The following is a 72089-nucleotide window of genomic DNA, read 5'->3' as shown; positions in this document are numbered from 1 at the left end:
CACCCATGTTAATTCCCCAAATGTTATAATCGTCGTAAACAGTTTAAATTCCACTCACACGTTCTTCATAATGAAGAGGTTCCACAGCTTCATGATCGGTTTTTCGCCTTCGTTGACGTCAGTGAACTCGTCCAGCATTCGCTTGGTGTAGGCTCTCAACCAATCAGGATCAAGCTCGTCCTCAGAATCGTGTTCGAACTCACAGGGGCGTATGGGAACGGCGTTCCTACTGTGGAAGTATAGACGATGGTGGCCTGCGAAAAATAACAACGTTGAGTGAGTGGAAATTGCTGAAGTGAGTTCATTACGCAACGCCAGTCAACTTTTTAAATACCAACTAACCTGCCGAATATTGTGCATCACTGAGCACTAACAAACAAAAATCAAGCTTAATCCACAAATACCAACACTAATCAACCAACATTAACCACACTAACCTGCCGAATACTGATCATGAATCAACACTCACCAACAAATATCTATCTAAATCCCGAAATACGAAAACACTAATCAACATACATGAACCAGCGCTCACCTGTCGAAAATAATCGACGTTTACACTATCATGAACAAACAACCACCACACAGGCTGTCACGCACTAAGAATTAAACACCATCAACTAATATTAACCAACGCTCGATTATTGGGCATCAAGTAATCAACTAAGATTACTTTAACATTAGCCAAATACAACGAAGATAAACCAAAGGTTAACCAGCACACCCTTGTCCGTAATCAACCAATATTACCTACACTTACCTACTGAATACTGAGAATGAGCATCAATCAACAATACCCCAACACTAATCAACCAATTAACATTATTTAGCACTCACCTGCCGAATATTGAGCTGTTGGCGACGCATCGTTCTCTTCTTTCTCGAGTAACTCTGCTAGGTCGAGGTCATTGTTTGTTCGTTCCCTCCTGGGCCGGTAGACGAGGGTGTCCGTGACCTGGATCCGGTGCACCGGGCCACGACGCCCGAAGGCCATGCCCGGCTGCGCGAACAGGAACTGCGCAAGTGACGTACAATAAGTGTTTCGATCGAAAAAGCTCCATGAGTAAACACAGGTGTAGAAAGCTACTGGGTGGTTTTATCCGACAAAATAGGGCGAAAATAAAATTCATGGTTTTAAAAAAACGGTTGAAATGTTAGAGCAGCAATTTAATCTAACCAAATTGATAGCAAGCCTATTAGAAAATAAATAGAATAGATTTTGATCATTCGATATCCCTGGTATGAACAATAAAAGCAATTGGGGTTTCCTAATTTTAATTATAATCTAATTTTCGGAAGGTTTATTTTCGACCAAAAATGTTCAGTTTTAAACTGGTTACTCCCAATTCTAACTAGTAGGATTATCTATTTGTTAGTTTCGACATACTAGATAAAATAGGATATTTGGTATAAGCTTCTATTCTTTCAATTAATTAAAAAATGTTTTTTTAAGTTACCAAAAAAAAATCGTTTATTCAAAAGCGTTCGCCACATGTTTGTCATACTTTTCGATATAGGCGAGTTTATCCGTAACCGGAATAATAAACCCCCAACCTGTGGATTTCCGCAGTAAGATCCGTCGTAGCACTCGTTCACCGACACTTCAATGCATGAACCGTCCTGATGCGGAACGTACGTGAAGTTGAAGCGCGGATGGCAAAGCTTCAGATGCTGCAAAACAAGAAAAAATGTCGTTTTGCTGAATAAACGGCGCTTTGCCGATCAAAACAATGTGTGTTTGGTCATTTAGCTTACTAAAGAGTTTTCTTTTGGTTCAAGTAGAATAACAAAAACAAAAATGACACTTCTAACTCTTTTAATTTTCGGGACGTTCAGGTTTTTACTTTAAATACAGCTTGTGCAAATTAAAATTATTTAAAAATATATTCTATTTTTTATCACCTAAGCAGCGATAGTAAAGATTATATTTTGTTAACTTTATCTTATTTAAAAAAAAAAAAAAAAAAAAAAAAAAAACACGTTTTATTATTTTTTGTTTAGAAAAAAATTTTTTTTTTGAACAGAAGTAAATGTATTGTATAACCAGATATATTGGTGAATTTATGTGGAATTGTGCACATGCCTGAGACAACAAATACTCGTTTTTGAGTGAGTTGAGACCTACGTTCAGTAAGTTATTTCTTTAGAATCTTAAACCAGCAGGCTTAAGTTGATGTTGTTAGCCGTATAAAACCTACCTTTACTGGTCCATAAAAGTGATACATGTAGATGTAAGCATTATAATGGGAGTTAAAACCAATAGCTATTTCAAAGCTGTTAAACAAAAAAAATAATACCATGTTAAAGCAATTAACTCTGTCTCTCACTTTAAAAAATCCGTATAAAGTTAAACAGTTAAGCCAAACAAAGAGGGGCGAGGGGGAGGGTAAAAAAATAGCTAATTCGACGCAGTTAAAGAAAAAATTAGGACCAAATGTCATTTAAAACAACAGACCCTGCTATCCACCTTTATAAGTCCGTATAAAGTAACACAGTTAAGTATTTAAGAGGGAAGTTCAGAAAGGGAACACACAATAAGACCTAAAAAGCAATAAGGCCTTACGCAGAAAAATCTATAAAACCATAATATTAAAACCAACGAAATAATAAAGTCATATACGCCGTAATATCCGCGACAGAATAAGAACTTAATCGCCTGAATGAGACATAAACCTGTGGGAATAATTTCTAAATGTATCGGAATAAGGCCTAATAGGCCAAAATAACGCCCAAAACTGTAGGGAGAAGTGTATGTGACGATCAGGGGCCATAGGTTTGGTGTCGACGTTTGGGGAAAGAAAAAAACAAACAAATGTCATTTGAAACAATTAACCCTGCTATTCACCTTAATAAGTCCGTACAAAGTGATACAGTTAAGTTGACACCAGGGACAGAATAAGTCTTCCCTCGCTTCAGTTTGCTGTTGGGTCTCGCTGTTGTAAATGAACTGGTAGAAAACAACGCGTTGTCGGCTGTTCCCGTTCCCTCCCTCACCGGCTGTTACGCCTTCCTTGCTTTTCACTCCCCGGTTCAGCTTGACCTTGCGGTACTCGACAAGGTCAACGGGATGGGGCGGGGCTGGGGAGTGGCTGGCATCTGTTGGAATTTAAGGAAAACATAATAATGTAGATTTTTTACAAATTTAACCTAAATATTTAAAATGTAACGCACAAATTATGCATCTTTCTCGTGAGGTAATATAATAGAATATTATTGTGGATTAATAAAGGTTCACTTAAATTGTTTAAAATATAAACACAAAATAATATAGAAACTTTTTAATTAAGCATATTAACAAAAAAGTTTATGCAGAGGTGAAACAACAAATTGAAGAAAACTTATCAACTCAAAAACGTCAAATAAAACAAATAGTTTTAAAAGTTATTTGTCGAAAGTTTAGAAATCTGTAAAAACTCCTTTAAAAATGCAAACATTTTTTAGTTGAAAAATAGATAGGCCGACAAACCTTTCATTACTTTTAAGAGTTCAATATTTTTTACGCCATTAGCCTTAAACTTTAAGGTAAAGATTTAAACTCATATATACACTTGATAATAATCTGTTACCAAGTGAAGCTACGAACCTTTGGCTTCTGTTATTCCGTTGGTCTTGATGCTGTTTCGTCGCCTCATGCGTTTTGTCTCTGGTTCGCCGAGAGAGTTTTCCTGCTCTCCGTTCTCACCAAGTGCTAGTGGGCCTGGACGGTCATTCACTGACCAACTGGACACAAAAACGTAAATAAGAACTGGGCAGCAACTTAACACGGTTAAATTATATTATAACTTAAAGGTATCGGAAAATAATGTAGGCCTACACTTTTCGTTACAAAAAATCAGGACTGGGCAACAAGTTAACAGGATAACTCAAATACTATGGTGTTATCCCTGCCGTAATTAAGCAATGATTTGCGAAATAAGGAATTTAAACAATGATTTGCGAATTAATGAGGTGTTTTGAGCCTAAGGTAAATCGATCGAAAATTCATAGGTTAACAACGGGATATTTATGAAGTCATTAAATATTGCGATACTTTTTGCCAATATATAGAGTATGGGACTATAACGCTCACCTAGTGCAAGTGGGCCAGGACGTTCATTCACTGACCAACTGGACACAAAAACGTAAATAAGAACTGGGCAGCAACTTAACACGGTTAATACTGATTAAAATTGACAAAGGTCCGGCAACCACTTAAAGAGGGTAACTCGTTCAATACTAGGGTGGTATTGGTGTCGATCAATTAAAGTGGAAGTTAAGCTAATATTTGTGAATTAATGCAGTCATTTTTGCCTTTAAAGGTAAAATGATAAAAAATGAATAGGTTAACAGCTAGATCAGTGGTTCTTAACCTTTGGTAACCTGTCGAACCTTTATGGTATTCTGCAAACGTTCGTCGAACCCCAATTTTCACTCAGTATTCGTTTTTTCCTCAAATCAGCTGAAACTGGGCATATTTAAATATAAACTTGCTTATATAGGTTAAATTGGCCAACCTTTCAATTTATAACGTTACATGACACCTTGGCACATAAAATAGATACGAGTTTAGCTTGAAATAATAGAATTTATGTTTCAGAGGACGTTCTCGCCAAACCCTTGAAACAGCTGCGTCGAACCCTGGTTAAGAACCACTGAGCTAGATAGTAATAACATCATTGGATATCGCAATCTTTTTGTTTAATATAGGGTATCGAAAAATAATGTGCAGTCTCCGTTCTCAGCTAGTGCTAGTGGGCATTGAGGGTCATTTACTGACCAAATGGACACAAGAACGTTAATCAGGATTGGGCAACAACTTAAAAGGGTAACTCGTCCAATACTAGGGTGGTATCGGTGCTGATCAATTGAAATTGGAGTTATAGCCATAAATACAGTGTTTTCTGCCTAGAAAGGTAAATTGATCAAAAAATAAAGGTTTACAACGGGATAGTTATGAAGGTATAAAATATCGCGAAACTTTTTGCCCAAAATATAGGGTATTGGAAAATAATGTACACTTTCCGTTTTTCAAGTGCTAGTCTACCTAGACCAGTGGTTCTCAAACTTTTTAAAAAAAAATTACGCAACGGTCCCCTTGTCAATTTTTTAAATTGCTCACGGCCCCTTAAAAAATATTCAATACTGTATTTAGTATTGTAAGCCAACTATTATGGAAGTGGTTAAGTTTCAAACTGCATCACACGCTGCCTCTGCTTTTTAGATATAAATTTCAACGGAAACAGTGAACCCTCTAAAGAATCACTTTATTTGAGTGAAGCAATCACGAACAGTTTAAAAACCGTGACCGTACTGCCCACTGGCAGCGCAGCAAGCTGTAAAAACCTAATTTTCATGAGCACAATGCAACACTATGACGTCACAATGCACAAATGGAAGCATAAGTCTGGATTTATTCTTCTGTCCGGCATAGTTATTATTATTGCGTTGGTTAAGCTTGGTTTGGAAAAGTAAGTTGCCTGAAAATTTTATCGCACAAAAAATTTTTTTGTTAGGTGCTTCGCGGTCCAAAAACATTGTCTCGCGGACCCCAGTATGAGAACCACTGACCTAGACGGTCATTCACTGACCAACTGGACGCAAAAACGTAAATCAGGACTGGACAACATCTTAACGGGGTAACAACGTCCAATACTAGGTTGGTAGCGGTGCCGACTGCCGATCAATTAAAAATGGAATTTAGGCCATGAATGTTTTCTGCCTTTAAGGTTAAATTGATTAAAAATAATGGGTTAACCAATGAATAGTAATGACGCATTGGGTACTGCGATACTCACTGTCTAAAATGTCGGGTATCGAAATGGACACCCCTTAATCAGTCTTTCGGGTTTAGGCTAATTTTGAAGTTCATGAGGTCTGATAAATACAACCATTTTTTTTGTTAAAGGGTCCAATCAGCACTTGCTAGCAGGGAATTATGCATAACTAGATCTATAGTGGATATATTTTATAACACGAATTTCATGAAAAATAGTTTCTATTTAAAAAAACAAATGCTTGCCAGAAATAAACAATTAAAAGTTAATAAAATGCCGAGTTTGTTGCTATTGAAATAAAGTCATTTACAGTAGCGCGTTTTAAAGTTGCAAATTCGGCTCCAGTCGGACTCGATTTATTTTTCGCTGGACTCAGGGTTGCGACTTCAGAGCCCTGATTTATCAGATTTGTGCCCAAGATAACATGGCTTTCTGAGGAAACCCTAATATACAAACTTACACAAGTTTAAACTTCAGAAGTGGAGCATTGTTCATTGAACTGAGCAGTTCGATTTCTCTACCACCATCAATGGACTCCCATGAAGCGTTCACCTTGTTCGTCGATTTCACATCTTTTCTATACAAGTAAAAAAAAAAAAAAAAAAGATGTTCAGGTTTAAAGAAAAATATGTTTAAGTTAAAAGAAAAAATGTTTAGATTAAAAGAAAAGATGGTTAGGTTAAGAAAAATACGATTACGTTAAGAAACATAATGCATTTTTGAGTTGGATAAAATTCGTAATTCAATTTCAATAGGAAACTAAACTAGAGCTAACCCAAAAAATGTCAGTTTTTGGTTATTGTTTTTCGTGTTTAAAAATAATGTGCTAGTAATCAAAACTGAACCAAATCTTTTAAAAGTTGAAAAACCCGAACCTGTAAAAAAGCGTTTTACGCCAGCATGACGTCACAGCTTATCAGGGATACGACGGGCGTGAAAAATAGACCCTACAGTCACAAAAAATGATATCCGCTGCAACAGTGAGAAATATGATAGAAAAACAATGCATATTAACTAAATAAAACATATATTTTTGTTAAAATAAAACAATATATTTTTTTTGAATTATTCAGAGGTTTTTAAAAAAATGCTGCTCGTTTTTCAATACTTGATGGAACTTGAAACATATGTACACACATATGTGTGTTTAACAACTGAGATCTAGTCCTTCTGAAGCTGCTTTTTGACCAACGATTACGGCTTACGTATCATTAGAACACCGAAAGCCACAGCAGACTTACCGAATCTGTCGATCAATGATGCAAGCAGAGTAGGGGCTAGAAAAACAACTAGCCTGCAGTGAGGTTCGAACTCACGACCTCCTGTCAAGCCGGGGCCGTCGCTCTACCAGCTGAGCTATGCAGGCTCAGAAGGAAACGAGTAATCGAGAAACAACCATACGCCAATGCTTGCTCAATCTGTTCGCTTGATGGAACTTAGTTTAAATACAATTCAGTATTATTCTATACATTTTGACCCAGTTTTAGGTTTAACGCAATTTATACAAAACCCTAACTTTATAAACCGACTTTGAAATTGCTTTTCGTTTTTTTTTGATAGAAGAGCATTTTTCAGTTACCTTGTCACAGTGTATTCACATTTTGCTGTTAAAAAGTTATCGGCAAATTTTAAGACAGCATTATACAACAAAATCCATACTTTTCACTTTACCTGGTCATTGCAAGTTCGTATTCTCCCTCGAGCAGCAAAAGTTGTTTGTCGGAGTTGAAAAACGCCAGTTCGGCCTCGAAAATCGCATTTTCAGAAGGTTGGCCGAGCCTGAAGCAAAATAAATTAAGTTTGATTAACAGACAGTAAGGCGAGACTTTGAAAGGTTAAATCGCGTGTTCTAATCATGTAACCAACTCTTTGTGTTATGTGTTGATTGTATCACAATGTACATTACAGGATTACTTGTCTATAAATTCAGTAATTGTCGTTTCCCCATGGATTCGAATTAAACTATTTGCTAACGTTGGGTTCTGTTTTTGAGTTGACAAGGCAAAGAAAATTAAAAACACAACAATTTGAATGTTCATTAAAATAGCAAGGTATGGATGTTGGATTTTACAATACAACTTTTATTTGAAATTGTATTGGAGGTAACTTGGCTTCCATTTATTGTGTTGAAGGGAAAAGACCCTAAATTTTGCTTAAACAAAACACTTCCAATCTTACGGATTTGACTTTTTAATCATTGGATGTCTTTATTGGTCTAAATTTAAACTGACAGTTACATTTCAATACTGTACCGTTTTTTTGTCGATTTTGTATTTTTGCAGCGTATTAATTTGTACATCATTGTAAAACAACCTACAAATCGTTAATTTAGAAAAATTTGTAAAAAGTCATGGCGGCATAATGCATATACACAACAATGAGAACAGAATTTTAAAAGTTACCCCTTCCCCCCGAAAAACGACTAAATGAGCAGCTATTTTTTTTTTTAATTTAAAAGTTTGAAGAACTTTACCGATCTGAGTTTGATTTTTTATTCTTTCTCGTGAACTCAGTTTGTTCTCCATCTTCATCACTATCGTCTTCCTTGTCTAAAAAATGGCAAAACAAACTTTTTTTAACATTTAATAGCAATCTGGGAATGCATTCCGTTTCTGCGATGATTATATTACTACTCAGTAGTTACAACATCATCACACAAATTCAATGCAATAGCCCAAGGCAATTTTATTACGCTTTACTTGCAAGCTGTTTGTGAGAAATTTACACATTACATGTTTTTCAGATCATACTTCATAGATTTAACAAAATAATCAATAGCATTTAATGTTGGTTGAAAAGACAAAAAAAAGGAAATTACGGCTTGAAAATAGAAATATTTAAATATGTAATCATCAGTACGCTAAACTTACGCAAAGGCATATTTTAATTACAATTTACCTAAATCATACGTAGATAAACTTTTTATATTTTTAAAGACTGACAGCTCTCTCCGTAGAACCAAAAAATATTAAGCAAAAAACATGCTTCCTTGTGTAGCAGAATACAACCTAATGTTGAACTGGTTAAAAATCTAATTCAAATTAGACTAATATAATATAATATATGCAACAAAACAACGCATTGTTGTCAAACCTTCATTGATAGTTCGCCTTCTCCTTGTACCAGTTGTGAGATTTCGAAGGGAAATCCCCGCGGGGTCGTCTTCTTTTCTTTTTCTCTTTCTATCCCCATCACTCTGAAAAAAAAATGATTTGTCGGTTGTTACATTACTAACCAATTATTTTTCAAAGAAAATTCGTTTCATTCTGTTTTTGTTTATGTTAGATAGTGTGCCAAATCTCCTGAAAAAAGGGATGAATTTATTGGGGTTTACTTAAGCGATCGGCCGATATTATTTTGTTGGCTGTTATCCTTTTTCATAAACCTGAAATAAGGTAATATCTTTATTTAATTTCACATACAAGTAGGTTTCACTCATTTTGTCTATAAATTTCATTATGCAAATGCTATTTTGCGTATAACTTTGCATGACGCTGAACACGGTAAACCAAACACTATGTTAAATCAGTCCGCAATGATAACAAAAAAATGACGAATGTCGCAGTTCAAAAACTGGAAGTTTGTCTTTTTTACAGAAAAGGCTATATCATATTATTATAGAAAAATTTATTGATAGGATAGGTCAGTAGAAGTGGAAATCTGCAATTTTATTGTTTTCTAGTTTACTCAATTAGTTACTATAATGGTGTCCTAGTAAATTCACTATTAATCTTTAGACATGAAAAAAACAAGCAAAACAGGAAAAGAAATAACACAACTTTTAACAATCTCTCTCTCTATATATATATAAAACTGTTAAACACTACAGGGGTAAAAAAGTGTAGATACTGAAATCTTAAAAACGCATCAGTAAAAATAATACAGAAATAAATCAGTAAATTAGTATTTCAATTCAAATTAAAATCCCTTTTTGTGTGGATAAAATATTGATAACTTCTATTAAGTGGAAGTTTTTGCCCCTTACATTTAATCCACATGATTTTCTACTATGCTTTAAAGGTCATTTAACTATACATGTGTAAATCATTTGCGTTTATAGGTAGTCTGAAGGTGTAATACTGTTTTTTTAAATATTTAATTATATAGTTTAAAACATTTTCGAATTAATATATATAAGAATATAAAGAATATATAGTTTACAACATTTTTGAATTATTTAAATTAATTTTTTTTTATTACAAACAATGAAGTTTAGGAATGATTTATTTGAAAGAAAGCCTACCCAGTTTGAGTCGCTATTATCGTCGCTTTCCGACATTTCACTTTCACTTTCTGATTCTTCGTCAACGGTTTCATAGACACGAAACACGAGTGTGTAGTTTTTGACGTTGTGTCCGTCGTTGGTCGAAAACATATCGGTGGTGTTGAGATAGAGGGGGTCTTCCTCGTAAGCGTCAACATTGCGCGGATTTAGCGGAGTGTCGGTGGTTCCGATAATTTCCTCTGTCTTGGCAGATTCGCCGTCTTTGCGACGGCTCCGGTACATCTTGCACACCGAAACTTGCGTCTCCAAGTTGGAAAACTGTTTGAAAGTGAATTAAAATTTAGATGTGACACTATTTTCTAACACTGTTTTTAAAGATTGCAACAACTGTGTTGAAGGGACTATAAAAACACAGTTTTACCAGTGCTATTTTTACTTTAGTAAAATCAACTTACAACAGCTATACAATCTCAACATTGAAAAAATACAACATTTAAACCAAGAAGTGCTATTTTTACTTTAGTAAAATCAACTTACAACAGCTATACAATCTCAACATTGAAAAAAACAGAGGGGCAGTACTTTGAAAACAATAATGACATACATTATTTAGGTACCGGTAGTATCATACACGAGAACCTCTTTTTCAAAGGGGTGCTCAAGCCCAAATCGCATGTATCAAATGACATGCACAGTATTTACAGGAAGATTTGTCTTTATTTAGTGGGGCTGAGCACCCCAAGTCTTTACTAGGGGTACTTGAAGCACCCTAAGCACCAAAAATTCCCACCCATTGGTTGTAGTAATAAGTAAACTAAATATTTCCAATGCAATAAAAAACCAAGAGTTTATAAAGTAAAAAAATTGAAAAGTCCTTACGAGCAGGTTTTATTCAAATAACACAGATCATTAAGTGACTAAACATCAGAAGACAAATGTTTTAACTTAAAAAAATACAAATACTGATTAACGTCTTAAAACAAAAATGTAAAATTCCTAAACAGCCTTGACCGTTATATTATTTGTTTAACAATTGTAATACAAGTTAAAATAAAATCTAACCTAACCAAAGTAAATTAGTTTTATTCACCTTTTTCTGCACATAGTTTTCAGTCTTTACACCTGGGTCAATATAAAAACCAGCGACGAGGATTTTCAGTTGATCGTACTGTGTTCGTCCGTTTGGTTTGCAAACAGGCTGTTTGGAGATTGACCTTTCAAGGAGGTCATTCACTTTAAATTTCTACAAAAAAGGAATTATGTTTAATGACAAATATTTCCTTAAAATCTCAAAAAAACTTTGCCATTGCTTATCTATACATCTGTGACATACATTAACTATCACTTTCTATAAGCTAAGTTTAACCCTAACAATCATTTCTGATTATTCAAATTTAGTTTGTGTTAAGTGAACAAATGTGAAACTTTAAATTTCACCCATATGAAACAAATCATTAATTGAGTTTATTGGTAACAAATAATTCTTAGATGTTGATTAGTGTACACTACATGTGCGGGTGAAGATTACATGAAAAAAACTCTAAGAATGGATTAAAAAGAAAAAACAAAAGTTACAAATTTAAACATAGTTATGTTGTAAGAAAATGAAACAAGGATATATAAAACTTGGAAATGTTTTTTATGTTTTACAACAGTTTGAATAAACAGAAAACTCAAGAAATATATTTTTTTCAATTTCCTAAAAAGTTTTATACAAAACTGAATTTCCATGAACAAATCAGTTTAAACTTGCTTTTTCCATCCGCGATTTTTACCAAAGATATATATAATAAATCAAAGAAACCTGTCTTCTTGCATGTGTTCTCGAACATCTCTTAAGCATGTAAAGAAGAGAGCGATGCAAAAATACCGGAGAGATGCAATGTCGGGCTCGCAGGAATCGGTAGATTTGAGTCGGCTTTTCAAAGGAACGAAGAAACTCTTCCCTGTCCTAAAATAAAAAAGTTTGTTTTCAAATAGAAAAAAAATATTTAAAGACTAGTTTTTCCACCTTCCATCATACATACTTATAGAAGTGCTGTTTTAAACATTTAGAAAAAGTGTGATTGGTGTAGGGCTTAGTTTAGGGGACTTTGGTCTAGAATCCTAGCACAGTTACTAATTCAACGCACAATATTTGGGTTAGGATACGAGTTAGCGTTTGGGTGTGGGTAGGTCAAGCATTTATATATTCACTATTTAATTATAATACTTGACTCACCCTAACCCAAACCCGCACCCTAACCCAAATAATGTGGGTTGGGTTGGATTCTAGACCAGCTTTCAATAGTGGAACATAATGATTCCTATTCAACATGTTTTCCGACATTTTAAACCAAATTTTGACCAAGATTTAATCGAGATTGATTAAGGTTACATCTAAAACAGTCAATAAAATTATATTTTGGGGTCACAAGTTATGGAATACAGTCTGGTGTATTTCATGGTACCTAATGTTTAGTATAATTGCCATTTTAAGTTTTTAAACACATCTTGCGTTTCGTACAGGTTAAACCTTGATCGCAAACTTAGGAATTAAGCACTGTACACTTAGTGCTGAATTCCCAAGTTTGTAACCAAGGTTTGACCTGTACAAAACTTGAGATCTGATGAAAAGTATCTTAAAATACGGACAGCTTAAAAACTATGGCAGATCTTGTTTGTAAATGTGCTCATAACCAAATTTTACCTGTCTTAAATCAGGAAGAAGATCTTCTTTTCGCTGCTTGTCCGCTTTTTTTGGTCTCGGCATTTTACTGAACTTTAAGTCAAAAATATAGTAAATGTATTCGTTAGTTATGAGTTTATAATCGAAAACTTCTTGTCTCCGAAATTCTGCGGTAAAATTTTGACGATGATACGCTTAGTACACATCCTATTATCAAAAACTGTTCACGCGTAAAAAGAGTTATTAGGGCTAAAAAAGACTAAAACTTTTTATAAATTGTCAAGTTTAAAATTTTAGTATAACACTATGGACTTTTTTTATTTTAAATGTATCACAAATACAAAAAAGTGTACAATTCGAGCAACAATTCTTTTAAAGTCGATCTTTACGAACAGTTAGTCTGACTACTGACACATTTAGCGTAATATTTTCACACAAAAGAAAAATTATAAACACGTGAAAAGTCCCGCAACTAACACTACATGTGATTGATTTGGCGGGAACAATTATTAATTATTTTCGGGGTAAATAAATCAGTTATATTTAGTTTGCATGTAAAACGCATTAAACAATTCCAACCTCATAAGAATTACGATTGTTTATCTTATCAATTTATTTATTTCGTTTGCGATTAAAATTTAAAATGTTGTTTTAAGCAAGGAGAAAATATCAGACGCCTTTGGAAAGGCTATTACCGAAATATTTGGGTCCATTTAGGATATAGTGCAAGTTAAGCAAGGATAAAAACATCTATCTTTAGACTGTGGTGATGTTCCAACTAACGGAGCTGGTCGAGAAACAACCATAGCACTGTTGACTGCTGTATTTTGTTCATTGACGCATCCGTATGTTAGAGGATCAAGGCGTGTTTCTCAAACTGCCACTTGTGATGCCTTAATGCAGTGGTTCCCAAACTTTTTTGGCTCGCGGCACACTAATTTTTTTACTATTTCGAGGCACACTTTTACCAGAAGAACAATAGGGTCATTTTACAATCGCCCTTAATGTAAATGTGTCACAAATATTAATTTGTAATAATAGTGCGTATTTCAGTCTAAAATGCTTGCGTGTATGCCTATTGGTAATATAAATACTCTCTTTTCGGAAATTACAAAAAGTTTCGCGGCACACTAAGGCACACGAGTGTGCCGTAACACACAGTTTGGTAATCACTGCCCTAGTGCGTAGTTTTTAATGTCGTAAAATGTTAACTTTCATATCTCATATCTATACGCCGCTTTGGAACCTTTTGTGCAGTGGTTTTACAGAATCTACTCTAGGTGGTGCTAGAGTGCTAAAACAAGCGTTTATGATCAAAATCTCTTTCTCAAAAAAAAAAATCTTGATTCAAAGCATAAAAAAAAACATTCCAACGTATAAGGTATAAAAAAATATTTGCAACAAGTCACAACCAAATGACATTACGATAACATGCTTGGTTAAAACAAATGACATCTCTAACAGAGCGAAAATGAACGGCGTTGTAGGTCAAGGTTCACAGCTGCTTAAACGATTTCAAGTGCATTTTAAACATGACGTTGTTGTTTGAGAGCGTGGAATAAATTCCATAAAAAAGATGCAATTTAATTATTTTGTTTGCATGGAGATATTTAGAGATCAATTAGCTACAAACCATAAGTTAGGTTGGCATCAAATGAAGTAACGAAAATATATTTGAAATGTTCACCTATAACTACGCTTTACACTTAATTATGTCGAACTCGAAACACCAAATCAATGACTTTGATGTATTTAGCAACGTAATTGACTTTGTTGCGTTTCAAAGAAACTAACTTTGCCTTAATTTAAAGATTTTATTCCTACTCGTTGCTGTTTTTAGACTAAATTTCGTCAGCGACCGTAAATAATCAGACTTGTACGTTTGTGGAATCTTCGGCAGTTCGAAGTAACTCTTAAAACGTGTTTAACGATGCGTGAACCACCAAACACACATTACGCAGCAGAGCGTGAACGCATCACTCGACAAACTTAACCTGATCCTCAGGAATGCCACGTTACATCACTCCTGGGCGATTTTGCCTAATTATGTGATAAATTGTTTTACATTTTACGATCGTTGTGGTAAAATCGAACATAAAGAATTTTTGGTAAATTTTAGTCATACACAAAAACTACCATTTGCGAAAATAAATAACAGTTTTGAATTTGTTTTGCAGCAATAAATAAACTTATATATAAGCTTCCGGTTCCAAATATTGCGTAATGCGTATGCTAGTTCTATTTCTTCGGTGTGTTTCGCTGAATTTTATGTATTTTTGTCGCCCTGACAGTCTACATTGGCTGTCAATAGAATCACATTTCTGGTATTTGTACCCTGCTATTACCAGAAATCGGATCACATTCCACGGGTGTGTTTTTCTGGCCGCCCTGCGCGACAGCCGATCACAGAACATTGATCAGCAACCCCGCAGTTTTATAAGACGAGTTAGAATGTTTCAAATTATAAACTAGAATGACTTTCTCAGATTTGTTATCGTCATCGTAGAGATGTAAAACCCTTATTAATAAAACATAACATTAACCATAGGGTATTGCCGATTTTAGTTTGAACGTTGTGTTAACAAATACGCAGTACAATGCTCAAAAACGCTGCAAGCGTATGGCAGTAAGTCCCTACTTATCACATGAGCAGGCGGTCTTTTGGCAAAATGTTCGCTCTCTTAGCCCCCAGGGCATAATGCCAAGTTTTTCTATAGTATCGGATTTATATACTCGGCTTTGCAAAAATCCTCTACTGCAAAAGCATTAGTCTAGCTTTCAGTGCTTCTACAGATTTAAACTGTTCAATATTTTTCCAGTGAGTTCATTCAAATAAATTCATTTCGATAAGGTAGCTGATAATGAAAATCGATACCTAATACATATATATTTGCTTCTGCCTCAAACAAACGTGCATAGATCTTCTGCAAATGGTGCCTTATTCCATAAAGATGCACTCTCTAGTGCACAACGCGACAATACATTAAGAATAAACGTCCGGTTTTTCAGTTTTAGAAGTATGATCTTGGGAATGAATTACAGATTGGCTGAACAATTACTGACCACCGGTGCTCAATATGCAGAAATCTGCTGGTTTAGGATGTTGATAATGATACACTCTAATTTGGAGCGTTTTGTAAAATGACTAATTTTGATGTAGGCTTTAGCACAGATAAATAGGAACCGCTACCGTTGTGTATAGTTGTCTTGTAGGTTCATAACGACACTGACAACTTTATTGTTAATCCTTGGGGTGATTTCTTAACTACGTTCGAATTTAAACACAACGCAGTTTCAGATCGATAAAATGCATATAAGGGACAAAAACACCAATGATAGAGCGATAACTTCATTTTTGCGCTTTGGGGTGAGCCATGAATAAATGTTTAGATTTACTTGTATTAAGTTTCAACGCTTAACCTTTGACGGATGGATATTAAAGCTATTTTATATGTTTCCAAAATATTCCACCATGATCCAATCGGTTTTCGACGACTTAAGTTAAATCCGGCTCCCCTAGGAAACGCCGTTTATACTGTTACACTGAAAAGGTTTCAAGGGGAATTTTATTTTTGAGTGCAAAATTTTCTTCTTCAGGTTTCTGCATGTTTGAAGATCCAAATCAAGGTCACATTACAAATCCTTTGTAGCATTCTAAAGAAGGGGCGTTGTACGTGTGCCCTTGAGTAAATATAAATAGTTTATTTCGCCTCATGTAGACAGAGCGCTTAAGCCCAGATAAAATCGGTGTCAGCTTTCATAGCGGCGCTTCGTTTAGAGGTTTCAGCGTCCTGAAAAGGTTATCTGATATAAATCATCTAACAGCCAAAAAGAGTTCTTCCACAAAGAACCACAAACCTACTAAGCTGGAGATCTTTTGCCTTTTTTAAGCGAAAGTTGAGCATTTTTCGTGAAAATTTGCGTCACAGTATTGAAATTTGAATATACCTTTCGGGGTGATTGTACGTTGCTTTATTCGCACAAAACTTTTGGGATTTTTTCTTCTAAAATAAGGTCGTTTGTTATCAGAGAAAATCGAGTGCCCAGAATATAATGGCCCAAATTTTGTAATAAAATTGAATACCTCAAGCCAAATCGGCTTACACTAAAATAATAAACTCATGTTGTGGGCCTGGGTAATTTTAGTTCATACAGTGAACTTTCTTTAGAAAGAATTGAATTTAGTTGAATTATATTTAAAGTTAAATTCACACAAACCTAGAACTATAAATAGCCTTTTTGTAAAGTAATTTTATTTTTCCAGAGGCTATAATGTCACCATAAAGACGGCATATATTTTCCTTTTAATATATTAGCTGAATGAGGTTACAGAACGGATATAAAAGATTTGCTAGGGCTTTCCGTTTAGAAAATCACAATATTTGCAAATAATGGTTTTAAATTAAGTATATGTTAAAAGACAAAGAAAACTAAAACCACACGCGTTTTTATTTTATTACGCTCTGTCGGTAGTCTATTTTTTGAAAAAAAGTTTTCCGAAATAATTAGACCAATTGAAAATCCTGGAAAAATTCTATTGCTCAAATCCCACCCTTGTGTTACGTCACAAATAACATAGAAAAATAAAGCCACGCGCGTTTTTATTTCATTACCTCATCCCTGGGACTCCATTTTCTCTTAAAAACTTTGGTTTTCCCCCGAAAACCGGCGAATTATCTCATCCCGAAAAAATTGTTATTGTTCAAATCCGGCCCTTGTGTTGCGTCACAGTGGCAAGTGTGCGTGAACAACAGGAAAGGGCTTTGTTTGGAAGATGAACGGTGACCCGAATCCAGTACCAGTCGGCTCCCAGTCATTCGATATGCAACGCGCGATGCGTGAACTAACGAGCTGTTATTATGTCACAATTGGAAGGCTGGGATGTTGCCGACTGCCACCAAATCACTTGGCAGCAATGCAGAAGGTGCTCGGTGTTTTTGTTATTGCGACGAATGCGACTAGCACCGCCTTCCTGTAAGTTCCTATTGATTACAGGTAATTGGCATTTCACAAGGGGTGACATCATGTTTACGCTTCAAGCTGGAAATCAAACCGGAACGATAACAAAGTGTTGGATTCTTTGAAAAAGAGGGGAATTTCCTTACACCATTGCTTCGCAACCTTTTGTGCGGTTTCTACAAAAACTGAGATCTAGCCCTTCGAAGCTGCTTTTTGACCAACGACTACAGCTTACGTATAATTAGTACACCGAAAGCCATCGCAGACTCACCGAATCTGTTGATCTATGATGCAATAGTACACCGAAAGCCATCGCAGACTCACCGAATCTGTTGATCTATTATGCAGTGGCTACTTGATTTAATTTTTCAAAAAATGAGAAGCGAATTAAACGGCGGCACAGTCAAACCAAAAGATTGACGTTTCGTAACCTTCACACCTACAACTTTCTAAAAAAAAACTCTTAAAGCATTCAGGCGAATTAACCAAAATACAGCAATTTGTGCAACCATTACGGCATTATCAATATTAGATATGAACATAACCACTGATGCTCATGCTTAATAAATATAGAATTTTATGGTTAATTTGGTTGATTTTTACAAGTTTAAAACATTTAGTTATCTACAGAATAGGACAGATTTGACGTTAGTATAGGACTAACGTGTTGCAGCTTTTTTATCAAAAAACTCCGTCAGGTAAAACATTTTCATATTGTTAAAAACGTTTGTGTTTAGGTCACTTTGCCTTCCACAGTCTCAAATATGGATGACTTTTTTCGAAACTTACAAAAATGTCTAAAGATCCCCGATTTAAGTGGTTTTCCCCTTAATAAGCTAAATACTAGAAACACCGTCCATGGCCCTTGGTGTGACAACCGAAACCAAACCATGGGTGACAGTTTGGAAAATAACCCAAATTTTTTGTTGACACCGAAGAGTTTTACATTGCATTGTTTTTACGATTTTAGAGTTTTTGTTTTCTAAAAGTTTCGCTTTATTATATTTTCTTACGCTGTTCGCGGTATAGAAATAAAGGGAAAAAATAAAAAAATGTTTTTATTTGAAAAGATTTTTTATCTTTTTGACATAAAATACGCCCAATTTACACTATACAGCCTAATTAACAAACCTGTGTTGCAATTAGTAAGGCCAGTAAATTTACTTCAATATACTAAGTAAAGGTTTTCACATGACAGATTTAACTCGACTTAGGCCTTTGCGAAAAAAAGGGGCTTGACTTTTGTATTTAAAACAATTAATTGACGTTGGTGTATTCTTAGTTACTTTTGAAATAACTTGACTTAATTACAATACTACGTCAACCGAGCAGCCTTTCCCAAGGTGCTCATATGTTAAAGAGGCTACCTGCTTCCACAAGATGGCGTTGTTGTTACCAAACTTCAATAGCTTATTGCTGCAAAAACGTGGTGGGGAAAGTCGTTTCACTAGAGTGCTAAAACTGTAATCCAGCTCTCAAAATCTATGTCGGCAAACCGCAGTTTGTCAATCTCTATGTACTGTGAACCCATGCAACAAAAAAACGTCGTGCTGTTTTTGAAATAAAAAACAAATTACACTGTCACGAATCTAAACTTTAACAGTAAACAGAATAATGTATTGTAAAGATGCGAGTGGAATTAGTAAATTATAAAGCATAGTCTATAAACTATATTCTCAGCTTATTAGTGAAAGTTTGTATAACGAGGCACTTATACGATACATCGTTTCAAACCTCGATTTCGCGTGCTAAATTTTACGAAGGTAATTGGAAAACGACGTGATTATTAACGCACAGGCAAAAAAGGCCAATTTCGGCGAATTACCTGACACCCATCAACGTGATTTACAAGCTTTGCTGATTCGGCGGAATAAGGTAAAACTTGTGCGGTAGTGCGTTTACCTGTTTAGAGATTGTAAATCAGGTGACGCTTTTGAAAGAAAAAACTCGTATAAAGTAACAACCAGCCGTATAACCATAATTCGTCATGTCGAATCCTGCTTTTAATATTTTTGACCTGATGCACATTTGTGCGTTATCTCGTCTACTTTAGGCATCAATGTATTTTAACAGTGCCGCATAATTTGCTTGTAAAGCAAAAACGGTCGAACAGCACGGGTATAGTGTTACATCATACCGGGGACCAATCTGACGCCTATAGTGTCGTCTTTACTCTGATCAAAATGGCAAATTTCAACTGAGGTACATTGAGATACTATTGCCAAAGGCAAGATAAAACAAAAGAAAGGTATTAATGTTAATGCAACACTTTAAATTGAAGTGTGGTTTTATTAAATAGTGCTTTTCAACGGTTTGGTGTAACTTTGCAACGTTACCTTACTTCGGTGAATAAACCTAACACAGCTAAATTAATATATTACCGTATTAATTCATGTTGCAAACTTAATAGCAGTTGCCGGCAACCTTTTACTAATCGCTGGCCAAAAAAAATCTGAAATATCTCGACGCACCGTAACAAATTTTACTTTACAATTTTGAAGTGAAAACTTTAAACAGTATAAAATATTGCCATTTGCTGTTCAGGGCGGACCTAAGGATTTGTTTCTAACTACATTAAATAAGAAGCGAAATAAAGCGTTTTTCGGTGTGAAATGTGAGTTCCAATGGCGTCATCCATGACCACAAAGAGAAGGTCTAATGAAAATACAATATAGGGAAACACGATACATGTCATCTATAGTTTATCCTGTAATTTCAACAGGGTCGTTAAACGCTCGATGTTACATTTATATAAGACCATATAGACTAATAGACAGATTCTTTGTGTTATATCAATCTTTGCAAATGGACATATTTGTTTAAATCTAAATATAGTAATCAGGTGGCATTAACAAATTCTGTAACAAATTGTCTGTAGTGCCACCTGATTACTATATTTAGATTTAAACAAATGTGTCCATTTACAAAGATTGATATAACACAATGAATTTGTGTGAAGCGCTATCAAATACATTCAGATACACTAAGTTTGCATATCTTTGTTTAATGTTCCAGGGAAGGCACGGTTTTTTTAGGCTAAAAAGACTCCCTTAAAACATAACCAAATTAGAATATAAATGAAATACAAGCCAAGCGCGAAAATCAATTGAATTTATCGCCTCGTACGTAGTTTGTGTAAACAGGGGCGGGCCGGATCCGGCGTTTTCCGAATCTGCTCAATAAAATGTGATTTCCCCGATGCGCAATTTTATATATCTAAATTTTAAAGAAAAAAAGCTAGTGCTTCTTAAACTATGAATAAAGAAATTACCGTATACTCACGCCATAAAGGAAAAAAATCCCTTTTACCTAATGTAGCTTTTATCCGCGTTTTGCAATAACTGAACATCAAGAGAAAAAAGAAAATAATACTTTTATCGACATGTTTGAGAGTGACAAGTTTTAAGATAAGGCCCGCAAAAAATGTTATAATATTAAAAGATACTCTTCTACGTTGCATACAAAAGAGACTTATGTACTTACTATTATGTGGCAAGTTGTATAACTTACAGTAAATATATTGCGTGCGATGAACCGCGTTTAAACAAAACTTTTCACTTGTTTTCCTGGAATCATTTTAAAGAGAGCCGGTGTCGGTTTAAAAGTAAACAAAGCCTACTGCCTTTGTTACGTAAGAATACAGTGGCTTGTTTTAAGCCTATAGAGACAATAGTCGTGTGCCCAATTATGATAAGCAGGTTATCTATTGGGCGACTATCGCTTTATTGCGTAACAAAGACAATGCCAGTTGTTGATTTATTTACTTTCAAACCGTTATTGCGTGCTGTGTTATCACAAAAGGTCGGAAAACGCCCCAATGACGACTTTGGGGGCGTTTTTTGCGCAAAATTTAACCCTCGTATCTTCGGCAATGCGAGGCCCGGCGATTCCGAGGCGGCGTATTTGCAGATCGCCACCGTTGTTACGTCACAGTGCCGGTTTGTGACGTAGGTGGTGGCACTTTCTGTTTGCCTGGCTCGTGCCAAGCAGTCTACTGGCGCTTATTTTTTGCTGTCGATGTTGGTAAGTTGCGTAAGTTTTGTTCAGTTGCGAAATAGTCGGACTTTGATCGTGTTTTGCAACACGGTGCAAAGGAAATTAATTTTAACTTCACATTTCGACTTTAATCATCACTTTATTTCCTTGGCAAAAGCAAAACGAAAACTTGGATATATTTTAAATATAATTGTCTTATAAAATTGAAACTGGTAGCATTTTTAAGTTGTTGAATGTTTCTGTTAGTAGTTTTAGCATCGTCATAGAAAACAAATTCCAAGTAAAATTTTCCTTAGAACGAAAAGTGTTCTTAAATACAGTATAGTCTGTCTTTCCAGGAATATTAAAATAAAAAACAAATTTAAACAGTATACTAAATATATTGTTATGCTCAAATACAATGTCGAGGTCCGTAGGTGTTAAAATTCCCCTTGGTGAGAAACATGTAGCATCACTGATCCACCAGTCATGGCTAAATAAGGGAAAGTTTAAAGAGATGGCGGGCAAAATCTTGCGATTTGATGGAAGCAAGCCAAAAATGATTCTAGCGGAAGATAGGCACACAACATGAAACATCAAAGCAGCCCAAGGCAATGCAGCACTTTAGTATTATTACTGTTTACCAGTGTTGCAATAACTTGTGTAACTAGGTCACTATTTTTTAATTACATAACCCAAGGGGTGTTTTTTAGGCAAATGACTTGGGTGTTTCAATTAAATACAGTGTTTTAATTCAATACTTTGTTGAAAGAATTGGTGAATATATAGTTAATTTAATTTTATGCGTAATACTGTTTGGCAGTGTTCTTTTTACAGGTTGCTACGCGAAATAAACTTAAAGGTGGATTGAACATTTTGTTTTAGTTTAAAAAAAGCACGTTTCTGATTTTAGTGACTTATCTGGTCTTGCTATGGCAATGACTTAATATAAGGCCACATAGACTTGCTATGACAATGACATGATACAAGGCCAAATAGACTTGCTATGGCAATTACTTGATATAAGGCCAAATAGACTTGCTATTGCAATGACTTGATATAGGCCAATAGAAAATTCGCTTTCAACATTGCTAAATAAAAACAGTTGTTTTTTGGGTTTGATAGCAAAATCAAAGCTTTTTTTCATTTTTTAAACTCGTTTATATAATGTTGTACAATCCATTGATGTATAGATACGATAAAAAACGTCCCGACCACTACTGATCAACAAAATGTTTTTGTTTCGCTTTTCCCGTGTGATTGTAACTGCAAAGATGTGTTTGATTTCAATGACGCAAAAACGTTAAAATACGCAACAAGTGAGTATATCACAATGGTACAACCCATGGTGTGTGTTTTTGCTACAGAATAACTTTTTTCAATCCACGTGGGACGCTGCTCAAAAACACTCTTGTTATTCCCTGAAATCGTGTTAAAGGAGAATTTCCTGATTGTTCACGCAAAATTTGTCTTATCATTAACCGCGTCGCATTTAACTGTTGTTATTTTGGCGCAGCGTTATTAGATCGATGTCGTAGATAAGTGATAAGGTAATCAAAAGCTGACGGGAAAGAACAAACGTCACCGTATTCGGTTTGTCTGGTCGATAGACCAGACATGACTAAGGCTACTGTCTCGTGTGAACAACACCTGTAAATATTGCAAAGTACATGTCGATATTGCAGCATAGAGTGAGGTCACCAAAAAATAGCCGCCAGTTTAATTCATCCAACAGTTTTTCATTGAAAATTCTATCGGGTGTAAATTCTAGCTATATTTTGATGAAACTTCAAACTTAACGGCGATTTCATAAAGTCATTTCATATTTTGAAAAGTATTTTTAACGTTTTATTTGTTCAATACTAACCCAATCAAATAAGTCAATACACTATTTGAGTCCTACCCGCGATCTTCAATAGTTATAGTCAGGGCTGCGGAGTCAGTTAAAAATAACCCGAGTCCGACTCCGGCCAAAACTATTACATTTTGCCGCCTTAACAGTTTTAAAATTTGATACTGCGCATGCGCACGTCGGACTCGGGACTCGGGACTCGGGTAGTTTTACGCGGTCTTACTCGAGTCCCGAGTCCCGAGTCCGACTCCGGCAAAACAAACCGACTCCGTCGAGTCCCGAGTCCGAGTCCGACTCCGCAGCCCTGGTTACAATATTGGTGTGCTTTGTTTTTTATATTTTTTAATTATATATGCTTTTTGTAATACTGGCAGGTGTATACTACAACCCCTTGGCGCAAATGCGTTGATTTCAATTTGCTTTGAAATCTTTTTTACTAATTTGAGTTTGTTTTTTTTAGTAAATTTGACTTTTGTCTCAAACCTGTAAACAAAATGAGTGTAAAGGATATATTTTTAAATTCTGTGCTTGTTAACTCACCTTTCGCAACGCAAAAGTGGATTGTTGTTGTTTTTTTAAGTAAGATTTTTAATTTAGCGTTTTACTGTTTACATTATTAACGTTTACCACACAGTTTATGTAAAAGTAAACACAAAAGAGACTGTAAAACTTACATTATGAATAAACGTGACCATAAAAGATTAAAATATGCCTAAAAGAACAAAATCATTACTAACGATAATACTCACATGAAGAGCTAACAAAACGTAAAGAAGCCAGCTTTTCAAATACTGTATAGCCGTAACTAAAATGAGGTCAGATAGTCACTGGCTCAGATAGTCACGGCAATCACAGCCAAACTCAGGAATATCCATATTAGGCTCTTTGCAAGCGTTTTAGGGCCGTTTCGATTATTAGTTACCACCAGTCGGCTACGGAAATGACCAAACTGCTGATTTTTATCAAAGGAAAGTCAAATGGGAGTGACCTATGGGCAGGAAGCTGTTGTGACTATTGCCATTGTTTCTCATTAAAGATGACAATCGCGAAAATGACGTCATCTAACCGGTGGCGTTTCATGGGCGGGGCTAACAACAAAAAGCTTATGACCTGATTTTGAATATATACAGAAACCAACATGAGAGGGTTAGACAAAATGCTTTCCATCGTTAATCAAAAAGTAACAAGAAGTAATATGTTGGCTATCCCAAGTAACTATCTACCACAAAAGTTCTTGAATGACTTAACAGAAAATCACCCTTAAAATGTATATCCCATTTTTTTGAAATAAAAAGAATCAAAAATTCTCTCTCTGGTGTTTGCGTACAAGAGTGATGGATAAATACCGGTTATTGAATATACATAAAAACCTTTTTGAAAATATCGTTTGGCAAAATTCATTCCTTTGAAAATCAAAAAGCACCTGAAAATAATTATAAAACAATACTACTTCACCGGAATAGTGACTAAATATTTTTCAATATTTTACCAAAACGTTAGCACATAAACAACGGACAACGAAAATAGGTCAAGCTGAATATAACCTGCTTCATAAATAGTACAATGCAAGCTTATCTCAAATTAAATTGACCAGAAAGCCAAAAAAGTACGTAAAGGCCCTTTGGCGATATTGATTATACAATGCAGTTGTCTACCACCAAACTAGTCTGCAAAATTGCGGCATTCGCCTAAATAAATACCTAAATAAACAGACATCATAAAAACCTGCTTAGTCATGATGGTTGCAAGAACCAAATGACATTGAGTGTGGAGGAAAAATTTCACTGTTAAATCGTTTTACTTCTATTTAGAGCAGTGGTACTCAAACTGGGGTCCGCGGTCCTTTTGGGGTCTGCAAGACAATTTTCTGGGACCGCGAAGCACCTAACCAAAAATCAACACGACGCTTCTGAAGAAGATTTTTTTTGTTTAATAAACTTTTCAGGCAGCTTAGTTGATTAGTTGTCCATTTGACGTCATTGCACGCTTCATGTTAAATTGTCCATTGTGACGTCATAATGTTGTTGCGTTGTGCTAATGATAATTACGTTTTCCAGCTTGCTGCGCTGCCCTACGGTCACGATTTTAAAACTGTTCGAGATTGCTTCACCCAATTTAAGTGATTTGTTAGAGGTTAACATAGCCGAGCTGATAGCAAAGAAGCGAGTGCATCCGTCCCATTGTTACCATTAAAAACAACGTGTTATTTTGTGTTAATTTGTGTATATTTTTAAGGGACCGTGAGCAATTAAAAAAATTGCTGGGGGACCGTTGCGTAATTTTTTAAAAAAAGTTTGAGAACCACTCATTTAGGGGCTCACTAGAGATGTCCCATAAGGTCGTATACAAATCTAACATTTGTGCTTTTGTGGCTTTTGTTGCAGTGAACCAGTGGTGTTTATGACGTCACCATTACACTTCAATTAGTGAAGTAGGCGTAGCTTCAGTCAAGCAATGTCTAAAAAATACACAGACGATTAAACGTAAATTTGGCTTGCTGTGCATACTTATATCCGGACATTTTACCCAAATTTTAAAACAAATTGACTCTGGTTTGTGTGTCATACACTATAGTTGGAGGGCGCGCAATTTTTCGAAAACTTTAAAAGGGTTTGCGAGAACAAAAAGGTTGAGAACCACTGGTACAGATCGATGATTCGGACGAATACTGAGTACCGAGTATAAACCCTGCATTAAATCGAAAATTGTCATTTGTTCTTATTCAGCAGAGCTTCGGAGTCGGTGCCGAACTAGTGATTTAACGTAGTATGTTGACTGGAGACTGACTCGATTTTTTTATCATTTTTTTATTGAGCCAACTCAACAGCCCTGCTATTCAGTGCCCATGTTTTTATCCTAAACACTTTGACAGATTGAAACAAGTCAGCTTAACAAAGTTTAAAGCGTGAATATAGTCGATAAAAAGAATAGGAGAATTTATGTTTTAACTTTATTAATTACATAAACTAAACATAAACTAAAAAATGTCAGTTTTATCTAATATTTTTGAATTTTTAATGTTTTTACAAGTATCTGTTAAACCAGTTTTGCGATTCGAAAAGACAACATGCAATTTAAACAAAATCAATCTGCGCAGCTCAAGGTAACTTCGGCAACGTGACTTGCATTTACTCCGGGATGAATTGCACCAAGTAGAAAAGCATAAATTCCCTGAAAAAACCTTCAGCTGTTGAGGCGCGGAAGTTCCCACTTCATGTTGCAAAATATTTAAGCCCGTCTTAAAATAGCCACAGTAAAGGTCACCTGGACTGTTATATAACCAAAGGTGCGTGTCGACAGATAGTTACAAAAGCATCGGCGTTGGATTTTCACAACCTAAAACAGCTTTTTGTTGAAAATCATTAACACAACAAAAAAGTAAAATAAAGTAACCAGGAGGACACCTGTACAGAGATGCTCAATTTTCTAACCAATTAGTGAACATTTTTTAGTTAATTTGTTTTCTGTCCTAACAATAGTACAACTGGAAACATATAAAAGTTAAAAAAAGGAAAGAAAACAAACCTCCACAGAAACGTATTTTTGGATAAACAAAAGCATGTTTTTTATTTCAACTTAAAAGAGTTTCAAAACAATTAAATTGAAAGAAACGATGAAACAAAGATTCAAAAGAGAAAAAGCTAGACGGAATTACGGTTGTTTCATATTTTGTCGGGTATAGGTTTTTAGGGAGTATGTTTTAAATGGGGAATATGTCAGTGGGCTGTTACAAGTATTCATCACAGTAAACATAATCCCCTTGTTGTTTTTTTAGACTTTATACTGTGTGTTCTACCCTTTTCCTGTTTTGCAAGCTAAACATATATGGACGGACAATATCTTTACCGTGTGGCTTCACAGACGGGTATAAGGATTGTTTTCGCCATACAGAAGGGGTTCTCAAGCTGTGGGCCATGCCCCCCTTTTATCATTCTTAACTACCGGCTACTGTATAAACCTTTTATTAAAATGACGTTTCTTAATTTTTGGTTGAAAATAATAGGGGCCACGGTGTAAAGAGACTGGACTTCGCCCCAAATATGGTCGCGGCGTTGACTTTGCGTGGGACGCTGAGGTGATTACGTAAGGGCGTGACGAAAAGAAAATTGTCGGTGATTTTGAACCTGATAAGGCAACCTTTAATCCCAACCCGCCTTGAGAGCCTCCTTGTTGCAAGTAGGCCTAACCCTGCAGACAGATTAAATTTTGTTTCATTTTATTCATCCATTTATTCCGTATCCGATTTCTGTTAATCACAAATCGATTTAGAAAATTTTTCTAGGTTCTGAAAATTTCATTTTTTCGTTTTTTTTAGATGGTTTCGATCCATCGACCTCTATATATTACATACAGATAATGGCATAAATTACTTTTATACGTCGTTTAAACTCCGACATTGCTAGCTTTTCTATAAAAGGTCCACAATTATTACTGTAGTATTTATATTCTGTAAAAGTTTGTTTCGTAAATAATTTACTTTTAGCACAAACGTAGTAAAACGACGTTCGTTGCTTTCACTTGTAAATCTAGGTTTTAACATGTCCCTTATATATATGTATCACTTTGTTTGTTATCTATTTTTGTATAATTCATCAAATAACACTCTTGACAGACAAGTAAAACAATTTTGCACACCCGTGGAAAGTATAACAATGAGAGCAATAAATAAATGTTACCCAGTTTTACGTCTTTTACATTTTATTAATCTTTTTCTGTTAAGCAATGTGTTAGGCGGGTAAGGGTGTCTCCTTGAATTTGTTTGACCATTTTTTGCAATGGAAGTACCAAACATCACTTTTTTCCAACACTGCAAAAGCGCTTCTACTTTGCCATACGTTTTCTTATGGGCCTAAATTAAAGTACTCAAATATTTCCGAACATGTTTGCATTATTTTGTAAACCTTTTAATTGTTTATTTACCAACCAATTTTTCCGTGTTTTAACAAAAAATCAATCTTAAAAGTTCTGCCACTATTTTCCGATGCCGATCAGTTTAATCCCATCCTATTACCGGATAATAATAATCTTTTATCAACTTGGACAGAGATTTATTGTTAGGAATGTGTCATTACCAGACCTAAATGTTCTTGTTTCCAAAGACAAAGTCTTTAGGAAGCATAAGGTCAAACGCTTTATTGTATGTTATACGCTTGATAATGTGTTAAATCGGTAGACGGAAAACGAAATATATCGGCTAGCGATCAGATATAATTATCAGATAATTACCATAGACTCATGTTTTTAAAACTACTTCTAACTGGGGATGTCCGACAATATTTTTATAGGAACCAATACCCAACGATAATTGATAATGTCGGTACTTGTCCGATATCTCATTAAAGTTAGTGTCAGATTTGGGTGGAATAGGTCGAAATTCTATTTTTAGAATTTTATTTAAGCAACTCTCAATTTGCTTTTTAAACTGACAGTGTGAGACGACAACAGCGTTATTGGTGATAATTCTGATTCATCTTAAAACAGTAAAAAGCGTCGACATTTATCCCATTCAACCGCTGAATACTTTAAGTGGCATGTGACAAGTGGCAATTGACAAGTGACAATTACCGATGCCACAGGCGCTACTATCGGATCAATTACGAGCCCACCCAAATTAAAGTATCATATTGCTGAGCTTAAGCGGTCCGGCGATCACGTCATTTTGATGATGTCACTGCAATGACACACGTATCGGCACCGGAGCGCGAAAAATGCCGGTTCTGGGTCTTAGTTTTTGGTGAGCAAACCATTTTGTTATTCGACCCGAAGCGTCGTCGGTGGTAGTTTACTGGTAAATCATAAGTCGTTTATTTTTACATTGACCTTTTTTATCTCTAAATTCAACAAAAAACAAACACGGATTCTTGGTCATTTTTAAGACAACAAATCTTAAAAACACATGTTGTTCTCTAACGAACTCTTGCGCAAATATGCAATCGATATCTAATCTAAACGTTAGTTTTAATTGGCAAATTGTTAATTTAAACAAAATTGATATTAGGCACATAAAAATAATCGCATATATGTAAAAATGCCGGTATTATATTTTAATTCAACAGAAATTGAAATTTATAGAACTCGTTAGTCACGCTGACTCTAGAAACGGACTGAAACATAATAAACACAGACAAAAATTCGCAGTAAAAGTTGAAAAAGTTATATGTTTTGGGGAGGAGATAAGCAAAAAAATTAACCTACAAAAAGTTAAACCGGTTAAAATGTTAAATGAAGATACAAAAGTGGCAAATTTACGTATCTAAAATAGTTAAGAGTGGACCAAAAATTGTGGTCAGCCCAAATCGTGTATAATTATTTCTTAAATGGCCATTTTTGTTGTTTCTTTGTATAGCTCAAAATCACGTGACAATGTTGTTATATTGTGCGAAAGCTTGTCAACAGTAAAATTCAATTTGTCATTTACCAACTGATTTCCAGACTATTTTCCACGCCTTAGAAAATGAATTTGATGTATAGAGTGGAATTAAATTTGGTGGATTATTGTGCAACCATGGCTGAATATTCAACAAAAATATGGCAGTAACATCTGACCATCGTTTTAACTTAGATCAAATCAGTCTTCACTGTAATATTACATCACGTTTGTAAACTACATATCCGTACGGGGCAATGATAAAATTGTACTTTTTTATAAATCAATGTAGTGAATTAAACCTATTTTAAATATTACAACAAAGTATTACATCTTTTTTAATCTTGAACTAAACAACCACAAAGCTATTTTGGCCCTATGGGATATAGGGTTTCATTATAGTCATGATTCCCCCGTCTAAACCACAAATGTGAATTACTCAAAAATAAGTAATTTTACGCTTAAAACTAAACCATAGCCTACTTAAAATGCAACTGCCTAATTTAACACTAAGTTGAAAACACTTTTTTTGATTTGTCGAAAATACAACGCACGCTATTTTATTAACTTATCACCGCTAGCATAAATTGACGCACGTTATATGTCCGACAACAACTTCTACGTGTTTTAAATGTTGACTCGGTGCAAATTATTATCTTTGTTTACAGCGATACGACCAAACTATGACGTAAACCGGATCCCAAACTCAAACAAATGCCCGGATGATTATAGGATAACAGAAATTTGCCAATTCTGTTGTTTCATCTAGGCTTCCTCTTAGAAACAACGATAACAGCCAGTGCAAAAATAATACAGGCATTTTTTGTTTGTTTAGAGAGATTTTCAACCACATAGACTTTTTTAGGAGGTAAATTTAAAAAATACAAGGCTCCTCTTATACGGCAAAATTTTCACTATGTTTTACCATTTGTGCCCTTTGGATTTCACCTAAAAGTAAACAAACATTTTTTTATGTTTTAATAGTTTCTTGTTCGCCTATTGTATGGTAACTTCGAACGTACTTATCGATTAACTATGTTATACTCGACTGATTGTGTAAAAGGTGTATGATGTTTCATACTTCTTGAACATTAATAAAGAAGGAAAAGTTTTGGCGTATTTACATTGATAAATCACAAAGCGAGCACAAATCAGTAAACAGTTTAGCAAATCATTTTCATTTACAGTACCAAACAGAACATTTACCGAAATGATGTTTCATACTACTTGAACTACAATTGATGGAAATTTAAACTCCAAACGGCCACATTACTTTTGCAAAATAGAAATCAAAACAAACTCCCTTCTATAAGAACTTTTTGTTTTACGCTTTGCGTTCAAATAGTGACTTAAGAACAAACAATTTGCTCTACTATTTTTACAATAGTTTATTATTAAACTATGCATGTACTAGATTTGCTTTTTCGGACTAGTATTTTTAAAGTATTATATAATTAATAGGATACGCTTTTAAGCAAGCAGTCCTCCATTTTAAATGTATTTTTGCTTTATTTGCGACCAGATGAAGCAAATCAACCCCCAAAACGAATCGAAAAAATAGCAAAAGTTGTAAAAATCGATAAAACACGGGTATTTTTATTATGTCTGACAAAGTAATAAACCAGCAAATGCCTTTTACTCGACCGAAAGGTGTAACGATTTTGTGCAATGAATGAACCACGAAAAATAGAAATATATATCTATAGCGGTCATATTACTGGTCTGAATAGCGCACAACAGAAATCAAAGCAAAAAAGGCTGAAAACAAAGTTCGTAAATCCACTGATTCATTAAGATCATAAACATAACACGATTTTACACCTTGGGGGGTAACCCCCATAAATCGTCACAAAGGAAAGGCGATCCGACCGAAAAATGCCTCGCGAGAAATCTATGACGTCATATGACCCCGAAAATCGTTCGAGCGTGACCGGCAGTTGTCCTGGTCTCCGCGAAATTTATTTTGAAAGCGATTTTCGCCAGATAACTGCTGACCCTGAAAGCTAATGATGGGCAAATGATGACTCATAATGACGTGGCCAAGTTACGATGTTTTTGTTTTCAAAAACAATTGCCAACCATTAAAGTGAGACAAAGATTACCCGATTTGTATTAAATTACGTCAAATATAACTTAACAAAAGTACAAAATGGTTTGAAAATTTACATCATACAATCAGACGGTTAAAAATAGTAGTTGGCGAGAGCATATTTTCGTAATTCACCCAACTGATTTTATTCGGCGAATTATGATTCATTGAATTTAGTGTTATTGGTTATATAAGTTTAAATGTGAGGCGCACGATTTTAGATGAACGATTTTCATTACAATAAACTGTTCGATGTTTCCTGATCATGAAACAAATAGGTCAGGAAAGGTATCCCTTTGCATCAAATATAGTCAACACTTAAAATGGCAAAGGCTTGGAAACAGCGTATTGTGTAAGTTGGGCTTCTTTGATATATATGGATTAAAATAAAGTAAGTCTAACAAACTTATGGGTAAAAATCTCATATTGATTTAACATTGAGTTGTAATTTTGTAGTCCAAAGAAACAGGTTTTTAAAATTTGTGAGGAGCGCTGCTTTCTTTGGACGACGACAACGTAAATAAGTTTTTTCGTCAAAAAATTCGTCAAGTATGCTATTGTATTACATTAACGGGTGTGGTTGAAAAAAAACAACATCGTTTTAAAAATGTCATTTTGAAATGACTCAAGTCCCAGTCAAGTCATTCGTAAATGTACTTAAGTTCACCATCATTTGCCCAAGTCAAGTCAATTAACAAATTAAATTAAAGCATCCCTGTAAGTTTATCAAGCACCTTTAAAATAGTTTTTTCACCCAGTTCACAAACATCCAAAAAACAGACATAAACACCTACAATGCAACGACGAAGGCTGTTTGTATTTGTGGAGTGTCTCACCAGACGCAATGACGTCACATCTGAATGACGTCACTGCACGTCGTGCGCGACCGAAAGCAAACAAGAAGCGGGCGCCAAGTGATCGGCGGCGCTTCGGTCAATAAACTGCTGCCGACGGCAAACTTATGATGTTGGTTTCAATTTTAACCGGGGGTCAGTAACCTGCGGTCCACGAACGTTTTCCGTCTACGAATTTTTCACGCTTTGAATTTAGGGGGATTTTTTTTGCATGTTGAAATACTATAATTGGTTTACTATATATTTTACATGGTGAAATAATACAAGTTTCCCAAAATGCGCCAGACACCTTTAATTCATAGGCTTGTCCATATTTTCGCGCTACTTTAATCATAATACACGTTGTTCAGTTTTACTATTAACTATTAAACTTAGTTATTTTTTTCAATTGGAATTAATTGAAGAATGGCATTACTAATTAAAATATATTCTTATTTGTTTTACTCGTTCCATTTGCGATATATGATATTGCTTGTTTCAGGAAACTATATTTAACGAAAAGTTATTACAACTGTGGAAGCAAAGCTAAATCACTAGCGATGCAAAAAGTGTATTCTAAACTACTAGCGAACCATGTTTACTTTGAATGTAACCAGACGACAGTCACTCTGAAAATACGGGAATTTCCAGCATTTGGTCGACAACAGCCAATCCGTATTTGATCTTTAGTAGAAATTCAAACACACGAAAATTTTGTAAAATACCTAAGAAGCTTTCACAAGCAAACGCCAGACTAAAGAATTTACTCTAGTCCGAATGTTTACAGCGTTCGAATTGCTAAATCGTGTCTGCCACACCGAGACTTGGATTGTTTAGGCGTCGACACAAAATTGACGTTCCAGAGCGAATTATTTGAACTGCGAATTTCGCTCAGACAAGTTGTGTGTTTAAGCGCAAGCCTCCAAAGTTGTGTTCGTATATTTGGTTAAATGAATGAACTTTGCTATAAACTGCGTCAATGCTTTTAACTGAACAAAATTCCTAAAGAATTGTTTTCTTGTTACACTTAAAATCAATAATATAATTTGCATGTTTTTTAAATCGCGGTTTCCGAAATGTTTCTCTGCACTAAATAATGTTGGTTTTCACAACATTCCTTTTAGGATGAATCGTTTTTTATTATATCATTATCAGTCTTATAGTCACCTTTTTCTAAGTATATTGCAAAAACATCCCAAAAAAACTATTGTCCGAAGAACTTGACTATTTCAATAAATGTGCCCGATTTTAGAGTATAGTTTTTCGCAAGTGTTATTTGTTTGAAGTGCAGACTTGTATTTTCTAGTCCTGTAGTCGGCAAACATTAACAGGTATATAACAGGAGTTCTGAACGAGGATTGGTGACGCGTGTAAAATCTTAATCCCAACGGCTGGAGCACGATCGGTGTTGTAATGTTGAAATGCGGGCACGCGATGAAACTTATACATAGATAGACGTTGTAAACACGCGAATAATTTCGAAGGCATATAGCGGTGTTACTCTAAAGCTATAGTGGCCTACACTTGTAAAGCGCGAAAAAAAAAACATTGTACTTTGTTAACCTAAAGAAACGAAAAATATCAACGTGAAAAAACTGTGAAGTGCAAAAGAATTACCTAAAATATAATTTAAGCATTTATGGTCACAAAACACAAGATAGAAGCAAGTATATACATACTTTACAAGTAACGAAAAACACAAAATTTGAAATCTGTTGATGACCAATATGATGGGAGGTGTGATGTTTAAAGCGTAGTTAATGCATTATAATGGTCGTTTACGCACAAAAATGTTAAAGGGTTTAAACATAAAATTAGAAATAAAAAAAACTAAATCTGTTGCGGCAAATAAAGATTTACAGTAAGCAAGTCGTATAAAAAGCGTAGATTGCTAAACACAGCAGAAGTATTACATTTTTTTAAACATAAGCTTTTCACAGACATCTAAAACTAAAAATAAAACTACAATAAACGTAATTATAAAAACGATTCACAAAAAACACCAAACAATTGTCAGTTTAAAAAAGTATTGCGTGGACTTTAGATTCCCTAAAGAAATGCAGTAAATATTGAAAAGGCAGCAAATTTATTAAAAACTATTAAAATCAAATTTGCAACAAATAAATGTGTGATGTACAAACGCAGGAGAATTTTATTATTTGCTCCGTTGGGTTGGAAACAGCAGCAGGAAAAATATAGCGTGAGACCAAAACCATCACAACATTTTGTGCACTGATTACACCAAAATAAACAACTCGGTCGCTGCCAAGATGAAATACTACGGACCCGGGCTGATAAACTCACGGTTTGGGTCGTTGGGCTCACAACCTTAAAGGACAGTTAAAATTTTTGAAACCTTAAAACAGCGGTTGTTGACCGTTGAGACACCAAACCCTTATCACAAAATTATAGGATTTTTATTTCCCTTTTGAATTGTTAAGTAATGACCTAAGGCGTGTGTGAAAATTTCAGATCTCTAACGTGAATATTAGATGGTATTTGGGGCATTTGAAATCGAAAGGCCATATGTCGAATTTGAGCAGTTATGAAATTTTGATCGCATATTAAAGCAAGGCCCGATTGATATTGACTACAAGCTATGGCTCATTTTGAAGAGTATGTCTTGTAGTTTATTTCGTGAAAAAATTAGCGAGAAAGTTTGAAAATTGCGTGTTAATATAGCTGAATATTAATATTCATAAAAATGAATATTAATATTTTTTCGTTAAAAGTGTGATTGCTGGAAAGATGTAAGCAATATAAGGATTGTGTATAAATTTCAACTTTGTATCGTTACAACTTTTGGAGATATTGCCCAAAACCAATCCAGCGCGCAAACTTCGCCCAGGTCTACGGCTACAGGCAGACAGACTTAGAGGACTCTTAAAATGTTTGACTCGCCAGAAAAGTGGTTCTTAACGTTTTAGGTTTGATACCCCTATGACTGAATTAAAGGATTTTTGGTAACCGTATAATGGTAAAGTAATAATCACCTACAATTATCGTTTATTGCATAAATGTTGCGCCATTTCCTATTCCCTACTTTAACGGCCGGTCACGACCGGATGCCGCACTCCAGTGAAATGTTATTATTTATTATCCAGTATGGCCGTGTGGCGCGAACGCCAACACTAAGCGCAAACTGTAGCACAGCTGCTAGCGCGTACGCTAGCTCGAATATAGTGCATCACACACCACGCTCAAAACGAGACTGCCGGGGTTCTCTAGTCTCAGCCACTTCTGAAACTAAGGAATTGCCCTTCAGCAACAAAACAAAGGAATCAATTAGTGGTAATAAGTGAAAAACGCAAAAGTAAAAAGGCAACAAAACAAACCAAGTGAGGCGAAGTGAAAAGTTAAATAAAAGCGAACGATAATAGTTGGTATTCCATAAATACACCGCAAATTAGAAGTTTGCCAAAAATTTATACCAAATTTAGCCACTTTATTTCATAGTGTTGCAGACACAAGTGCCAATCGCGGTCAATTTCGAGTCAAAACGATGTTTAAACATCACAAAAAATCGGAGTCAACTTTAATAAAGTTGCACTAAAGCCAGCCTTGTTATACGTGGTTTATTTCATATTTGTTTAGAATTAAAAACTGTAAAGCAGTGGTTTACAGCCAGTGTGCTGTTTATAAAGCTAAACGATTCAGTGGAATCAAAATCCATCGCAGATACCTTGAATTTGTACGTAAGTTGTAATCGTTTGTCAAAATGCAGCTTCAGAAGGGCTGGATCTCAATTGTTGAACACATATGTGTGTGTAACTTTCAATGGGTTCAGAAGATTAGTTTAAATTCTTTATACATAGATTGTATAAGAATTATTTCTCTACTCTGTGTATAGTTTATGTGTTTACATTGCAATTAACCAGTCAAAATGTTTGTAATGTCGTAAGCCACATTGGATGAAAACCACTCTTTTAAAACACAACTAAATGTTCTTTTACAGTTGAAATTCTTTAAAGGCAGCTGTGTCCAATATTAACGTTTAAGGCTAACCGAGCAAAACGTTTAGGCCCGATCGTATCGCATATTCGATTCTTGTCTGTGATATAGACTTTAAATGGGCACACCTCCTTAGCGTTTATTGACGACACCCAAGGGATAGATTGCTACGATAAGAGAGATCACATTCAGCCATCGGGTTTTCGTTTGATACGTGAATCAAATGGCAACTTAAACGTGATTGAATGTTAGCTTGAAGAGGTTTGCAAATATTGTGGGCTTCTGATAAGTAAGTTGGCCGGCAAATAGGATTACAGACTTCGAGTATTATAAAACGTGTTTTACAGATTATTTGCTTAGTTTGTATGGCCCTAGATTCATATGTTGACCGCTGCCGCCAATGCCTAAACATTTCTACTTCGAATTTAAAGAAACTGTAATTTTAAAATGACCAAGAGCACAAGCAACGGACGTATAGACTACAAACATACAAGTTTATATATTTTGACTTTCTTAGTATTTTTTTTAGCCAAATTCAGTTTTGTGTACCATTACTGTTGCTTCCAGATTGTATAAATCCCCTAAAAAAAATTTTTTTTAAGAGACAAAATCAGAAATACAATAATACAGCTATAAATACAATGTTTAGCTTTTGGCATTTTTATTTTTTTTTAAGGAGCTGATTTCACCTTGAATGCAGAATACCAGAGATTCCCAGTCGGAAAACGCCCCTAATCGTATGATGCACATTAAGAACATACAGCTAACCTAAAATATACATTTTTAAGTTGATCTGCATGTTTAACGGTTTAATGAGTCGCCTTTAGCAATACTATACACTAAACAACTATTTATCTCGGCTGTAGACTTTCTCATATAAATTTCCAAGTAAAATCGTGTACTGGTTTTGTTTTTATTTAACAAAAAAGCGCGACAAAACTTCAATCGTTTGAGCGTAAACCAGCCCTTGGACACCGGCGACATTTTGCGAGAGAAAAATAAATAAAATAAAAGTAAAATAAATAAAATCGCGCGACCGGAATATCGTTATAAATATAGGAAAGTAGGAAACTGCGGTAAAAATAGATAAAGCAAAGGTAAAAAAACGGTTGCGGGAAAAAATCTCGATTTACATCAAAAGAGAAAAGAGTATAAAAATTCGTGCAACACAGCAAAAGTATTTATAAGTATGTATAGAAAAGTAGCGCGAAAAAATCTATAAAGTTCCACGGGCGAAACACAAAAAATGTCTGGAACACATCGTTATTAAGAACGAGTCAAGACTTCAACGAGTCGATTTACAGTGTAAAAGAGAAACAAGTGACATAAAAAAGAGTATAGTGTTGTGGGTTACATGTTTCTAGCAACACTATTACAGCACCAGGAAAATATTTATTACGGAAAAGTTTAAAATTGTTGTTCGAATGTTCTCAAAACTTTGTAGGTTCAACAAAAGTAACACAGTCGCATTTACTTTAATGAGAATATTCCTCAAAAGAGTTTAATTCAAGGATTTCCACCATTTAACAAATTTACAACTAAAAGCGCCATTTTCTCATATCTGCGCTTTTCAACCGTATTTTGTCTCGCTTGCATCTTTATCATGCCGTTTCGCATTGCTAAAGACACAATTTCCAACAATTTTGTCAAAACAATGTAAACACACAGATCAATTTAAAGTCGCGGAAAAATGTAGATATCCCTTTCAACAGTTAATTGCCGCAAAGCGATATTCTCTTTGGAGCATAATGGCTGGAGGTTGTAGTTAGTCATAGAATGAATGTTAGAGCCCATACAGAAGTATATGTAGCATTTTGAATGTTTCGAATAACTCTTAAGATCATGGCTGGAGGTTGTAGTTAGACGCAGATTGAATATCAAAGCCCGTACAGAAGTATAGGTATCATTCTGAATTTTTAAATGATGTTGAAATTTTGCGAGAGTTCTGTATGGGCTTTGATAATTGACTACGGAATTATTTTGTCTCAAAGTCTTGTTTATTGCCCGATATTAGCCAAGTCAGAAGCAAACCCAAACAAGAGCGTTTAGAGTGGCACAAAGCTGAATCTCGCCGGTTTGTCGGCTTTGTTGAAGAGTCGCACCTTTGTTCCCATTGTTCCGTGGTTGTACTCAACCTTGTAGTTCTCAAGAACCGCCCTAAAGAGCAGGTCAAGTTCCTGTTCGGCCACGCGTCGACCAGGACACTGTCGGGCTCCGTGGCCAAATGGGGTGAAGGTAAACTGCTCCGTGCATCTGTAGAGAGAAAAATACACATTCAACTGACGTGCTTTTGTAGAAATCAATCAGCAAAATGTATTGAAAAAAGCTGGTAAAATTTGCTGTGATTTGAGATAAAAATTGGGACTTAACGTGCTTTTATAAATGTTTAATGCAGCAAATTATTTGAAAAAGGTGTGTGCTGACGGAAAAATACATACTAAAAGGCCATATTGCTTTAGTTACAATATAGTTTAAAATCGATATTACACATTGGTTTAAAATATACGGCATTCGTTTCAGAAAAATTGACCGTTTGTCAAGCTTGCCGCCATTTTTTTTTTATTAAACACTGTGAATGGGGAAAATTTCCTTGATTTTGTTACTACTTTAACCCGATTAAAAAGCACGATGGTGTGACATTAATAAATTTTAGAAATCACAATTTCTCTGTCAGCAGAGAAACAGTATTACCATATTATGAAAAACCCAAATAATTTAATTACCTGTTTGGCGACTTTCTTTCCAGCCAGCGATCGGGAAGAAACTTCTCGGCTTGGGGAAAGTACCTGTCGTCGCGCAGGTTCATCAGGTGTGACGTATATCGGACCGTGGTGCCCTTGGGAACGTCGAAGCCCGAAAGGACCAAGTCCTTGTTGGTCTTTCTCATGTTGGCGTAAGTCAACGGGTTAAGACGAACCGACTCCCAAACGCAAGCTTTCAAGTACTTTGAGAAATCGCTGGTAAGAACGTTTTCTTTTGCCGCAGAACAATCCGTGGCGGTGGAGTCCGCCTTTTCTGCTTCAAGAAGCCGGCGCAGGTGCTCCTGGTGCGCAGGATTGGCTGAAAGGTGGTAGAGGGTGAAAATGGCGGCCGAGGCGGTTGTGTCGATTCCACCGGCCAGAAGCTCGATGCAAACGGTTAAGGCTTCGTCCCTGGTCAAGCTTTTGTTGTTGATGACGTGTTTTAGGAGGCTTTCGGGACGATCCGGGTCCACAGGGGCGTTTTTGTCCTCTTTCGCCATCTCGTTGAGTTTTCTGGTTAAAAAGAAAACTTAGTTTTAGGAGTTTGTTCTAAGAATAGAGGTTGTAAAGAACAATAAAGTTGATGTAAGTAGAAAATGTCGTGGTCCCATCGAATAGATTAATATCAATACATTAGTTATCGAGAAAGGTAGGATATAGTGCTGGCGACATTTTTTATGCAAATAAAGTCATACCTAATCAATAGTAATCTTTAAGTTCAGATTTGTTTTTAAGTTAAAACCGAAAGCAGATGAAACGACCATGTTTATTTTTCTCATACCAAGTTTGTCTCAATCAATAATAATAGTATTGTGGTTTTATAATTGATTTTAAGGTTAATGTGCTACCTTAAGAAGTATTACGCATTTTCCGATTTAACTGTTGTTGTTGTTTTAGTTGGATTTAATTCTTGCTTTAATAGAAGCTATTCAGTCATTTGTTGACGTGATGTGTTTTGCTCATTCTATCGTATCGTGTCAAACAATAACGTAAAGACAACGGGAGAATGTACGCGCAAAATGTGTGAAAAATTAAATTTAACCGTGGAAAGCTGGATTTGCTTATACCAGCCCGTGCGCAGCTGATAAGGTAATCGTCAAAATCGCGTTTGTTTTAATTCGAATCAACGCAGTTTTATTTCAACAGATAACAGCGAAGGTTCATCAAAGTTTGTCAAAGCTTATTCGCTTTAGGCGATGCAAAGATATACAATAACACAACAGTACAGGCTGCTTTTCAATAAAGTGACTGCAGGATGTGTAAGAGGATACATCACAGTTATGTACCCAGTTCGACCAACCGATTTTTAGGCTATTTTATAGATTCCATGTGCTACATGTTTACCTATTTTTTATATGGGTAAATTGGGCAGTGCAATCTATGTACATTTTTGGAAGTTTTTAGTGATAGCTTCATTTTAAACGCGCAATGATTAGAACACCCTTTCTAATGCCTAACCCATCCAGGCTATATAACCGTACGTTTAAGCTGGCCGTTTGAGATGTTATCTCCCATGGCATCGTACCGTGAATTTGATCCATTTGGAAGCCATATGCCAGTTGCCCATTTGAGGCTACTTTTGGTGCGCCAACGCCACAGAAATCCTAATCGTTTGGTGGTGATATTTTTCTTCATTGAAGCAAATTAAGGCGTGTTTATCAATTCCTGCAGTTGCAACGAACGCAACGTTTATAAAGTTTAAAGTCTAAACCGTGCAAATGTATTCGAATGGCCTTGCGAAGGTAAAGTTGTGTGGTTTTGCCTAACCGTAAACCGAGGATTTCTACGCGGTTTCAAACGAAAGTGTTGTAGATTGCAAGCAAAGATTACAGACCAACTTATTTTTAAGACAGCTAAATCTGAATTATTAGAAATGATGTATTACTCTGTAACCAAGTATCTAAAAGGCGGTATATATATTTTGTTTAAATGACTCCGTTCAAATTTCCATCCTTTATTTTGCCAACCCTACAACACTACAACATTGAGCTTTCCGCCTACCGAAAGAAACAATCTTCTAATCTAACTGTTGTTTTATAATAAGCTAAGCCTACAACGTCACAGCTTTGAGCTTACTTGTCAACAAAGTGTCCAGCGTACTCAAACTCGTCCCTCTGACATTGCCTGAAAACTCCCCACGCTTTGGTGTTGAAAATTTTCCAGGTGGGAACGCCAAAGGTAAGCCGTGCTCCGTAGTCGAAGAAAATGTCCATACACTCGCGCAGCTTCTCGGCTGCTGGGTCCACTTTTTCTTCAGACTGCTTAAGAAGACCGAGCCTAAGTAAGAAAAGACGATAAAGCTCTTTGTTTTTTGCACCTTTATGGAGTTTTTGAGCAAAAAAAACAGCAAGTGTAATGTACTTGCAAGCAAAAAAAAACAGCTATTGTAATGTAAAGTTTTTTTTCACATTTGGTATTTTAACAGAAAATGACTAAAATTGAAAGATTAGAGCACGCAGAATCATATCATTTACCCATTAAATAAATGTAAAAAACGCACAAAGTGGATCCAACGGTTGCTTTTTATTTAACGTTGGTAAACAGATTTATTAGTTTTCTTTTAGAGTTAGGTTTGATTTAAGGAAGACCGGCCAACCTATTTTCCAAGCTCTAATTTAAAGTCAAACCCTTAAATGATCGAATGCTTACCTCGAATCAAGAAGCACAACAGCAATCGATTCCAGCGCCCATCTGTTGAGCCACTGCTCGAAGTGGGGGATTTCCCCGCTTGAGAGGTCACGTGATCGCTTCATGTGCGCGAGGAAATCATCCGTGACGGCCTTCTGCGCTGACCTGAACTTGGTGACTGTTTTGAGCGGCGAAATTGCAGGGTTAATCGCGTTTCGGTTGCGGAGCCATTCCTCGCCTGAAATAAGACAAGATGTTAAGTCAGAGATTCTTAAACATTTTTAGTTTCACCCCTAGCATTTATCTCCAGATTTCATTCATTCTTCTCTTTTTGGAAATTCTCGCCCCAACAGGTTAAACACCCGGAATATCCGCCCTCCCCACAAGCTATCATCGATTTCTGACGGTTCACCCTTATTCACCCCTTTTGGTTGGTTCACCCCTGCAAAAGTTTTATTCACCCGATTAAGAAACACTGTGGTAAGTAATATTAGGAGGGTGAAAAAAACAGTGTTTGCATGCGGTGAATGAACCTAAAACTAACGTAATTCTACTGTGGCGTTTTATTGCACTTTACATTAACTCTCACTGCAATAGAATAATATATTTGTTTGTCATTTGTCGGATGCAATTAAAGATTGGGAACGTATTAGAAGTGTTCAGCTGTTCTATGTGGTTCTTAACCTTTTTCAGTGGATCCTAAGTTTAGGTTTTTCCATCCTGTTGAGTCGTAAACCTTTCAAGTGTTTCTTAAGTCTTTTAAAGTGGTTCTTAAACTTTTATTAGTGTTCTAAGCATTTCGAGTGGTTCCAATATTTTTTTTATAAATTCTTTATCTTTTTTCTTTTTTTCTTAATGTGATGCATTTTTAAAGCGTTACGAAACGAACATTTTTTTGTCCGGACCAATTTAAAAAACTGCAATTACAGAGTTATGACGCGTGAAAATCGTTCTTATTATCTTACGTTTGATAATAATGTGATCGAAAGAAATGACACAAAAAAAATCCTAACATTACGAAATATTAAAATCTACACGGTTACATTTTAGTAATAACTCTAAAGTTTTTTACCAATATTATCGTAATTAAAAAACGCGTTCAGCAATCAGTATTATCTCGAAAACACTCTTTTTTATTCCTTAAAGCTGTCGTGGCCGATACGCAACTTCGCCATTCGCCGTTCAAGTAATTTCGGGATACGTTTCTTTGTGTATATCATTACGCAGCGAACGGCTTTTACTTTTTACGTACCTGTCAATTACGAAGTAGTAGGATTGCACGTCGCTATCAATTGCAATATAAGTCACTACTGCCCGCAATATAAATGGCACGCGTAACGTTAAATTACAAAGTCGCCGTAAGATCACCACGTTGTAGCCAACGATGCGAGTTTTGGGATTTGTAATAATTTGTTTGGGCAAAATGATTTGAACTGCATGGGTCCTTTAACTATTAATCGAAAATAAACTTTTATAGACTGGAAATTACAATTTGATGAAATAAAACTAAAGAACATCACTTTAAATACAAAAACGGGTATATTCGTTTAATTTTTTTTGTCAAAAAGTTATCAAATCTGTTGTTGTTTTGCGGACAAAATTGCGTAACATACGCCAAAAGAGCGTTTGAACCTACTTTAAACAGTTAACTAAATGGCCATATATTTTTAGAACTAAAAGCAGTGATATAGTCAAAAACCTATTTTATATGTAGCACGTTCTAATCTACTTTCACACATTGTTTGTCAAACTAGTTTTAACATGTTTATAAGTATTTTATCCTACAATTAAACTAGAGTTTCCTACAAAAATTGCCAAAAATACATCCAAAACCTGACTTAATGCGTATCTTCAAAGAATTATCGTGTCAAGATATTGTAAATATTGCCTCACCTTGCAAAGCTGTGATTCCGACTGGGAGTTTCTCTTGATGACGACATTCGACGATAGCGTCCAGGTGGGGTCTGCATGGGGTCCTTCCCTCATTCTGGACCACCACTCGGATGTCCTTGGGATCAGAGATGTACAAGAACTCCTCGTGCATCAATTTCTCGCGGAAGATCTTTCCGTATCTGAGAAGCGAAAAAGTAAGTTGTGATAATTGAAGTGGAATTGAAGTTTGGTTGATGGTAGACAATTGTTACCAGGAATAATAGTATTCAAAAAACAAAAAAAAACTTTGGAGAATAAATTTTAATATGCCGAGTCGTTGGGAAGAAATATAATTAGTTGTTCTATGAGCGTTCGCCATAAAGAAGGCGTTGGAAAAGAAATTTAATGTCATCTATATTTTTTCTATTAAAACAACAGGATAAGTCTCAAAAAATTGGAAACTAAGTCATTTGTGTACAAAAGGAATCTTATTGTAATATTTCAATTATGATTTAAAGGTCGCTTTATAGTTTTCTATAAAATGTGCATTGCTGTGTTTTCATCCGTTTATATACGCACTATGACACCTGGCCGCTTCTCTCTAGTGTACTGGTGTTTTCGGGCTGGAGATCTTATCTTAATCTGGATAAACCTAAATGTCAACTGATGGCTGCATGAGAATGCCAGCAAAGAGATACAGAAAGCGATGATTCACTGGCTTGTACAGGACTATAGCACATGGCACTCGGCATGTAGACGATGAATATTTTCGCCTTTTGCAAAACGCTATGCACGCTTTACACTGTATGTTTACAACCTTGATAAAGAACAAAATTGAGCCATTTCGTTGATTGTTGTTCTCGAAAGTTAGGAGAAATTTAATAAAATCCCCGACCAAGACCATAGTGATTTGTTAGGCTCAAAACAAACACAAAACTTGACAGAACTTGTCGATGTTTTGTTTCTAGAAGTTTCTAGACCTAAACTTTTGAAAGCTGAATCAGAATCCTTAAAAAATGTATAACAAAAATACGGTGACAAATTTAAGCAGAGAAGTTCCATTTTTTGTTACTTTTTAACCATGACATTTAAAGCGGCAAAGGGTTTGCTTGGTTATTATTTATAGTAAAACTAAAAAAAATACATTTACTCTATAACTTTTAACCTAATTCAAAAAAACGTCCAAGGCTTACTTACTTGTTGTGACGGTGTCGGAGCGCCTTGTCGAACTCCTTGGGTGAGAAGCGACCCAGGGCGGTGTACTCCATCACCGACCCAACCAGGGGAAGTCCCTTGGGGCCTGGGACTTTGGAGTAGCTAGCGGTGGTCGAAGAAGAAGCAGCAGCAAAGGGACAAGTAGCTGTTTCAGTCGTAGAAGTCGATTTCATCAGTTTCTGGAAGGATTTGGACGCAATTTCGGCGGCGGCGCCAACGGCCTCGGCCAGACGGCGTCCGGGGACCCTCATGGGGCAACAGGAACCATCGGCCGCGTCGATTCTGCCGCTCGGGAAAGCGATGCTGGCGCTGGTGCGTCGACGCTGCTGGTAGGAGGCTGGCAGGTTAGTCGACTGGCAGTTTGCAGTTATTGTAGGTTGCAGTGAACTGAACTGTGCGCACCCTAAGGCTGCTGCTGCTGTTTGCTGCGAGCAGAGGCTGGAAGGGAACGCCCTCAGCGCTGTGGCGGGATTCCCCGGCGTTTTTCGGAGGCAATGGCCGACCGCTGTCTTCATTCCGTTGTTGAGCATCTCGTTTTTCTTGCGCGACGCTGCCTTTTTCGTTCGTTTTGCGTTTTAGTTTAGAACCTATCGCCTTTTTAAACAGGTCGCGTAGAGTTTTTTTTATTATTATTGATGTTTCTGCAAAGCGTATAAAATGTTGGCAATGTTTTGTTTAAACATTTATATTAGTTTTGTTTTCTTGTCACAAACCGATTTGGTAAATTTACTTTCACGTAAGAAAAAATGAAAAGTCTAAATAAAATTCAAACGCCAAGTTTTTACTTTTTAAGGTAAACTTTGAATTTAAAAATCAGTTTCTTTAGCCTACTTGCTTTTTTAAATTAATTTATGAGGTTAAACTTGTAAATACAAAAGATTAATCGATTTTCCGTCAGCAATCGTGAAACTCATCCCGCAAAACTCGCACGCTTAACTTTTCAATCGCAATATTGAAAATGTAAACTTTAAATTCTTACCGCTGAATGACCATTGCTCATTTTGAAAGTTTTAAATTAAAAAGGTTATAAAAAAATTAGAGTGCGAGTTTCGCCAGATATATTTAACGTCTGCTGCCGAAAAATAAATTAAGATTTGCATTATGATTAAACTCATAAAATGATTTCTAAAATCAGATCGCAAGCATGCAAAAGAAACGGATTTTTTTCCCGGAAAATTACTTAAGTTTTGTTCGAAGTTCAACTAAACATGTAAACTTTCAAATCGTGTTGCTTAAAAACTTTAACTATTTCGGAACTTCATACTTTAAGTTGAAATCCGAAGCCAAACTTTCGCCTTTTAGAAACGCACCTACAAGCTTTAAACATTTTGCTCGCTGCAAAGCCTCGACAATTTGCGACAACCTTTCCTTATCTTGCCTATCATCACGGTGTTCTAGGCACTGGCGTCTTAAGCCGGACGAATGCCTTCTTATATAGGCGAAGCGCGATCGAAAAAGGCCGACCCATAACGTCATAGCGCTGGTCAAATATTTGCCGAAGCGGCGACGACCTTCTGCCGGGTTTCGGAGCTCGATTTGCCGCGGAGCAAAAGCCGCAGAGTCGGGGTCGCGGTCGACGAATTTCGTAATTGCCGTCGCCGCATCGGAAGTTGCTCGCGCGCGCCGCGATTGTTGAGCGCCTGTTACGTCACAATAGCGACTGGTTTGTTATCGCCCGGTAGCGAAATGACGAAGGCCAAGTTTGTATTCCGACTGTTGTTCTGATAACGTGAGCTTAAACACGCGCTTTCCTGACGAGAAAAGTATATTGAGTTTTCGTGCGTATTTTGTTCACAATGGTCTTTTTATCATATTTTACTTGCGAAAATGAAATGCGTAGGAAACAACTACTGAAAATTCGAATGCATTTTCAAGTGTTATTTTCTATCGTAACGGCCGATTTTCTGTATTTTAACTCTGACGATATAAGAACTGTATATAATAGAAAAAAAATTACCTTTAATAATGTGACTTTTTAAATTGCAGAAGTAAGATGCAAAAAAGGAGTCAATTGGTCTTGGTATTGAAACGTTTTTTAATGTGGTAGCTGATTTTTTTCGCTTAACAGTTAGTTCTAAGTTTATATTTTAACTCAAAGCATTCTGGAAAATTTCCCATTAATACTTCACCTTGAAAGTTAAAGGAACCAATCATCATAAGTGGAGAAAAACGAATCGGCCGATACGATTGTATTGCATTATAGTATTTGTGAAAATATATGTCCTTTTGCCAAAGATCTATTTTAAGCTTTCTAAATTGTAACTAAATCGTTTTTCTCTATATAGCTGAATGGCCGGTCAGTGCCTTTTCGAAAACGCCAATCAATATTTTCAATGATGTACAAACCATCTGCGATTTTATAAAAACAATCTATATTTTTTAGCGTTTTATACATTCCAAACTGTGCAAACCCGACACGAAAACAGAATCAATGTGCTATGGAACTTTTAAAGGTTTACCAAATTCCTCAAACGGGAACATGCAATAAAACCTGCAAAACATTAATATCTAAGAGCAGAATAATAAACAATGCCATAGCATTAAGACCAACAACATAATAAAGCCCAATAAATAGTAATACCCTCAGAAATATAGATGCAAATCGTCTGAAATAGGCGTAAACCTGTAGGAATACGACCTAAATTCATCGTAATAAAACCTAAATGGGAAAAATAACGCTAAATGGCGAAAAAAATAATGAAACTGTACGGAGATATATATGGAGACGATCGGTTTGGCATCATCGTTTCTGTCGACGTTTTAGCGCACACAAGTGACCTTTAAAGGAGATGTGGGGTTGACCTGATGATAAAGCTCACCTGTTTTTCCTCATTTGAAAACGTTTTTAATGGTACGGTATAGATGCAAAAAATATTTTACCGGAATGTTGTTTCGGTAATTATCTGATTATACTTTCATAACTGGTTGCGAAAGATTTTACTAGCTTTCATGTATAAATGTTATGCTCGAAACTGGCCTAGAGGTTTCAGCATTGTAGAGTTGCGCAGTTAAAGCGAATGAGGTAATGTGCCAAAGGATTGCGACCAGTTTACTTTACTTAAGTCGTGAAGCGGTTTTACTTGCTTCACTTCAGTTTACTCTTCAGCCAAGAAATAAACTTTACTTCGCTGCGTTTAATTTCGCTTTCCTACACAAAGTTGCGGCAAAGGTGGTCTCTTAATACCGGGATGGGCTTAGCCTCAATCCAGACACGGATTAAAGCTTTCCTGAAAATCTCCGGCTAAAGTTTTTAGCCTTAATGCAGGCGAAGGGTTGTTTTAATTCAGCAAAACATTCTAACATTTTAAGGGCTTTTCAAGGTAACCCCCCTGCTCTACAAATCACAGTAAGCCAAGAGTTAACCCAATGCAAATAATTTTTAGACTTGAGCAGACTACGAGACGCCATCACAATAAAACAACAGTCTTAAGCTGCGATTTCTGACAAACAGACTTAAATTTAAAATTTCCTAACGCAGTTATAAATTAAAGTTTTTAACGTAATTTTGTTAATTCCAAGAAGCGTTTAGCTTACCACAACAAAATGTTTTCAAAAACTTTCGCAAGGTAACCTAAAAGTGTTTGGTAAGTCGAAACATTCTAGCACTCCACAAGTATCACATTTGAATGATAGTATGGTGCGAACTTTATTAGTTTTTAAACTTTGCGCTTGCAGCGTTTAGCGCATTTTGTGTGCAATTTTGATTTCGTTTTTTCGTGGCACAAAATACCCATACCCTCTTGCTATAGAGAGCTTGTTAAACAGAATGTTAAATTTGGTTTTACATCAAAACACGCTGAATGGATACCATATCTGCTGCGCAAAAGTTAAAATACAAACTTTTCTGTTATCCTTAACATATACAGTATACACGAAATGAAATATGTCGTCCTTCTTTGATATATATAGCCTAAAAATGCGACAGAATGTCGTAACAAAATTCTGGGGGCGATGTTCTTTCAAAATCACTTTTGAATGAATTTTTTTATCAAACAAACCTGCGGTTTATACAACATGGCGTGTTCACAAATGTTAAACAATACGGCTAGGATAAGGAAATTCCGTCTAAATTTCAGCGAACTGAAATATAGACGAGCCCCTAAAAAACCTAGCGCATCCGAGCTTCACGTAATGGCTAAGTCGACGTCAGGTGACGTCATAATGCCGACGTGATTTCGCATATTTTGCGTCTCAGACAAAATTCGTGTTTGCCTTAAAGTTAACGACTGCGAATAAAATATGTGTTTTTTTTAAGTGTTTTATTGATAATGACGATGGCTGTTTTTAGAAGACGAAGTAAAACTCAAATGATTCTTGTTTTTTCGTGTTTTTTCATAAGAAGCCAACAAATTAATTTTATTTGGAACAAGAATCCTTCTTGTATATTTTCCGATCTACTAACACATAGGAGATTGTTTCACATATAGTAAGGTTAATTCTGTTAAATAACATTTCAACTTGTAGGCTATTTGTTTCATTTGCGAAAATTTTACAACGTTTTAATCATCATTTGATGCTTGGGAAGAAAACAATAAACACAGCACATGTAATGCTGAACGCTGTATTCCCCCAACCGTGAATTCGGCAAACTTGTTAGTAATGCAAGAAAAAATCTGCAAAACCAAAGGTGAAAAACAGAATTATTTTACAACTGTGACGTAAAAGTTCTTTTGAGGGCATCAATGGACTATTTATGGTTCACCAGTGAAACCAATTTAAGTCTAAATGGGAAAATACTGACATAAATCAGTACTGTGTGTGTTACAAGAGTACCAAAAATATTCTCTGCTCAATACAAGTGCTACACTTATATAACGTTGAATGCTACTAACGATAAGCATGTTTTTCGAAATAAGTTTAAATATTGTCTGTTGTTTACGGCTAAATCAAATTCCCAAATGAGTCCGTCTTAATATACGCAATAGTTTGGTGTGTCAGCAAATATACAGCTGTACTAAATGGTAAAAGTGTAGTGCAGTGCGCTGAATCACTTTCCACTGGGGAACTCGAGTTTCGATTGTTTTTATTTGAAATACGATCCCTTATGACGTCATAGTGGTAGCTTATGCCTCGGCGGAGTTGAATGATGCGCATATTTATTGCTTTATAACTTGAGTCAGGCTGACGAATGGTTTATACTTACTTAGGGCTGTATTTATCGGCGGCAGTTTTAATTGCAGAGGGGTTTTCCAACCGTTAAACGCGTCAAGATGCTGTACATCAAACTAAATTTAATTGCTGGACTAAAGGTTGCCCTTTAAATGTCATTTGGCTTTTTTATTTGGTTATAATCTACACGAGTTGGTTTACGTGCACATATTGATTTTTTTATGGTTGTATGGTATCATGTAACGGAAATATTCTTTGAAATACTTGTTTGTAACTTTAGCCCATCGGTTTAATCTTATAGATTTTAAAGTCATTTAAACTGGTCAAAGCTTCAATACAAAAACACATATTGGCGTACATATATTACGTCTGATATATAAACTTATCAGACAAACTAAAGGGATGGCGTGTTTTGCAAGTATACTATAAATGGCATCATTTAAATTTAAATTAAATTTATATATCGTCTGTGCCTCGAACACCAGGTAATCTTTTATTTTAGGGCCCTGTTAAAATGTATTTCGTATTTCTTTTATGCAAAATGCGGAGCAAACCAAAGATGAAAATATCCAGCGACGTATATACACTCGTTTTTGTAACCACGTTTTATGGGTAAGAATGACGCCGATGTAGAAAGTTACCTGATGTTTCAGGATGCAGCCGAGACTTGAATTTTACATAAAGCATATTTTTAATTCGAGTATGTTAACAATAACCCAATAGCGTCAAAAAAAGTCTGTTTAAGCCAGTGGTCTTTAAACTGTGTGCCTAGAGAGAGATACTTAAGTGTGCTTTCGAAAATATCCTATTCGCATAGCAATAAATGGAATACAGGCCGAATGTGAGACTTTGGACCTAGACATATGATAATATCACAATATTACAGACCAACTGCCATAAGTTGTAGCACAGGTGCTAGTCATTTATAATCGCGTTGGGGTGTTTTGCGTAATATCAAAAGTTAGCCGCGCTTTTAGTTTTCCATTTGAAATGCAAGTTTTGTCAGTTGACGTAACACGTTGCCCAAACTTCAAGCAAAACGGCTGGAAACCTATCGAAAGCCGACGCGAAACAAGACCAAAACAATCACCTTCGCGCCTCGCGCTCGAAACCCGTCGAAAACCGCTCATGCGGAAACCTTGTGTGACGTAATAGAGGCGTGAATCGGCGGCGAGAAGCATCACGAGCGAACTTTTCTCCCGAAAACTCGCTTCGAAAGGCAACGATTTCGGGTTGAAATAGAACGATTAGCTGCAATGTTATATCCGGGTGGGCGTTTAGCCGGGTTATTGACCCGAAATCTTTTGAATCCGGCGCCGATTTTTTTATAGTAGACACTGAATAGGATACGATAAAGCTGGCTAGAAAAGTTATTCGGGGAAAATGGACAAAATATCGAATTTCTGGATTTTTTCTGTTTGATTTTACGGGACACTAAACACCGTATAGTACTGTCCAGAAAAGCTGTTTTTTAGGAGGAAATGCCTGATGTGTCGTATTTACGTCTTTGGGGCCACGATTTTTTTCGATTTTGTTTAAGATTTTTTATAGCGTTAAAATCGATCTCTGCCCGATATAAATAAAGGAACCTTTTGGCGGTTTATTTATTCTTCGCCGTTATTTCGAAAACGTTTATGATTTCCTAAATGAAAATTCGTTCGTTGGGAATTTTGCTGATCTATTTTTATGTGATTATGGTGTAAGGATACTGCGGCGTCTATTGGTAATTCTCCTTTAAAAAGCAAAGGAAACGAAACGGTTTATCGCTTATCAACGCTCCAATATTCACTTCACGAATTACCGGACAATATTCTGCGGTTTTCCTAAATCTTTGAGATAAAAAAGTCAAATGTAGTCATAGTCGTACGTTGCGAGAATAATAAAAAATAAAAAGTATAGCTAGAATGCTTTTTGGTTTTCCGTGAATGGCTGTTTTGTAGAAGATATTTTTTTTGTAAGCTAAAAAATTAAAACATCTGCATAATATAAAACTTTCAAAACTATACCCTGTAAAACCACAGCTTTACATTAAGATTGGTGTTGTGTGATAATGTGGGTGAACGGCTGAACAAATAGTGTAAGTTAAGTCGGTTGCGATGATACAACATATTTTGCCAAAAAATAACCGTGTTAATGGAGTTTAGGGTTACATTTTTGAACTGCGTAAAACTCAATCCTAAGTATTTCAATACAGAGAATTAAACCATGAATGTATTATATTTCCCATTCATTCATGGAATACAATATCTATGATTCATCGGTGGTTGGCCTTATCAAAAATTGCCAGAAATCCCAAAACCATTTTCGGCAAAACCACCAAACGAGTGAACCAGCAAAATCACCAAATTACGACTATGGATGTCCGATAATATTGGCGTGGAGCCAATACGCGATACAAGTCGAAATATCGCTACTCGTCCGATACTTAGGTAGTATCGGTGCCGATCCGATACCAAATTAAGCCTCGACTTTTCTACCTCAAAAAGTAAATCTGAAAAAATATTATCTTAAATCGAATTTTAATTTTTTTTCCAATACAAAAGAAAGTCGCAACCCAATAACCTAAATATCACCACCATTTCACTTTTTCAATTTTATTAATTTTGCTTGTTTGTGCGTAGCAATGACGTCATTTGCTATCGGATCATATCGCGATAATTTTAGCCCGAAATATCGGGTATCAGTATCGGAATAAAGTACAAGTATCGGACACCCCTAGCTACGACATAATCAAAAAGTCAATACCAAGAACAACAAGACGATTGCAACGTTCAAGTTTGTTAAATCGAATAGAAATTTGTTTCCCAATACAAACGAAAATCTCGACCGAATAAACTAAAAATAAAATACAAAACATCGAACATACCTCGTTACGACATTATCAGTCAACGTCACTAAAACAACAACACGATTGCAGCGGGCAAGTTTGTTTGCAGCAGCCCAAGTGTTTGCATTTGCAAGTTGCTTTACGTTCAGTCTTGCAGGATATTTTTAGACCAACGGCGCCCCGATATAGCCGCGTAATTGCGGATTGTTGTCCGCGCCGGATTGCCTAAGGTGGAATTAGTCGGAACCGCGGTAGTAATTGTTGTTACGCGGCGAGGCAATTGTTATGATCACATTGGAATCAAAGTCTGATTTGGAGTTGATATGTTTGCGGGTTTCTATTTGCAAGTTTGCGTTTATAATGGGCAAAAGCCCTTGATACGTTTCTAATGGAGGCGATTACCACCGTTGATGTCCGATACACGGTTTTATGTCGATAACGATACTTGTGCGGCCCTCTGATCCGATACTAAATGACGTCATCACTATGGTGCAATAAGGGGAACGTTCAAGTGTAATTTTTTCCGGGTTTTTTGTCAAAAATGTGCTTTAGTGTTTAAAAGTTTAGCACTTTTAGTTGTTAACTTACTATTTTCTGAGAAGTTGAGTTTGAATGTATACAAGATTAAATAGTAAACCATATCTGAAATGTCTGTATTAACATGACATCGGATTGACCCCGCTATACGACTATACTATCAGACGAGTACCGGTATTTGGCGTCTGCTTAGGGTTTTGGCTAGGTTCCAATATTATCGTATATTCATATTATTAAATGACTATTTTAGGAAACAATTTATAAGAAAAGTGGTATTTAACTAATATTAGACACTAAAAATACCGAAGGTTTGTGGGTTAACATCTCCAAACGGGCATACCACACACGTTCTTGGCAGTTACGAAAACAATATATTTGTTACCTATATAGCTATAAGATTAGCTATAAGATTTTGTCGCATTATAGTTTATTTTGTATTATTAAAAATTTCTGACGCAAAATTGCAATGATCATTGATCAGGCTTTCAAACATTTTATCGACACAGATGCTAACACTTAAAATCGTTTGTTTTTGATTTAGGGTCATTTGCGAATTTGTTTCTGTAGCTATATGTTCGATTAGCAATTTGCTTGCAATAGACCAATTGAAGTTTAAATATACTAACTTAAACTTCGTTATAGGACTATACGTTTTACTTAGAATTTCATCACGTGTGCTTTCAAAACCTCACCAAAACATTGGCGAATTGATTTGTATTACACACCTTTAAATTTAGCGCGACCTAGAAAGAAATGGATTTCGTGTTGACATTATAACGTAGAACTTTTGCGATGAGGCATTACCTTTATTTAATCATTTCGTGTAATGATAACGGCATCTCACGACCCTGTTTAACGATTTTGGCAAACAAATGTGACACAGTTATATGCGCAATCACGCGGCACTACTCACAATACGATTGTGGCTTTGAGAGCAAATGTTTTCGAATTTGTCTAACAACATGGTGACGACATATCTAAATATTATTGTGTTTCATAGCAGCAAAATGTTATTCGCTATATATAGGCATTATATTATCGACTGTGGGCGTTTTGAGTTCTAATTAAAATTATATCAAATAGAGAAAATGTGAGTTTTTTTTACGCACGATTATTCACAGATATATTGCTTTTGACATGCTATGTTATACGAAAAAGTGTAGCATGATAAATAACGTAATCTAGAATTTTAACATCAGTGCAATTTATCTGATGCTAAGTATGTCAACAGAAAAGGTGAAACACATTTCTTCAAAAATAAAAAAAGTACGGAGTTAGTGTACTCTAAACACTCTCTCAGAGCACTGCATTTAAAGGTAATAGGCGCAAACAGTTTTATTGGAACAGTGTTTATGAACACTTCCGTGTTCTGTATATCCACGTTTGTCCAAATGATCATCGAAAGTGATCCAAGCTGGAATACCAGTTTGTGCGGGCCTTAAGTTGGGAATCTGATTGCGAGTTTTAATAAAGTTCTATGCTTCAGGTTGTTTCCCGCCAAGTCAGAGAAACCAATTGAGATCATAAGGGATATTTACCTTAACATTGACCTTCAGACGCTTAATAAGTTAACCGTTTTTTTTTGCGGGCGTCTTTGCTTAATATGTTAACACAATTCACACTAAAAAGTAAATCTTTAGTTTACCAAACGTTCATATATAGATTGGAAAAGTCCCAACTCCAAATTCCGTAACTTTCGTTTTTATAGTGATGGACAGAAGAGATGTTTTGTCGTTTCTATACGCTTGACAAATAAACCTTACATCATTTTAGTTTCCCACCCACGCAGTAACTATTCGAAAATTGAAAATAGCCACAGCAATTCTTGGGTCAATCTATCTAACCAAGATTAAGTTACAGAACGAATACGTTTAAAGGATACTTGGATTTTCTCCTAAATAAAGTTCCTTAAAAACTGATTTGACTTTGGAAGACTAATTGGATTACTGTTTGCTGTTATAAGCATTAGTGTTTTTTAATAAAAATGCGTCAGAAGTGGATTGTGTTATAATCAGGGAAATACCCAACAGTCTAAATAGGAGTTTTTAATGGGTGTTTGTGGAAGCAAAATATGCTCTTTAATTTTTCCAACATTATTTTAAAATGTGGGCCAATTATGAAACCACAGTGGGTAATGTAATAAAGTGAAATAAGTACAAAGGCCAACCTTACGAAAATGAAGCAAGCATTTCTATTTCTCCGACCAAGATTCCTTTCCAAATATCAGTGAAACTTAAAATTAGGAACAAATTACTTTTCCATCAGCCTACTCAACTAAGATTCAACTACAGGACGTTATATAAGGATGCTTCGATTTTCTCCCAAACCTTTTCTGTAATCAACTCAACTCCATTTCCTAAGTGTCATTTTTGTTTTTCCCAAACAACTACAAACGAATGAGCCTCGCCCATTGAGTTATAACACTCCTAATAAAACAATTGTGAGTCAAAGTGTTTATCGGATGTAAGCAAGACCGAATCGCCTTGAGTTTTTAACGCCTTGTTGGGAATCGACACCCGATTCGACTGTGATGTCATAATCGCCCTGTCGACTGTTGTTACACCATCGCGTCCATTGTGAGGTCATTAGCTATTCCCCGAAGTGTTAATAATAGCGTTTCGCGGTGTCTTTTAATTTTGCAGCAATTTTAACAAATATTTCTATAACCTTGATAAAAAAGCGGATACCCCTTTAAAATTAGATAAAATCATGTGGGTTAAAATATTACTCTTTGATCTTTACGTGAGCGTTTTTCACTCAAGTTTTCTGGTGCGACACAAATTTTGGTGTAATCTAATATGCAAAATATTGCGATAAAAGTGTTTTTCTATTTATTTTCTGTGGGTGTAAAACAAATCTTGAAATTAATCCAAACCAAAATCAAGATGAGCTCACTTTTAAATTTATCTTGTGTGTTGTCCCCACAGTGAACCCAATTACTGTCAGCTTTCGCTTTGTACTGTTTCTACGACTTTTTGGAACTTCGAAGTGGCCTACATTTAGGGTCATCATTTAAGTCTAGCCATGTGAACTTCTAAAGTCGGCTATTGAACCGTTTTACACTACAATCTACTTTGTTTGACGCAGCTTTACGGAGCATATACCAATTTCCAGGACCTATATCCTGGCGTTTTCATACTGCAAAAAATGGGTTAAAATTTTGGAAAAAAACTGACAACGCAGCGCCAGTCTTCAAAGACTTTGTTTCCCTTATACCTAAAAAATCAGTCGAAATCGGCTTATCCAAATTAAGCTGCAAGAAATACACACTGTATATAGTCAATACGTTCAGGCGAATATGCACCTGGAATTTTTGCACTGTCTGTGTCTTTTAGCTGCGGCTCATTACACTTTGGCGCCAGGATGTTAGTCGCGGCACTGAACGATAAGAATCACGTTTCCACAAAAGCTTTGCAAGCGATAAAGCATGGAGCTTTTGTGTTGCCAAATGTTGTGTACTTTGCCGCATAAATTGCTGTTATACTGTTTGGAGCGGTTGTATACTTGCGGAGATAACTAAACAATCTTTTAGCCTTTAATGAATATTCTCCTGCTGTATTGGCTGTATTATTTTTAATGAGTATGACAATTTCCCAGGCGTGGTTTTTAGGTAAAATTAAGTACTAGCATTTTGCTTTTTTGCATTTGATAAGCGGTTTACATAAATAAACGAAGGATATTGGTTAATAATTCCAGTAACTTCAAGTTATGATGATTTTGTTTTTGTCTTTTAGATAACAATAAGGATCCTCTTACATTCTTGGTAGTAGTATTTATAGCGAGAAAGACTTATTTCTTCACAGTTTTTCTTTGGTTAAATAAAATCCACTATAGCCTTTATGTCGCTTTTTTATAATGACTACTTGGCAAACTTTGTATTATTTAAAAATACTCGTAATTTTGACAGTGCACATTATACCCGTTAAAACTAAAAATCTTGAAGCAAGTATTTCCAAACATTTTTTAAAATTACTGGAATAGATACAAGTTGTTTCCCGAAAGCGTCGGTTCAAAAGTATAGTGCGCACAAGTCGGCCATTACCATTATAACATTCTAAAGATATATTTGTCAAAACTCCAAAAATAAATGTTATAAGCTACACCCATTTTTCACAGTGAACAGCAAAACGTTAAAGATAAAGGGGATGGTCAAGTACACGGGCGGAAATTAAAGGAAACACCACAATTTGTTCGCTTATAAACAGAATATGACTAAGCAAAGGGTTTATTAACCCCTGCCGAACACACAGTGTATATAACATGTAGCTGACATCCACCTAAACGTCAGACCGATTTTAAGGACCCAATAGATCCAGCGATTTCAAAGCCAGGGAAATGCGAAAGGTCATATAGGACAAGACGGCCGCTGACTGAGTAAAGGCGTGAATCTGATAAATATCTTTAATATTTTTCACCTGGCATTACTACAACATAACACTAGTGATTATATTTGCCTTTACAGTATATTTGTTCGGTTTTAACCTAATCGTATAAATTGGTTTATTAAAGGTGTTAGTATTTTCGCCACACTCTGTAGAAAAATATATGCAACATACTTAAAAAGTTGATGAGTCACATTTAATTTGCGGCTGTCTATCTGACTTAGATGCCCTAGTTTATGAAATCCACACTCCTTAAATATTATGTAGCACTCGTAACGTGTAGGTAACAGCTTTTGAATTTATTGTCATATAAAGCAGAGTTATTTTCGAATTTTGATGTCATATAAAGCTTATTTAGTACTGCAATGGGCTAGACCAGGGAAGTCCAACCCATGTTTACATGCGGTCCACCACTTTTTCTCACTTTCAGTAGCCTTTATTTAAAACAGTTGTTTCGCCTATCACTAATGTGTAGAACGCGCAGTATTTCTTGTAGGCTATAATTTCATATTTTTTCTGAGACTATAATCGAGTCTGATGTCGAATTTCAACATCCATCGAACAATTGTGAACCCATCATTGTTAAGCAAGATGTGTTTCTACGGACCGTTCAAAGGAAATATATCAGCCCAAAGGTGTCGTGACATGATACGGATTGTAAACTTAATTTTTCGCCTTTCGCTCGATAAGACCGAGATGAACATTTGCGTACGAGTTCACTTTCTAGAACTGGTGTTTAAAATTTGTTGTTTTTTAGTTGTTTTAGGATGTCACGATATGACGTAACTTATGACGTTACCCCTTTAATTTTATAGGTTTTGCGGCCCAACGAAAATTTCCAAGTGGCAATGCGGCCCATTCTGCTTAAAGGTTGATCATCCCTGGGCTAGACTCTAGAGCGGTCATGTTCAAATGGCGGATCGTTCCGGATCTTTTTAGCCTTTTTTGCGGATCTTCTTATGTAGTCTTGAAAACATAAACTTTATACAGTGTTTTCATGTGAATACCAATTGTCAGTGTTAATGAATTTTGTAAAATTTCAAGCATAGAACGAGACTCCCAAATGCTAATCTTTGTGAGAGTTTGAGCATACCAGTCAGCGACAGAAAGCCCCAATTCGATGCTATTGTAAGACCTGGAGTCTAAAACAGGGGTCGGCAACCCACGTCCCGCGGGCCGGATGCGCCATGTCAATGTAATTCATTCGGTCCGCCGCCTCTTTGACAAACTAGATACGAGTCCATTTCAAAAACTTTTTGACTATTTTAACTAAAAAAAACTAAGTGCGAAAAATGTTCGCGCTTCGCGCGAATGATCGTACTGCATCCAACTTCGTTTTGATGCTGTCTTTTGAACTAGATCAGCGCTTCGTTGCCGTTAACGGAAAACGTAATAAAAAATATTGGACATATATTTTTTAACATTTTTTATTTTCGGCAATGTAATAAAAACTTGCAACAAATTTAAAAGAAATGCCGGTATATCGCGCTCGCTCCGCTCGCCACGTGCGCCCTGACTTAGAAAGGTTACCAAACACTAAACAAAATTAACTATTAAAGTTATCGTGTTTCTTTTTCTCAAGTAGTTTTATTACACTTTTAATTGGGAGTATGGATGACGACGTTTGGGCTCGAATTTTAAACCAAACAAACGCCCTTTTTCACGCTTTGCGCCAACACTTACTGCCTCCTTATATGTAATTAAACACGCTTTTAAGTGAAAAAAAAAGATCCGAGGTCCGCCTGATTAAAAGTTGAACATTTTAATAACACAATTCTCAGTTAAATTTTTGTGCTTTCCGAGTTTGGTGTTGGCCCGCGACTAGAAAAAAGTTGCCGACCCCTGGTCTAAACCAGCTCATCATTTTTCTCACTGAAACAATCTTGGTGCTGTATCACACTTCACTCTTGACTCTTACAAAGTTATCAATATGTTGTAGGGTACATTTACATAAATAAAGCACCATAAAAATTAAAGCGTGTCTAATATGTTTACTATTCGCATTTGGTGGATCATCATGTTGTCAGGTTTGACTGTGGTGGATCATGGCAGAAATCATTTGAACACCCCTGCTCTAGAGTAAAATATTGAATGATATCTAAGAGGTGTTAACACAGCTTCGAGTTTCTTTGGCAAATTTAGATTCAATTAACACAAAACGAGCATCATATAGAATGGCATTACGGGGACTTAAGTCCAGACCTCTTTTCCAACGTAGATTTAATAACGGTAGAGGACTAAAACACGTGCTAAGTGACGTTTAAGTTGGTGGTTCTCAATTTGTTCACCCTTTGTTCACAGTACAGAAAAATATGTCACAAAACGTCACCATGGATATTTGTGACGTGAGAATAAAATCCACAAACTAAGGTTAACTGGCAAGTAATTAAAATATATCCAGGGGCAGAACCACATTTAAGAATGAGTGTTGTAAACAAGTCATTTTGACATAACTTAAGACCCAGTCAAGTCATTCATAAAATAACTTAAGTTTGAAGTCAAGTCTTTTTAAATAAATAACAAGTCAAGTCCAAGTCAAATAATATTTAAAGCACGTCAAATTCAAGTCACGTCCTTTTCATCAAAATAAAACGTTAAACTATTTAAACTGGTAAACTAGTTCGATTATGAGCAATAACCCAATTAAAAAATAACATAACCGCAACGTAAAGCAAGCAAATTGTTTCATATGCAACATTTAAGAACCCAATTTTATTAAAAAAATTGCTTAATGAAAACCATTATTAAGTCAAGTTACTTGTCCAAAAAACTTTCATTTAAGAACAGTGACTTGTCAAGTTATCAATACAACACTGTTTAGAAACCACGATTTCAGCGCTTTCATCCCGTTTGCTTTGCCAAAATGGCGCGTTTAGCGTTCTAAGAAGAAGAACCGAAACTACACTTTTTCAGTGTTGGGAAACTTATGTGAGTGAAGTGCGTGATATTTATCACCGTAGACCTGAAAGCTAAATACAGCGTTCCGGTCAAGTAAAATCGTTAAGGGGTCGCATTGTGTTATTTTTTTATTTAGTGGATACATGACTCGCAAACGTAGAAGTTTCATGGTGACGCAGTTTAGTTTCGCAAAGCCAATGCCTTCGCAAAAAAGGGGGACAGGCCTCGGGCTACGGACACAAGAAAATATCTATAACGACGGTAAAAAACAAATTTCGGCTTTCAGTTAAAAATATTGTTAGAATTAAACTGTTAAGTGGTACAATAACCTAATTATTATTTTTTACCGATACCCCACACAGCTTACGCGATATTTCAGCCGAAAAATACCAAATGGGGTCTTTATCGTGGCAGAAACAAATTGGTGAAATCAAACATTCAAATGCAATTTTGTTCAAGTTCTGTGGCAATAGATTGATGCTTTGTCGCTCAAAAACCCATTTTCGCCCGACGTAATGCTAACAAAAATAACTCGTCGTGGCTTTTCTTTTGTTTATACACCTTGGATGTTTTAATTAGAAAATGTTTTTTGAAGGGTCTGTCTAATCCAGGGGTTCTTAAACTGGGGTCCATTGGCCCCCTGGGGGTCCGTGAACTAGTTTTAGGGGGTCCATGAAGGCCTAGTTAAAAAACTAGTGTATACTTAAGTAATTATTTTTTAAAAGAAAACACTTTAATTAAAAATGGAATGGTTTTGGACTGAATGTAGAGTTAGAACTTTCACATTTTTCGGACCGAAATAATAGAGTCATGAAGTCTATTTGTTTTGTGACGTCAATTTATGACGTCATTTTGGAGCATTTCTTGTCTACCGGGGTCCATGCAAAGCAAAAAAAAATGTTAGGGGTCAGCGGTAAAAAAAGTTTAGGAACCCCTGGTTTAATCCATCTCGCAAAACAGATTCGTTTTAAACTCTCTTCAAATCCCCGCTCGGGTCAGAAGCATTCCAACCAGTTTACCGAAAAGCAAGCAACCCGAAAAATACAAAAAATCAGCAAATTCCTTGCGGGTTAACCCAATGGGACTCTCCGAGTCACTTTAGCAACCTGAATAAGTCGCAATCGCGTTTTCTACTTCAATTCGTTGGGGATTTTCGAGCACATTTGATCCAGTTTAATCCCGGTTTCAGTTGTTGCTTGTTTAGCATGTGCAAGGGGCATTTTATGGCGAAGCTTTTGGCGGATGTATGGCTTACAAGTGTTCAGGTCAGTGTTTTGCAACCTTTTTTGCCGATACCAAACTACTGAGCGAAAGTATAAGCAATTGGTATTGACTTAAGCCAATGACTTGTTTAATTGCAGTCAAGTAACTGTTTTCAAATAACTTGGCTTGATTTAAGTGAGTATTTGTTATTTTTTAGTTAAACTATTGTTTTTAATCCAACGAGCTTACCAATTTTAGTTTATACCTTTATAACTTAACTGGCGCATAAACGGCTCTTCAATTTGTCAGGTCAAACTAAAGAATGTAAATCGTTGGATAAATCGCTGGAGATTAAACTAATTCCAATAAGATCCAACCGCACAAGAAGGTTAAAATACCAACCGACTATAAATCAAAATTCGAGCCAGGCTTTCCTTAACTGAGGTCCATGAGCCCCTTCGAAGTACGGTCGAAGGTCTAAAGTCGAATTATTTTTTAATGTATAATTAAAAAAAATAGAATAAATTTTCACTAAGAAAAAAGTTTAATTTAAAACACGCTTTGGCGTTTTCTGCATAAATATATTTAGACCTTATTTCAGTTTCACATTTGTTGGACCGCAACAGCAGGTTTTGTTAGTCTTTCCATTTTATGACGTCATATTGAAAAAAACTTGCCGTCTGAGGGCGACGCAAAACAATTTTCTGTTGACCTATACGTGTTACTTGGCTTTATAACAGGGGTTCTTAAACTTGACTCAATGAAACTAGTTTTAGTATTATTCAGTTCCATGGAGGCTTAATGGAAATCCTAGTGTTTGACCTAAAAAATGGAATAACTTTGTTAAAAGAAACTAAATTATTTGAAATAACGTTATGACGCAATCTTTGAACATAACGTTTTGTGAGGTTTCGATAGTTGTATTTTGCCGCCATTTTTTGTCGGTATTTAAATGGACGCCAAAGAGCGGCTTTTAACTTAAACCTGAACACAATGCCAAAAACGCTTGCAATCTTAGATACCGGCGCCAATAGTGTTTTTTTGCATGTAATTTTCAATTTTGCTCAACTTTTTAGATTATACAAGGCTATTTTAGTTTTTTGCATGACTTTTCTAAACATGTGCAAGGATTTTATTTCTATATATGTCATAACTTTTTTAATTTTCCTATAGTTTAACCAAATTTAACATTGGCTTTTTACTTAGCGTATAGGTCTTACGAACTTGGGGAATGAACTTTTGCAACACCTCTGGAAATTTTTATAACTTTGTCAATTTTTTAAAGCTGTTTGATTAACTTTATCATTGGCTTTGTTACATGGCGTATAAATCTTACCATTTTGAAATAGCTTTATAAGCAGTGGTAAACATTATTAGTTTTTAAGTATAGAACTTCAATCACCAATAGTTATGACTGCTTATTTTACGATTTTTTTTTTCCGGATTTTTTTTTACCGTATAGTTTTAACTAGGGTTGTACGCTAATATCAGATCGTAGCCGATACCCGATACCAGGTTTTAGTATCGGTACTCGTCCGATACTAGGCTGGTATCGCTGCCGATCCGATACCAAATTTATATAAGTATTTCAGCCATTATTTGCGATACAACGCAACGATTTTCACTTTGAAAGGTAAAATTGTTAAACAATTATAGATTAGCAAATAAAAGGTAACTGAACTTCTTAAAAGCAAAATTGGGCCTAATACTCAAAAAAAAAATATTAGCTTTGAACGAAAAAAAAAAAATTAAAAAAAAAAAAATTTAGCTTTGAACGTTTCAATTTCATCTATTTAGTTTGTTTCAGAGTAGTAATGACGTCATTTGTTATCGGATCGGGCGATAGTTTATGTCCAAAATATCGGGTATCGGTTAACGGAATTGTAACTATACCAATTTACTTTGAACAAATTAAATTGAGTTGTGACATTAATAGACACAAGGTATAGCTGACTAAATCCTCAAAATTATCTTAGAGGGCAAACTGGCTATGACTGCAATGAACACAAGGTAACTAACTAAATCTTGAAGCGGTCGGGACAAGCTGCTAATATTTCTCATCGTGAACTTTTCTGCGAGCGATTATTTCAACATTTGAGCAGCTGAGACCGAAAACGAAAGCTTTTCTTTCAAACCACGACAGGAGATTTTGTCCTGTTTGGAATGACTATCATTTTAAGTCTCCTTACAGCTTTATAAATAGCAAAACGTTGATGTTATCGCAAGATGCAGTGTATCTTAATGTGCTTATTACTGCTACACATTTTACCATTTTTTAAATTGCGTTGAACGCTTGCAAGGTTTTAAACCTAGAAACTTAACATTTTTTACACGTATAAGAACAAATATTAAAGCCCATATCGAAGTACTAAAAGTAACATTTTATTTACGTTACTTTTTAATTATTTGAAGCCTCCTTTATAAACAAATAAAGAGTTTTTTTTAAACGGACATAAAATGTTACTTATGGGCTTTGATTTTGTGTTTTATACCAATAACTAAAACCTCTAATCAATAGGCTCCACAGACATATTTTCTACTTTATCGAGTGTCGTAACTTTATATGTTTTTTGAATTTTCATTAGGTTTTTAAATTAAGAGGAAAACTCCCCCTGTATTGTGTTTCAATCTGTAATACTGTTTATTAGGAGATTTGGTTAATTTTGCAAATATTTATCGTGATTTTCTTTATTTCACCATCGTTTGAATACAGTGTCGAAAAAAATGAAACAAAAACAGAGAAAATTATAGGCCTATATAGAAGATTTTTTAATTCTTATCTGTAAAGAAACCATAAACACGAAATTATTACTTTAAATCGAATGATGGCTTAAAGTGCATTGCAAAAGTGGATAGAAGGCCAAAAAGCTATTACTATAGCCAGAACTTGGTATTTAGCAGAGCAATCAAGAATTAGAGTTACAAGCAAATTCATTTGTTTAAAAACCGATGTTAAATGTAACGTGGTCTTACCTAAAGGGATTTATCCAAGGATTTGCTCCATATAATTGCTCTACCGCGCAATGCCAGCGCCGGCAATTTTAATTGGTTATAATAATTTCCACAGCAGCTGTGCAATTCAAGGTCACACCCTGAAAAGTCCCTTGACGAATTGGGCTACATTGACCATATTGATATAATTATGTATTGGGCACTGGTGCAATCTTGTAATTCAATATCGCAAATTACCTTTTATTTTAATTGCAGATCATCCCACGAAAAGTGTACAATGGAACTATAGTGATTGTTACGTCTATCTCAAGGTCATTTCCACCTTTATAACTGGACTTATAGACACAATTAAACAGCTTACTGATTTAACAAATATGCACTGCTACTGATTTATGTTCGATTTTCAAATGTAATAAGATCTAATTGTATTTATGGACTATTTTACCTTTTGTTTAAAAACTAATTTGTTATTTGTAAAAACAGACGATACTTTTTACACACACAACACAAGACACACAGGTTTTATATAATAATGTTGAAATTTGTTTAGAGGGGGTTCAGGGGGGCTATCTTCTGTAAATTGGTTGTGCAATGAAATACCAAAAAGGTAATTACTTACAGAAATATTTCTCGGTAATGTTGCCCCGTATATTGCTATATCTGCAATTTATAATTTAAGTTTGCCATTGTTATCCATAATACAGCATATACATTTGCTGCTGGGCTCATTTTTGAAGGAATTAGTTACTTTAACTTAACCAACCGATATTCGAAGGCAATCGATTGATTGACAGTTAATTGCAGCCAGCCATTCCGTCCAAGATTTCCGGAAAATCACTTAAATCGCATTTCGGCAAACCACGCTACATCCTCCCGATCGGATTATGACGCAACACAGCTGATTATGACGCGACACACCTCATTATGACGTGACACACCTCTTAGTGCTGCCGCAACTTGGCGGCCTCGGGCTGGCATTTCTTACAGATGCTTTAGGTTTAGGCTAATGAATGGGGATTTCTGATGCTTTGTATTTATTCCATAACAATACCCGAAGTTTAATAAAATCGAAATTTTGATGTTTACAAACGTTTTGGCAACATTTCATTCCATCATCAGTGTAACAATTCAAATTACTTGAATTTACTTGAATTATTAGACTGGTGATATAACATAAGGTATTGCCGAAACGTTAATGAACAACACAATGTCGATTTTATTAAACATTATAACTTTGGTATTTTTATTGAAGACCTAAATTTTAGGGAAAAGCCGAGCGATCCCATAGCAAATTCACTATGGCCATAATATTGAAACGTGCAAATGTAATGTTTTTCGAGTTGATAATGAAAATTCGCTTTAGCGTGAGGTAGTTTCCGTTAAACAAGAAATATATCTTTTCCAAGCACATATATATAGTTTTATTCCGATGCTTGGTCATTTATCAAAATACTTCTGTCCGATACTATATTACTTCTATAGCTAAATGAAAAAAAATATATATATTAATTATTAATCTGAAACATTCGGAAGTCATGTCAAACAGTCTGATAATCAGTATTTGATTGCTATCGTTAGAAATCCATAGTTATAATTTACTGTTAGTTACTAAATTTTAAGAAATAAACCTTTTAAGGTAAAATACACTGCGATGGATCGCAAGAAACCTACAAATGACTCTATAAATTTCTTATAGGATCGAAAGCAATATAACCATGGCAGTGACGAGTACCGATACTATCACCTGGCATCGGATATCGGCTGTGATCAGATATTATAGGATATCCCAAAATATATGAATATAGCCTACTAACGCGGGGGTTCTTAAACTTTTTTCACCGCGGACCCCCCAAATTTGTTTTTGCTTCACGTGGACCACGGTAAGCAAGAAATTTAATAAAATGACACAATACAAATAGACAGTAGAATCCGCAGTTTTCGGTTCACGAAATGTGAAAAGAAAAATAGAAATAGAGACATTCAGTGCAAAAACGTTTTTTTTTTTTTTAAATAAACTCTTTCCTTAGAAAAATTGATTACTTCCTAGCTATATACCAATATTTCAATTTGATCTTAGCGGATTCCCTAAAACTAGTTCACGGACCCCTAAGGGGTCCGTGGACCCCAGTTTAAGAACCCCTGTACTAACGCTAACAAGCATTGCTTTAATTGTAATCCCCAAATATATATCCGATAAATTTGCAAATGGAAGGTAACTAGTATAATTATCCAACCTAAATTAACTTAGAAACATTACCTTTGCACGTTGTTTTTTAAATTGTACCAAAGTATAAACATTTTGTGGGTTCTAAACTTCTATCGGTCCTATTTCGCTTTCTAACGTATCCAATATCGCTAAATAAATGAACACAAAGTGTAGCACTTAACCACAACCATAAAATTCACGCAAGTCAAGTCCGGACATTTGTGTAAGCCAGGATTTCCCGCCTTTGCCTTAATCCAGTATTGTCGAAACACGGAGGCATCTTAATACACAGCAGCATAAGCAACAATGTGGATTAAAATTCTACAGATTTTGTGGACTTCGCAATCAGGTGCGTAATGCTATTGGCGAATCTTATATACTCGCCTGACTAAACGCAGTTTATTCTGAGAATATTTGAAGTAAATGCTATTTTTAACACGTTACCGGCACTGGTAGTTTTATTTGAAAACACTATATCCAAACATAACTTTGTGTGTCTTTTTATTGAACTTAAAACCGATGGCGGGAAATTTTGCCCATCAATACGGCATGTTCTACATTTCAGTCTTGGTTAAATCTTGCCTGAGATTTTTTATAGGTTATATTTTCAAGGAACTTAGTAGGTTTCTGAGGACGATATCTCCGTAATGCCTATATGTAAACAAGGAAAACCCAAAAGGTGAAAAATAACGTTAAACTCTAGGTTTTATATCAAATAATATAAAAACTGCTGCTTTCATGCATAATATTAATCATTATATAAGCGTTCGGTGTCATTAGGTAGCATTCCTAAGCGTTATCATAGAAGTTATTTGTTCAAAAAGTTTAAACAAACTTTTTACCAAGTTTGATTACTGAGTTGTTTAAACTGCGAGATTTACTCGAATGCCTTAAATATGCGTCCAGCTGTACTGCAGCAAAAATGTAGGCTGAAGTGCTGTTTTATATTTCGCCTGTTGTGACTTAATAGAGTCACACCTCTTAATCTTAACAAAACGCTTCTATGTTTACTCACGATCTGATGGGATTATTAAACGAAGGAAATCGGATAAGCGCATTCGATACCATATATGTCTGCGGCATAGGCGTAATAGCATTTGGTTTGCTGTTGAAAATCGCGATTTTTAATTTCTTCAACAAGTTTAATTTGAAACTTGTATTTTGCGGCTTTTCTCAATATAGAAATTCGCTAGGGTATAAGAATTCGCTAGAATAATTCTTATGGGTTAAACTTACATCTAAAACAGAACGCTCTTACTTATATGCACCAAAGGAACATATTTGAATGTCTTCTAATAATCGTTAAAGTTGATCAAATAGTTAAAACGCTGAGGGCTAAACAATCAACACACCCATGAAATAGAACAACAAATATTTAGGCACCATTCAATAAGGCCAATACTCTGTTTACAATAAAGTATTTGTTTATAAAATCATCAGTTTCTTATTTGAAAGAGTATCGTAAATATGTTACGAACAAGGCTTGACAATACCTGAGTACGGAGTTCTTATATATGCCCTTTGGCATTACACACTTCAGATTTGTTTATTAAACAAACACGCAGTAAGGCGATGCTGAACTCTGTACACTATTTACAGCTAGTTTACAAATATGGAATCACATGCCTACCTGGTTTGTAGCATGCCTAAGAGAAGTCTGTCAGATGACTGGAAGTTCAGATCCGATTCGCCCTGATCCGAATTCGGAGCTTTATTCGGTTTCTTGTTGAACTAACAAGGCATAGAAAACGAATATTGAACTTTAGATTTTGTTTACTTAAACAGTAGCCTGAAAGGGAAATGCAAAACATATAAATCGAGCGAGTTCTTTGAACTGCAGACAAAACACTCTGACTTGGTTATAAGTTGCCTGATAAGGAAAGCAAAAACTCCATAATAACCAGTTATTTTAACTTTAATTGGTAAACTCTTTAGCTGGCAAAAATCTGATTGTGTCGCTGTCAAAAAATATCCTGGCCTCTTTTACAAGTGTATTTCGCTGAGATGCGTTTACAAAAGAGTTGTAAAAAATCCAGCTACGCAGAAACAACCTATAAACAGTATTTATTCTTCTAACTGAAAGTCCAACTAAATAGCAATCCTCTCAACCGATACACAAGGCTGAAAGCATTCAATATATTTCTGATTTCACAACTTAACACTTACATTTATTAAATTCAAGTCTTAAACTGGTATATTTTCATTTTTTTATTTGTTGAAAGCTGGGTTGTTTACCTATTTAAGTTTTAAAATGGCATACATTACGTTTTTATCTGTTTCGCGCTAAATGTATACCAAATTTAAGTCTTAATCTGGCATATACAACGTTTATACATAAAATTCTTAATCTGGTATGTAATTCGTTTTTTTCTGTTTGACGCTAAAGTTCAAACTAAAGTTTAAATATTTTCCTGGCATATATATATATATATATATATATATATTAGTATGAACTGAACTTTACTTTGGTTAGACTAACTTTAAAAACACGTGCAAATTTATCTGTTTAATGCTGGATTTAGCTAGGCTCTTATCTTCCACAGGTGTATGTATACATACATATATCCCGGTACAAAGTGATCTTTGCCTCGTCTGTTGTTAAATTCAACTTTCAACAGCAATGTGCGTTTGCGCTCCACTGAATTCGATCGGCCTGTAATAACTTAAACCTCGGATGCTTTAGCACGGTTAAGAGGCACTTTTTTTGCATCGTTATTCTCAACATATGCACCCTACCATTGGCGTAACTTAACGCCAGTTATTCTACTGCTTGTTGATTGATCCGCCTGCCTCAAGGTTAGCTGAAGTATAGTGCGAAATTACGCGAAAATATCCGGATTATGTCAACACTGCGGGAACTGTATAGGAACCTTATTGGCTGCTGTATAGGCATTTCTGTATGGATGAGTGTTTATAGAAGCGTATAGACAGTACGGAATGTGGAATGTTGAAGGTGAAACAAAACTAGAAATGGGGAATTCGGGGTTTGAGTGGATGGCTGAACTATAGCTCACATTTTTCTTTTTTTTTCTTATTTTGTTGTTTTATCGAGTGTGTTAATTTATTCGTGTTAGTACAGTAAAACTCGATTAACGAAAATCTTGTACCTCGATTCGTTTAGTTGGCGTAGGTGGTCGTAAGTTGCTGGGCAGCACGTTAAAATATTGTTATTTATCTAACAAACCACCAAACCTTTCGGTAGCTTCGATAGTATATTTATGTTCTTCAAATAACTAAAAGGCCATGTCCTCTGCCTTTTAACTGCACGCCTTCTTTGATATCGATTTCACACAAAGACTCATTAGGGTAAGACAAATTATCTTGTGTAATGTCAGTTGTGCGTGCAACCCAACACTATGTGTGCTACGTGCATCTCTAGCCAAAAAAATCTTTCACAAACATTTTCCTAACCTCCTTTACCTCAACTTGGCAATTCTATATTTTGCAACCCATTAATCCTCGTGATTTGTTTCACCACAGGTTGCATTAGGAACATAAGTATTTCGTGCAATTAAATCACCCGGCTGAATGATTTCGGTTATCTAACGAACAAATCGGATGACTTAAAATAAAAACATTGTAATTTGTAGATTTAGTGTAGTTAAACCTGACATGGTAACCTTAGCTAGTATAATGGTTGACTGAGGTCGTGAGTTCTAATCTCACCCCAGGCTTGTTGTTCTATTGGCCGAAACCTTTATTGCGATTAAATTCTTGTGGTCCTAACAAGTGTTGTAAAAATCTTTTTGAAGTAATTTAAGCCTAAGTCAAGTCATTTTGAATGAATGACAAGTCAAGTCCCAGACAAGTCATAATTAGAGTCAGTCAGTTTCAAGCCAAGTCCTTGTCAAAAAATTAAACGTTAAACTGTTAACATTGGTATATTAGTTCGATTTATTACGGCAATACCTCTACTAAAAAATTAACAAAAACCAAACACATATTCCAAATAAAATGGTTTACGTGCAAAACTTAGGATGAATAACATAACTTTATAAAAAAAACTTAATGAAAACACTTTATTTCAACTTGAGTCATTTTTCCACAAGACTTAAGTGTAGTTATGCCATTTGAAATCAGTGACTTGAGTGCACCAAGGTCAAGTCACTGACTTAAGTCTTAAAACCCTGGTCCTAACTGATTTCGGTACAATAGCGCCGACTCTGTGACCCGTTGTCTCCTTTACTCCACTTTGCAGACTTCCCAACCCCCTTTTTATGGTTCACTGGCAGTGCGTGGAAAAGGCAAACAAACTGTTTGGTGAATTTAACCTTGTATCAGGTAACGCTTTGCGACCGCAATGCAGAACCCTTGTTTAAATACCGACTGTATTTCGCTTAAACCTTACACTTGGCCTGCGATGTGAATAGCAAGAAGTTAAAAGTCATGATTTGTCAAGGGTTTACGAAACATGCCAAAACAATTGAGACAGGAACTGTAAAATTGAAGTTTCTTTTTCTGCACTTAGCTATCTAACCAATACACGAGTTGATTCGTGTATATACCGGCTTTTAAGCACCTTCTTCAGAAAAACAAATGCACTAAAAAACTGCGTTGGAATGTGGAGGGTTTCTTTCACCTTACAAACAACAAATACCGTCGAAAGGGAAATTCGGACAATCGTAAATCAATTGTAAATTTGTTAATAGAGGACTAGTAAGGTAGTAGGTAGCGTTCACTCGTAAACTTAATGTTTTCTATTGAACAATTGTTCGTTGATTACTATGACTATGATAGAAATGCTGTTTTTTCACTTTAGTATGTGCGAGTTGCAATACTTCGACCTGATTTCCAGTATCGACTTCGATGCAATATTATTGGACTAATTAAATTGCAAGTTTCTGTTT

At 35.5% G+C, this 72089-nt stretch overlaps 2 protein-coding genes across 3 annotated transcripts in view; both read right to left on the bottom strand.

Moving 5' to 3' along the window:
- The window catches only part of LOC146158189 (polycomb protein suz12-A-like), a 14832-nt gene extending 2030 nt beyond the window's left edge, over positions 1-12802 (bottom strand). The window contains exons 1-13 of the mRNA XM_083383869.1: positions 12668-12802; positions 11783-11929; positions 11069-11221; positions 9997-10296; positions 8847-8949; positions 8227-8302; positions 7425-7532; positions 6214-6330; positions 3584-3720; positions 2846-3096; positions 1555-1671; positions 838-1015; positions 59-254 (exon numbers count right to left, since the gene is read on the bottom strand). Coding sequence (XP_083239995.1) covers positions 59-254; positions 838-1015; positions 1555-1671; positions 2846-3096; positions 3584-3720; positions 6214-6330; positions 7425-7532; positions 8227-8302; positions 8847-8949; positions 9997-10296; positions 11069-11221; positions 11783-11929; positions 12668-12730 — 1946 coding nt within the window. The 5' untranslated portion in view covers positions 12731-12802. The remainder of the gene's footprint in view (positions 1-58; positions 255-837; positions 1016-1554; positions 1672-2845; positions 3097-3583; positions 3721-6213; positions 6331-7424; positions 7533-8226; positions 8303-8846; positions 8950-9996; positions 10297-11068; positions 11222-11782; positions 11930-12667) is intronic.
- Positions 12803-38186: 25384 nt separating this feature from the next.
- Positions 38187-69018, bottom strand: LOC146158188 (cytochrome P450 10-like). 2 transcript variants are annotated; one of them, XM_083383908.1, is made up of 7 exons: positions 68873-69018; positions 45111-45454; positions 43935-44113; positions 42063-42279; positions 41490-41690; positions 39396-39926; positions 38187-38925 (listed from the first exon to the last, which is right to left on the bottom strand). In XM_083383908.1, exons 2-7 carry the CDS (start codon positions 45377-45379, stop codon positions 38718-38720), a joined length of 1605 nt encoding a protein of 534 aa, XP_083240034.1. In that variant the 5' UTR covers positions 45380-45454; positions 68873-69018; the 3' UTR covers positions 38187-38717. The 2 variants fall into 2 exon arrangements, with proteins under 2 accessions (XP_083240034.1, XP_083240033.1); XM_083383907.1 differs by lacking the exon at positions 68873-69018 and having other exon boundaries at positions 45111-45754.
- Positions 69019-72089: the final 3071 nt, after the last annotated feature.

The sequence above is a fragment of the Ascidiella aspersa genome, chromosome 3 (assembly GCF_963924565.1).
Source record: "Ascidiella aspersa chromosome 3, kaAscAspe10.2, whole genome shotgun sequence".
In the NCBI taxonomy this organism is placed as follows: Eukaryota; Metazoa; Chordata; class Ascidiacea; order Phlebobranchia; family Ascidiidae; genus Ascidiella; species Ascidiella aspersa.
The sequence above is the reverse complement of the archived record's forward strand: the minus strand, read 5'-3'. Positions and strand labels throughout refer to the sequence as shown.

Excerpts from the sequence above, each read along its gene's own strand:
- LOC146158188 (XM_083383907.1), bottom strand. The coding sequence starts at position 45,658 with ATGCTCAACAACGGAATGAAGACAGCGGTCGGCCATTGCCTCCGAAAA. Across the intron at positions 41,691-42,062 it reads GTTGTGCTTCTTGATTCGAG|GCTCGGTCTTCTTAAGCAGT; the intron begins GTAAGCATTCGA and ends TTTCTTACTTAG. Across the intron at positions 39,927-41,489 it reads GCTGGACACTTTGTTGACAA|AAAACTCAACGAGATGGCGA; the intron begins GTAAGCTCAAAG and ends CTTTTTAACCAG.